General features: G+C 37.3%; 3 protein-coding genes and 1 non-coding gene across 4 annotated transcripts; 2 read left to right on the forward strand and 2 right to left on the reverse strand.

Annotated features, from left to right (window-relative positions):
• The first annotated feature begins 6642 nt into the window (after positions 1–6642).
• On the forward strand, positions 6643–6723 carry TRNAL-AAG (transfer RNA leucine (anticodon AAG)). Its single transcript has one exon. It is a non-coding gene; the product is annotated as a tRNA-Leu (tRNA).
• Positions 6724–27369: 20646 nt separating this feature from the next.
• Positions 27370–33989, forward strand: LOC131331841 (hydroxymethylglutaryl-CoA synthase). Its single transcript, XM_058365782.1, has 12 exons — positions 27370–27706; positions 28247–28353; positions 29312–29444; positions 30309–30452; positions 30564–30722; positions 31833–31906; positions 32011–32086; positions 32201–32256; positions 32368–32455; positions 32645–32785; positions 32881–33030; positions 33521–33989. Exons 1-12 carry the CDS (start codon positions 27635–27637, stop codon positions 33713–33715), a joined length of 1395 nt encoding a protein of 464 aa, XP_058221765.1. The 5' UTR covers positions 27370–27634; the 3' UTR covers positions 33716–33989.
• A 7433-nt stretch (positions 33990–41422) lies between these two features.
• On the reverse strand, positions 41423–43885 carry LOC131331842 (bifunctional dTDP-4-dehydrorhamnose 3,5-epimerase/dTDP-4-dehydrorhamnose reductase). Its single transcript, XM_058365783.1, has 2 exons — positions 43271–43885; positions 41423–42064 (listed from the first exon to the last, which is right to left on the reverse strand). Exons 1-2 carry the CDS (start codon positions 43727–43729, stop codon positions 41612–41614), a joined length of 912 nt encoding a protein of 303 aa, XP_058221766.1. The 5' UTR covers positions 43730–43885; the 3' UTR covers positions 41423–41611.
• A 2147-nt stretch (positions 43886–46032) lies between these two features.
• Positions 46033–53183, reverse strand: LOC131331843 (homeobox protein knotted-1-like 7). Its single transcript, XM_058365784.1, has 5 exons — positions 52446–53183; positions 51445–51565; positions 47261–47451; positions 46962–47093; positions 46033–46512 (listed from the first exon to the last, which is right to left on the reverse strand). Exons 1-5 carry the CDS (start codon positions 52764–52766, stop codon positions 46366–46368), a joined length of 912 nt encoding a protein of 303 aa, XP_058221767.1. The 5' UTR covers positions 52767–53183; the 3' UTR covers positions 46033–46365.
• Positions 53184–72089: the final 18906 nt, after the last annotated feature.

Consider the following 72089-nt stretch of genomic DNA (forward strand, 5'->3'; position numbering starts at 1 on the left):
TAATCATTTTATTCCTATGTTTAGTCATTTCACTTTACCTAGCATCATTACTTACCCTACCTATTGGATAATAAAGGCAAGGGAAAACTTTAACCTTTGGTCCATAAATGTTAGGAAAAATATTATCCCTTGGACAATAGATTCCCATGACTAGTCATATCAAATTATCACCAATATTCCTTTACCCATTGGTCCATAATTGTTAGGGGAATTTTTATCCCTTGGTTAATCGACCTTTGACTTGCCAATAAGGCTTTGATTTGACCATACAAAATCATGGGCCAAGAATCTCATCATTTTGCTTCCAAGACTAGTTAACCTAACCATGCATGCATGCAACCCTAAGATTTTAGCCTTAAACCTATTAATCCTAGACTTGCTTTCCTAGACACTCGTATATATATATATATATATATATATATATATATATGTGTGTGTGTACCAAAGAGAGAAAGGGGGGGGGGAGAGGCCGGATGGGGAGAGAGAGAGGGTGTGTGTGTGTGTGCAAATTATGGACACTTACACAAGCAACCTTTATAGCCTTAAGCCTATTTTTTTGACTACATGCCAACCCATTCTAGTCTTTCAAAGTACAAAGCTAGGCCATGATTATATTCTTTCTTGCAAGCAACCTCCCCATAGACTTGACAAGTCCAAAACCCTTCATGATGACCTAAAGATTTGGCCAACAAATGGAAGTGACAAGTCATGGAAGACTTTGCATGCTTTCAAGCTTGATTGGACATGACAATGGAGCAAATCCATGGGAGGAAGGAGAGAGAGGGGGGCCGGCCATAGAGGAGGAAGGAGGAGCTCAAGTGTTGGCTATAAATAGCACCCCATGCCTTCCATTCAACTCACACCTTCACTTCTTGCTCTCACTTCTCTCTAGAAACCATTTCTGTTTTTCCAGGCAGCCTACTGCCCTTTGAAAATCTCCATTTTTCTCCTGCTTAAAGTAGTTTTTAGAACCAACTCCCTTCGAGAAAGTTGTAGAGCACTTCGAAACCTTCAAGTTAGACCCAAGAACCATCCCAATCGGTGAAGAAATGACAAAGATATTGGCATCCGAAGTTCAGTAAAAATCTCGGATTTCCATTTCCAGACAGCATACTGTCTCTGCCTTTATCACCATTTTTCTCCTACCTAAAGTAGTTTCTAGGATCAACTTCCTTCACGAAAGTTGTAGAGCACTTCGAGAGCTTCAACTTCGACCCAAGAACGATCGTATTCGGCCAAATATTGACCAAGTTACTGCCATCCAAAGTTCGGTCCAGATTTGCAAGTTTCACCGCCCGTAGAAAATCTTCCAACTAGCTTATTCGGCCCCGACTAAGTTTCGGATCAAGGTAGATAAATCTCTACTCATTTTTCCTAGTATAACTTTAGTTATTTTTGTTTATGATAAGGCAAGTTAAAGTATTAGGAATAATTAGCAAGCTCGTTTTACAAAATCTTGAAATGACATTACGATCATGTAGATTTTCTCTACTCACTTCCCTAAGTATAAGTATAACCCCTTGTTCCCTAAACTCTACGTATAGAATCGTACGTTAGATAATAGAATGCTATTGATTCAAAGTATCAATATCCTTATTGTTTTCCTTAAGTAGATAAGGTTATCTATTGTTTAGTTTCAAGTAGATAAGGTTATCTATCGTTTAAAATGCATGATTGTCAATGAGTTTATCTCACTAATGGAGGTATGAGCATGTTAGATAAATGACTTTGTCTTAAATAAACATATGTTGTATCGAATTTCTCAAAAAGTAAGATAGAACGATTTCGAAAAAGAAGATTTTAACGCTTGATTGAAGTATTCATATTTTGATCTTTGAATGGTTATGAGCATGATTATTAATATAGAATTGGATGATCTTGCTAGTTAGTTTCAAGATTTCAATGAATGATTTATGTTTGTAAAAAAAGTCCTACCGCGGAGTCTATGCATGAAAACGTGACACGGAAATCGAGCAAGTTAGAAACATGACACCTAGGGTGTGGTTAACGAAAAGGCGTGTTTTAAAAAGATGAAATGTTTTGGAAACCGCAATGTGGCCGGACATGGTAGCCCGTTGTGTGGTGTGTGTTTTGTGTGTCAATGGGAACCCGGTGCGGCGGAACCATTGTGAGGATACTCGGGAGACCGGAACGGCGGAACCGAGGTTGGGTGTGTGGCTTGGTTATCCGCGTTACGGAGCCAATGCAATTGTGTGCCAATGGGAACCCGGTGCGGCGGAACCATTGTGAGGATACTCGGGAGACCGGAACGGCGGAACCGAGGTTGGGTGTGTAGCTTGGTTATCCGCGGTACGGAGCCAATGCAAATGATTTTGAAAGGTTGGGTGTGTAGCTTGGTTATCCGCGGTGCGGAGCCAATACAAATGATTTTGAAAGGTTGAAATGTTGACACGGTCTACGATGAGTCGCGTAGGAGAAACACGGAAATCTTGGACACAACGATAGATGATTAACGAATGTGGATGTGTCATTGTTAGCTGTATATACATGTATCATGTGGAAATCGATGATTGTATAACCTGTTGTTTGTAAGTTATGGGTTAACGGGTATGAGTTTGTTCTATTGAGCGTTGTAGCTCACGGTGTTACCTTTTGGTGACCCTGACATATTATATCGGTGGCGACGCTGGTATAATGTGTCAGACTTCTTAGATGAACAGGATAAGATGTACACCGTGGAAGCTTTTGGAGCAGAGGAGCTTGCTAGGATGGAAGAGCAAGCAGAGTAGTGTTAGGAACCCTAGTTTCCTTTCTTGTTGAATAAATGTACCCTTTCCTTATGATGTATTTATGATGTAATAATGAGCCAGACTCTCTTTATTATATAATAAATGCCTCATTTAACGTACCCAAAATTGGGGGCGTTACAGATATAATAGGATAGTTTCAGATAATATAGATATATATACACGTTCCTATATGTTTCCACCATTAAAGAGATTCGGTTGCAAATTAATCTGGCATGAATCAATGGGGTAATCGGATGATTGGACGATTTATCATGTTTCCGTATAATGAATTCGTTTCCTCAATTGTGTGGGTTATGTTCCATGATTTCAATGACAATATTTTGGGAGTATGTCATGTTCATTAAATCGTTTTCAATATAGATTAGGAACGGTCATGGAAAAGCTGAAATAATGATAGTAATTTAACCATGAAACGCTAACCATGATAATACCTGTTTAGATGGTAATTTAACCATGTTTCATGGAATAAGTTCAATTGAACATGATTAGTACATTAAAAAATATGGTCAACTTATCATGTTATATCGATCAACACTTGTTTTGGTGGAATATAATTCATGGTTCATGAAATAAGGTTGCGAACCAAAAAGCATTGTCAAGTGATGCAAATGGCTGGTCAAATGATCATGTTATACTGGCCTAGACCAGTTTCCTTGCAAGTTGGTCAGTATTTAATGGTAAGTATTTCATTTGACATGGTCACTTTGTCATGCCAGTTTTGATGGTTAATTATCCATGTTTCATAAATTATCCAGCCTTGAGTGGTCATGAAATGGACATGAACAGTCATGAAAATCATGAAGACAACTCTATTTTGGTAGATTTTCAAGTCCATTATTGAGAAAAATATTGACAAACCCGTTTCATGGTAAATGATGTAAATAATTTACCATGAAACTTAAAAACAACACAAGTGCAGTGGAAATAAAAACCAAATCTGCTTAGACGTAGTATACCATGAATACAAATCTTTATGTCGTCACCATCAATGATCCACCTTTTGCATCGCCGACCACCGGCGACTCAAGCCCATCTCGCACCAACCATTGGCGAATGTTTTCTAGCCATCGGAGACTCTCGACGAACCTCGAAATCCTCAAATCTAATATATAGTGGCTGTTTCGGGCCTTTATCTGTAAAGTCAGCATTGTTCCGGCCCACTCCAACGCAATAGAGGACAGTGATGGCGATAGAGGATGGTGACGACGGGATGGGCGGTGTTTTGTTTGGAGGACTTGTGGAACCCATTTGTCAATAAAACAAAATGGAACCCACTTGTATATATATAACTGTTTCCAATTTTCAAATCCCAAAAATCTCGGTGACAAATCTCATTAATTTGTTATTTTAGGAACTCTTTTTCTGGGAGGACTTGTAGAATTAACTTTTGGTCTCAAAATTCAATACTATATGTATACATTCAATTTCAGCTTAACTAGGGGTAGATTTGGATTTTTCAAAATTCTGGGATGATTTCATAATCGTTTGAAATGACAAGGATAGAAACATAAGTCGTGCATGGGTTGAGGATGGATATTTAAGTACCCCAAAAAAAATTTCGCATTAAATAAACTAGCACATAAATTTTTTTTTACCTAAATATATATATATATATATATATATATATATATATACACAAATTATCAAGTGAGGGATCCCTCATTTTTTTAAAATGAGGGACTTTCATTTCCCGATCAAATTTTGAAAATCTGAACCGTTCAATGTGTGCAGAACGTGATTTTAAGGGTCCCCGCGAGAAATCAGCAAAAAAAATGACCGGGAAGGGCTTCATCCGAGCAGTTTTTTTTGAACCGTTCAATGAAAACTGCTCGGATGAAGCCCTTCCCGGTCATTTTTTTTGCTGATTTCTCGCGGGGACCCTTAAAATCACGTTCTGATCACTTTGAGCGGCTCGGATCATCGAAATTCAATCGGGAAGGGGAGTCCCGCATTTTAAAAAAATGCGGGATCCCTTACCGGAACCCGACTGTATGTATGTATATTTCTTTAATAAGAGAAAGGAAAAAAAATTTGGGCCTTTACAAATTGTATTATTTTTGGACTTCCGTCTTAGACCTTATGGGCTGGAGCTTCAGCCCTTAAGATATACTATCCAACTTTTTGTTGGATTTCCTTTTCCCCTCTCCGTTTTTAATAAAATTTTGCCTATAAAAAAAAAAACACATTTACATGTCGATCTAACTTTTTTTTGATCAATCGAAAGACCATGGCTCTGCAAGAGCCACTGTCTGCTTCACACCGAAAAATACATGTTGATCTAACTATCTCCCGAAAGTTTTGGTGTCCACCATCACTTGAAGGAAATCCTGTCCAAACGGGATTCAGGGCCGGCCAAATGGACAAACGCAGCCGTAATTCGTTTATTAAGGCATAGTTCTGAATACCGTTTCGGACAGGGTACCGGTTTTTCTACTGGTACGGTACGTACCAGTACCAGTCAGGTATCGGGTACCGTTTCGGATTTACCGCAACTACAATATATATAATAATTATATATAATTATAATTCAAAAAAATCCCCCATATCATGAAATTCATCATAAAATATCTATATTAAGACAACAAAATTCATCATTTGGAGTCCAAAATCAAACATTGCAAGTGTATAAATCGCGCAGAAAAATTCTATTAACAATAATACTTGTCATAAGACGTTGTTACTGATTCACGGTCATAATAAATAAATTGTTGTTGTTGGGATTTTGGTGTGAAGTCATAAAACATTGTGTTTGCCTTTTTGTCCCACATTGCTTAGTTACAAAACTCTTTTCCACCTTAAAAGACTTTGCACACTAGTGAGCTTGTGAATGAAAATCCAAGGAGAGGTCTCGCGCGCTCGGGAAAACAGACCATGGCCGAATGCAATTTGGAAAAATTGATTCGGAAACCAATTAACCGGGTGCGCGCAGGGGGGGTGCAAATCCGGGATTTTGAGCCTCGCGCACGTACTATAGATAAACCCATGTTTTGCTAAAATTCTGAAACCTTTTTTAATTGACGTTCCAGAAAAAAAAAACAAAACCAATTTTTTTTTCCCCTTTTTAGCCGGTATTTGTTTTCCGGCCGGAATTTCCCGAAACGGCCGGTACCGAGCGGTACCGAACGGTATTTGGCCCGGAACGGTATTGGGGTGTTAGGGTACCGGTTTTCTTCCATTCCGGTACGTACCGGCCGGTACGGAACGGGATTGACAACTATGTATTAAGGTTAACAGAACAAAAGAAAAGAGTGGGGTTGTTTTATCTTATGAGAGAGAACTTATTGATTGATTCAATAATGAACTAGCATGACTGTTGATGAGTAGGCACGTTGTCAAACTTGTGTTTTGTTTCTTCGTTTTCTTTTATTTGACTTTCTGTGATTCATAGCTAGCATTTCAAGATTCGTGCATGAGTGCGTTGAATTGAACTTGGCGTTCAATAACCCGAGCTCGTGAGTTCACTTGTTTCACATTTATTTTTCATGCTCATTTACACGAGAATTACCTTAAAACACTTTAGAACAGCGCCGTTTGGTTCGTGCGGTCAATTGGTGTAGTAAGGTAGCATTTTTTTATTTTTATTTTTGATTCAATGTACCCGTGAAAATTGAAATGCTAAGAAAATGAAAGGGTGACATGAATGTTTGTGCAAAGGGTATTCTGGTCCCACCACAACTAATTTTTCTCATTGTCCAATATCAGCGACCATTTCCCTGTATTAGTGGGGTTAGTTAATCTCATTAAATGATTGTTAACATATACCTTAGGGGCACATAATAACAAAAGCCAGGTAGGATATACAACAAAGAAGTTGGAATAGAACTGAGTCTACAAGTTTTAAATTTTATAAACCGTAAGCCATCAACAAAATGTTGATATGGCCGAGTTGGTCTAAGGCGCCAGATTAAGGTTCTGGTCCGAAAGGGCGTGGGTTCAAATCCCACTGTCAACATAAGTCTCTTTTTTATTCTTCTTTTCCATTTTTTAACAAGGGATTTCTACACTCATTTTCTTATCTTCTAGTAAGAAAAACATACACAAAAGCTTACTAAAAGACAAAAAAATGGAGTGCCATAATAAAAAAATGGAGTGTAGAAATAATTTTTCTTTCAACATTTCTTTTCAATTATAAGAAAAGAATTGCCTATGGGCTGGTTCTTCGGCATGGCCTATATTGTCTATGGGCCTTGCTTTTCAGGGTTTGTGTTTGGATCTCGCTTTGAGTTTTATTGTTGTATTTGGGTTGCAGGTTATTTATAGGCTTTCTTGTTATATTTTTATCTGTATAGACCTTTTAGGTGTTTTGGGCTAGGCCCTTTGGGTGTTTTCTTTGCTGGTTTCTTGCCAACAAGGGTTATTTCTTATCATTTCCTCTTCTATTAATAAAATTTCTTCTTTGCTGTTCAAAAAAAAAAAAAACACTTTCTTTTTTCTTTTTTTTGGTGCAACGGAAATTGTATTTAACACTTTCAAAACTCTAGAAAACTACACTTTTATAGGACATATGGAAAGCATATTACCATTATGTTTTCTTTGTTCAACACAAACGTTCTTTCATCATTGTCAATTTTGGTTTTTTTTTGTTGTTGTTGTTGAAGCGTATCTAAAAAGATGCCTCCACTATTATTAATTCTGGGCTACGCCACTCAGTATATGGTGTCTACCATTGGGCTAATACTGATCTACTTGCACTTAAAAGATTTTTTTTGGATTCAATACACTCTCCGTAGATTTCAGCTAATTTTCGAGATCAAATTTCTTATCGCGTTGTGGTTCAAACAATATGATGGTGAAAGAAAATGGCCTTAACTTCGTTCTTATTTAAGGCTGATTGACTAGTTGTAGTACTCCAGTATTTCTTTGGTTTGGGAGTCATCATTCGATAATAGTCATATTGGAGAATGATTTTGTCAATTCAAGCAAATAGTAAAGAGAAAAGTTCTTAAAGATTTCCGTTCTTTATATCTTGTTTTGCCAGAGATATTCTGTACTGAATTTTGGGTGCACCCCAATATGCCAAATAAATTAGAGCCACAGAATCGTGCTTGAAGATTCTCTATTTAAAAGAATCCCAAATGATAATGGGAACTGATTTTCGCGCTCCAAAATTTACTGCAGGCGCTCCACCTTTTTGTTTTTATACTGTGATGTTGCTGGCAACATCAGTGTATATTTTGTTTTTACACTGTGATGTTGCTGACATCACAGTGTAAAAACAAAAAAGTGGAGCGCCTGCAGTAAATCTTGGAGCGCAAATATCAATTCCCATGATAATACGGTTGCAATTCACTTGATACAAGGGTGCGCAAAAAAATAGGTACAGAGAACATTGAGCCTTTTTCTTTTTTTTTTCTTCTCCCTATCTTCTTTACATTAGATCTAGATTCTCCTCGAGCGCTCACACCAATACAAAGAACGAATCTCTTCTTTTTTTACTTATTTATTTATTTTTGTAAGCAATGTTTGAAGTTTGAACGAAGTTTTTGAAAGAAATCAAACGCTAGCATTTTCAATTCAACAATCTCTATTCCTCTATTTTGGATGATCAAAATATAATTTTATATTGAAAAAGTGATTTTGAAGGATTTTACAATTTCTATTAACTTTAAGCCACACATCTCTATTTCTCCATTCCTTCAACCGGAAAAAAAAGAAAAAAAAGTAGAGATTTGGAGTTGAGGATCAAACTCAGACTCTCCAATCCAATATACTCCATTTTTGCCTCTATTCCTCCATAAAATTTTGATCCTCCAGAATAGAGGCAAATATAGAGAATTGTTGGATTGATTAATTCCTGCAAAATGGAGGAATGGAGAGAGATTTGAAGATATAGAGTATGCATTAGAGATGCCCTAAGGGATTTGGTCAAGTGTTTGCTTCATTCTAAGATCTCAGGTTCGATTCTCGTTGTCAACAACTCTTAGACACCTTATATTACCAAAAAAAAGTTTGAAAGAAATCTAGAGTTTGCCTTTTTATATGTCAATAGGGTTTGTCCGTGTCTAAAGGTACAACGCAACGTGAGATCTAATTAGTAATAATTGTGCAATTAATATTGTTCGAGAGAGAGGGAGAGCCGTAGGATTTATGGAGCAAATCAATGGTTAGGATTTATAGATGATGAGATTCAAAAACCCTCCTCCCTTATTATGTAGATATAAAGATATAATAACTAATAATAATGAAAAGAAAAAAAAAAAAACACCACATTGATTTTCAGATCCTGACTTTGGATATGGTAAACTTCCAATGCATGGAAGTTCAAATCGTGAAAGGATTATGCAAATCAAATTAATTAAGCTAATTAATTAAGGTCAAATGACTTTCTCCAAAAACAAAATCAAGTAATCAATATCTTCCCTTCTATTTACTTTTATTTGGCAACTATAAAAATTTCCCTTGTGGCCTTCTCTATACAAGTGATCAAAGGCTAGAGATAATGGCAAGTAGAACATCCTTCCTCTTCACTATTTTTCTGGCATTTCCATTACTCATTACCCACCTCTCTGCGCGGCCGCGGTTAAACAATGATCTGCTCAATACCGTCTGTTCCACAACACAAAATCCTTTGTTCTGCTTAAAAGCTTTGAAATCCGATCCTCGTAGCGCCACAGCGGATGTTCATGGCCTCGCGAAAATTTCAATCGACATGGCTCGCGCCATTGCAGTGAGAACGATGGGGATTATTGGCTCGCTCGATAAGAGAGAAACGAACCCGCAGCTGAAGAAGAGGTACGCGCTGTGTTCCGTAAGCTACGACAACGCTATCGGTTACGCTGAGGCGGCGGAGGGATCGTTGGGGACCCAAGATTATCAGAGTCTAAGCATCCAAGCGTCGGCTGTCATGTCCGAAGTTGACGAGTGTGAAGAAAGTTTTAAAACCCCGCCACCCGGTTCGTCGACAATCCGACTCGCGAACCGGATGTTGGACGATCTTTCGAATATTATTTATGAGATAGCTTTTCTCCTGTAAGCAGAAGAACAATATTGTTACCTACACAATAAAAATACTAACAGAGGAACTCCCCTAGAAAAATTCATGTGTGTCAAAGTTGTGAAATCCGTTCCGTACCGGCCGGTACGTACCGTACCAGTGCTAAACGGAACACAAATACTTAAGATCCGTTCCGGTTGAAATACCGGCCAATACCAGTCTATTTCGGACATTTTTCGGTGTTCCGGACGGTACAAAATTACCTTCTTCTTTTTTATTTTTATGACACAAGTTAAAAAGCCGGTTGAACCAAAAAAGAAAAAGAAAAAGAGGATTCTTAATCAATACAAATATTTTCTAATCGTCCCCATGATATCACCCCCTCAAATTTTTCTCTTTCAAAAATTTAAAATATAAAAGAAAAAAACAACATTCTCAAATTAAAAGAAACTTATGGGCTTATTATAATTTTCTTTGATTAAGATCACGATGAAATCCTGATCTGTTTCATAATTTTGTTTTGAGTCTTTTGGGGTAATTTTTTGCTACCATTTGTTTCACGGAAATGGTTTTGCAACATGGTAGATATATATTAAATATATATAATATTAATTGCGGTAAATTCGGAACAGTACCGAGATATCGTTCGGTACCGGTATGTACCATTCCAGTAGTGAAAATAGTACGCTAGCCGGTACGGGATTGACAATTTTGATGTGTGTACATTTCAGCTGGACTGGGAACCCGCTTAGGCCGAACATGAGGCCTAGGGGCCGGGGCCAGGGCCAGGCCCAAGCAATGGATGAACAGGTTGTTGTCAACAATCACATCCATAATCTGTTTAGGTGCCTTGGAAAACTCTCAACAGTCACATCCGGCTGCAGAACAACTTGAAACTAAGGCATCATTGATGCTACAAGATGCACGTAGGGGTGTACACCGGTCCGTTAGCCCTTCCGGTTCCAGCCCGCCTAACTCAATCTGTTTTTTTTTAAGATTTGGAATACGTATTCTGGCTCATCGAGTTGGATTGGGTTGAATTTTTAAGCTCGTTTAGCAAATATGATCTCTTAAAGTGAAGTCTGGCTCGACCTGTATAAAATAGACAATGATGCGCATTATATACTGTCAATTTTATTTTTATTTTTTAAAAAAAGGGCTACTATCATACCTGTAAATACAATGTACCATTTATTCATTGGTCTTTGGATAACTATAACTATAATGGTTGTACACTCTAATTTATAATAGTGTGAATAATTAGTTTATATTTGGGTTCTATATACTTTAAAAAAAATAAATGGGTTACTTGGATAGGCTTGGAAGAGAAATTTTTAGATCTAGAACCGGATTTGGACATGCACAAGTCTCGTTATTATCTAGTATAAATCTAGCCCGAGCACGACCCTACCCAATGTATGTGCACCCCTAACTATTTTGCTCATGATGGGAGTGTTAAGAAAATACAATTTCACTCTTGTAGTTAGGCGAGAGAAAGGTGTGAAGATGCATTTGAGTACCCACCTCCATTGTTCTTCACCATTCCGCGATAGGTGATCATCACTTAATATAATATAACCTCTCCGCCTAATAGTCGAAACTTTCGGGTTAGATACAATGTTTTCACGATATATTGATCAAAATACTCTCTCTCTCTCTCTCTGTCTCTCATGGTAATTAAAAATGGAAATCCTTGGTTTGAAATCCAATCCCCTCAATGTAAAACAAACATGGTATTAACTTCATACTCTAATCCTCGATCAACAAAGCAAACATGGAGAAAAAAAATTCAATCTTCTTCATTCTTAATCTCACTTCATCCAAATTCTAATCTTAATCTCACCTCATTACATATCCTCTAAAACTAAAATCGGAATCAAAAAAGGCAAACAAAATATAAACCGTAAGACAATTGCTTAGAATGACCTGAAGAAATCAGCAAACACAATTTTTTTTTCCAAATTGAACACGCGATGATATATCTGATCCCTCTAGCGTGTCCTCACAACTAGAAAATATACATTTTTCTTGTTGCTACTTAGCATCAACGTATAAATAGGTTTGACAAATATCGATTGATAACTTTTCTTCTTTTCCATTCGAAAAGTATTTCATTTTCGATACTTGAAACGACATTCAGGCTGGGTTCCAGAAACAAGTTAAGAACTTATTTTTTGTTGAATAAGAAGGGTTGTTCCGGAAAATAAGAACGGTTCTACTTATTTTGGAAGAATTTATATAGGTACCAATGGGCGCCGGGAGGGAAATCATACCAGGGGCCGGGCCGTCTCCGGCCACCGGACGGCCGATCCGAGCCGTTCAAAAATTCTATAAAAAAAAACGAGTTATCATATATACACGGAAAAGGGGTGCTCGGATCAAGCACCTTACACACCTCGGATGCCGTTGATTCCCGCGGTAGCCCCCTCGATTTTTTTTTTAAAAATTTTTGGACGGCTCGGATCGGCCGTCCGGTGGCCGGAAACGGCCCGGCACGGCCCCCGGTACGATTTCCCTCCCCCGGCGCCCATTATCATAGCAACAGTCTTATTTTTTGTATAAGACACCTTCAAGCTCAAAAATCATGTGTTTACGCAAATAATTTTCCTATCATTATGGATCTTGTTTAATAGATCTCATTGAGATTTTTAATACGGTGCAAAAAAAATTGAATTTTTTTTTTCATTTACATTATTTTTGAGTTTGAAAATGTGAAAGGAACTTTTTATTTGGATTTTGTGGAATGACCCTTCTTATTTTTTGAATAAGAAATGGCAAAATATATACTTATTTTTTAAGAAGGTTTCCGGAACGGAGCCTCAATCTAGACACTTCATGAATTAAATTGGGTTATGTGTGTTTTTAGCGTGTTCCTAAGCGTAGTTGTTGCTAGTATTAATTTCTGCCCAAAGTAGCCAACTACAACCACAACTTGTTTTTGCCTAATGTAGGCTGTAGCATAATTAATGATCTTCCGATGCTATAGTAACTTTCAACTACCCCGACGCTACCTCTTTCTGCAGCCTAACTAGCTAGCAGCTCAATGTGGAAACTCTAGACCACCCTCCCTCCCTTTGCTAATTGGAGGAGAGCTACTAATTCATAAATGTTTGGCTCTCACTAGTAGTCAGTAAGACTAAGATTAGTCGATGTGCACTTAAGCTGGCTGGTTCTAGACACCCTGGCATTTGAAAAGGGAAAAAAAAAAAAAAACCCATTGGAAATGTTTAACAAACGAAGGACATAAATGAGATGCACATGCAATTTGTTGGCAGAATCTATTAGGAGGGAGGGTCCCCTTTCAAAAACAAAGAAAAAAAAACAAAAGGAGAGGGGTGCTTTGGAATTAACGGAACTTAACAATTTTCATATGGTATGATGGGCATCCAATGGGAATAGTCAAGACAATGGTCCCAGAAAGTGTAGATGGTACAATAGCTGGAGTTAAGTTGATGGTGCATGTGTGACAGTGTGTGTCTAACAGATTTTGCAAGCAAGTATTAAAGAGGGTTCAATATGGTTTGCCAGGTATTTGGCCCACTTATATATGCCCATCCGATATGACCATTTTCGTTACATTAATTGCCTTTCCGTTTCCGAGTTTCATATTTATAATACGAATTCTAAATATTCGTGAGAAGTCATTGAAAAGCTAATGGACATCGGGAATATATTTGGTGTTGGAATAGATATTTTGAATATTTCATCTCGATAAGCAAAGCCGGAACATGTAATTCTCGAGAGACGATTCTCATTTTCTGTTATACATGCATTCTTTTATATATTTGTTGGTACATGGTGGTTACTATAATCTCAATTTTTTTTTATTCCCTATTCATTTATTGTTGCCCTTTAAACTTAAACGGTTCCCTCATTTTATCATGGAAGCTTTTAAATCCCCTCTAACTAGCTAGTGGCCCCAACACATCCCGACTTACTTCGTGCGCGGATTCTTCTCCGTGCAGGTACCATAAAGTTGAATACGGATGGGTGCTGGTATGAGGCTAACGGGAAAGGTGACTTTGGAGGCATATTCCGAGATCAAAAGGGAGATTGGATCCTAGGCTTCTATGGAAAATCAGTTGCACCTCAAGTTTGGAAGCTGAACTATGTGGCGTCCTCAAAGGGCTGGCCATTATCTTTGACAAAAAGCTGGCCAACGTGCATGTTGAATCATATTCTCTGATGGCTGTGAACCTGATTAACGAAGGGAGCCTTGGTAATCACCCTCAAAAGTGTTATCATAAATGAAGCTCACTACAGCTCTTACAGCGAACCAGTACGACTATGGCTCATATTGATAGATCTGCTAACCAATGTGCTAATCATCTAGCCTGAATGGGTGCACAACAAGAAGAAGAACTCATCCTTGCAGTTGATGTTCCTTTTTTTGCTAGTGAATTTGTCATTAGGGAGAGCCTAAACATTAGGCAGGTTTTTTGGATTAGGTTCTTGTTAGTTCCTATAGTGGGTTGTAATGTACTTAACTAAACTTGATCCTGTGATGTGGTTTGTTGTTTCGTAGTTGAATGAATTGAACAAAAAAAAAAAAAAAAGGTACCTTGACATTTCGCTTTCCACTTTCGCACTTGTCAAACAAAATAATGCCATACCATGCACGTAGCATGAAAAAAGATACGGCGGTAAGATATGAGAAATTAATCGATCCAATCTATTTCTCTAAATTTGAATTCAATCAACTTCATAAGGATTAGAACTCTGTTCCCTTTCATTTCGTCATTCAATCTGAAACCATAAAAGCAATAACAAAATTATTATGCATAGATTAAAAAAAAAAAAAGACCTTCCTGGCCACATTACCCAACGTTTCAAAATAATGAGCTTGATGTATTAATGTTGAAAAGCCATAATAGAAGCCGTATCATCTAACTATTTGAAATTAAATTTGGCATATCTAATTTGTTGTACAATGAGAAAATATATTATGATAAAAACATATTAGATCCCACTAATAACCATAGGTGTCGTCCTTTGTATTTTAAACCTGAAAAGTTGGAGTAGATTTAATTGTGGCAATTTTAAATTCAAAAGTTTATGGAGTAATGCCAATCTCATAGCTAGGTAACTTCGAAAGTGACAAATTATCTCGAATGAGCTAATTTCTCTTTTATTGTTGAATGAATTAGCCAATAGTCTTGAATGATAAAATTATTAAATGAAGAAGTTTAAAAATATAACATGATGATGTGGCGGTCTCCGGACAAGGTTCCGCAATTAGAAAAATGAGCCTTTTCTTTAATAATATAGTATGTGTATAACAGAAGCCATATGATATGCTATCCCACGAACTATTTCAAATTAGATACTAATTTATTGTAGAATAAAAAATAAACCATGGTATATAAAAACATATTAAAACCACTAGCTAAAATTGGCATGGGTGTCATTCTTCATACTCAATTACGTTAACTTTTTAACGAAAAGTTAAACGAGGGGGCACATTGCCACTTGACTGAAAGTGTAAGGATTAGACTGTCCAAATTAAAAGTGGAGGGTGCAAAGTGACACCAATGTAAAGTGTAAGGGTGCAAGGTGTACTTTACCCTATTAAATAAGTATGGTGTAACTTTTTTTTTTGGGTCAACCAATATGGACAAGCTAACCTTGACCGATTCCGTTGAATTTTTAGTTGACATAATAGAACATGACGGCCAAGAACGTATTTTAATAATTAATACCCGCCAATGACATTTTTATCATTAACAAATATTTTCAGCATGTCCTTAACGCGTATTAATTATCAAAACACATCTTGAACCGTCATTTTTCCTTGACATAATATTGCTCGATACCCCATCCACAATGGATGGGCTTGCATTAACAAAATTGAACTGTCTTGTCTCTCCAAATCCTATTTTTTGTCATAAGGACCTAATTAACTTTTGTTTTTGTTTTTTGTTTTTTGTTTAGGTTTTTTCATTTGCAAGTAGCCACCATTGACTTTTTCTTCTTTCATGGGAAAGAGCACTAGTAAGACTCTTTCCTTGTTCTCACTGAAACAAACTGGGGGTGTTGTTTAATTTCTTTTTATCCAAACAGGGGATGCGTTTGAAGGTTGAACTTTCAGAGAAAATAAAAATCCAATTTTTTAGTACTTCATTACTGTTTTATTTTGTACCTTTATTCTATCCCCTCTCCATAAAAGAGAGTTTGTTTAGTGCGCAAAGGCACCGCCACGGTGTCCCAATCTCGTCCTCTATTACACAGTTATGTGAAGTTCGCACACTATATTTTTGAACCCGACATTATTGTGTGATAGTGAAAGGGGGTTACATGCGTTCGGCCGGAACATTGAATACTTTTTCCTCCATGAATAATCAAATTCATGATCCAAATACAATATACATGAGAAATAGCCTAAATTCATAATTAGTAGTACTAGTAGTATAGGTACCCACCAACCAATTCAAAAAAGATGTACGAATTAATATTGTTGACTCGATGAAAACAAATAGATGGAAGATTAAATGGCAACCGACCATACTTCACCCAATTTGGACTTGGATTGTTTGACCTGACCCCAAGTCACTATTATAACTTCTGAGTTCTGAGTTCAAAGCACCTAATCAATCATGGCGTTTGACCAACACAACCACATGTGAGATGCTACGTACACTACATAGTTACACTACATTTTATGTGAAGCTCATTTCAGGTTTCAAAAAAATCCAGAAAAATATTCATAAATTCTAAAATATTATTTTATGAGGCTCTGTAAAAAATTAGTTTCAACGGATATTGGTAAGTATTATTTCTAGATTCGTAGTGGCGAAACTGCACAAACACCTATGAATCCAAAAATAGTACTTACCGACATTCATTGGAACTAATTTTTTATAGAACTCCATAAAATAATATTTTAAAATTTAGCGGTATTTTTTTTGGATTTTTTTGAGACTCAAAATAGGTTGTACATAAGATGTAGTGTAACTATGTAGTATAAAAAGGTAGTGTACGTATCTTTAGTGCAACCATATATAAATAATAAAAAAATGCACCTAGCCAATATTGAATTTCTCCATTGACAACAAATAATATACTACTGTACTAGCTAGCCTTCTGTGAACCAACAGTACCACTCTCATATGTATACAGCAACTTCATCAACTTTTGGACTGCGTACGCCAACGGGTTTAGCCAAGTAATTATGAAAAAAAGTGTTGAGTGCTTGTCCTCTATGAGGTCGCGTGTTTGAATCTCATGGAGCCCAAACATTTTAAACATTGGGGCCACTAGAGAATTAGTCCAATCGTTAATTTTAGAGCTCAAGAATTAGTCGAGGTGCGCATAAGCTGACCATAACATCCGGTTATTAAAAAAAAAGAAAAGAAAGAAAAAGGCTCCGTGACACATCGAACCCATTTTAACTTCCATAAAATTCGAGGTCGGCATGGTGTAGTCAAAGGAGACAACTAGTGACCCCCACGATTTGAGAAAAATTATATTATTATACTGCTAACTTGTATATATATAATTGTAAATTACATAAGTCTGCTCTGCTGTCTCTAAATTACTAGAATTTTAAATTTCGGTGCCGTTTCTGATTTAAATCACGTGCGTTTCGGAAATGTGAAAGCAAAAGGATAGTAGTCAATTATATATGCAGTTTTTGCTAATTGTAAAGATTGGAGTCAAGAACCCCGGTATCGGTATGTAAGCCGCCTTGGTTTACCTGATCAGTACAGGTCCCTATTAATTTCCACTTTAAACTACGTACGCACGCAGAAAATTACCGAAAGAATTGGAGTGGCTGCTTCACCCTCCCTCACAATCCACATCAGTTTTTCACCAAACTTGGTGGCCATGACCAAAACCTTTTTGTCCCAACTGGAAATTAAGTCATCTTCTTACAGCTTCTTGCATTAATCAACAATGGCATGCTAGCTATATACATAGCTTCTCACTCCTTGATTTTATTTAAATGTAATGACGTTGAAATTTGGAGTTTTCGTGCATTAATCATAGTGGAAAAAAAGGGTATCTTCTTAATTACTTGATTGATTGATATCTCTCCCCTTTGATATTTGGGGACATTAAGCCACGTCCTGCTAAACAAAATAAATACTTATTCTTATAGAGTAAGAACCTTAGAGGAACGGGGTCTTAATTAATCCAATTTCAACGGCCTTAATTAAGACAATTGGCCAAGTGGTTGTGTAGTAGTACTTAATGTTGTAAGGTTACATATCCAAAACTTCTATGTTGGTATACTCATTGTGATTAATTGATTGGGAATTTGGGATGGAGTTAGGATTAAAATAGATATATTATTCTATTGTATATAAGAAGAAAATATCTACTCTCCTACATACTTGCTTTTGTTAAATTAGGTTGGATTCTCATCACTATAATTTGCTGTAAGTTTTTTACCCCCTCTTAACCAAGTGTATAACAAAGAAAAGTAGCTAGACAAATTAATGAAGTGATTTCAAATAGTTCTATAGTAATTTTTTTGGATATTTTCGTAAGTGTTACTTCATCCGTCTCTTTTTAAATGTCCATTATGATTCTGTGTGCTATTTTTAATGCCTTGTATTTATCAATGTATATTATGTTTTATGTTTTTAAAATCAATGATCAAACAATAGCTATATTTCATATTTTTAAATAATATACATAAAGAGATATAGACAATATATTAAAAATGACACGCAGAATATACACTTAAAAATAGACGGAAGGAGTATATATGTGAGAACCCTCAATTCTTCTTCTTCTTCTTTTGATAAGTTTGAATGCATTATCTTAATTTTGTATGATCTTACTGTGGTTGCCTAAAAAAATAAAATAAGTTTTTATCATTATGATTAACAGGTGCTCTTACTAAAACCCTCACTTTAGTCCCCTGTCAGTAGCTAAGGAAATCCTGCCGTCTGTGGAGAGAGTAATATAATTTTGTGAGAATTGAAAGCTCATTCTGGATTCACCTACGCGGCCCGAATCACCCATGTCGTAATGCCCATGCCATAGAACAGGCTAGCTTCACACTATAAGATAGTAAATCACACGGCCGGTAAAATGCACAGGTCGTTTTACTATAAGATAACCAATTACTATATGATTTATGAAGACTAATAGACGATAGGCCATTTGTCCGCTACCAAAAAAAAAAAGAGATTATATTTCAAAATATTCAGTCACTTCCTGTTATATTTAACACTAGTATTTGTCCATGCCTACGACACTACGCACTCCGGTTGGAATTGCCCGTGCCTAAGGCACTTGTTAGCTAGTGACTCAAATACTAAATCGATTCATTATTGTGTAATATGTGACTCTCTTCTTAGTAGCACGAAAGAGAATTACTCTTACTTACGGCACTCCCTAACTAAAATTTTAAGCTAGTTACAAAGAACTATCAATTTGCTTATAGGGTTTTGGAATTGGAAGATCAGTGGCATTTATGCAATTACTACAAAGAATGTGGGCACTTACTTACATTTGCAAAGTTCCTTGTCAACTCTTGGATCAAATGAATCTCAGCTCTTCTTTTAACTTGTGTTTATGTTGTTCCCACACCATTGTGTTTTATTAGGTAGATAAGGTTACTCAATGTGCACGTATGTAAGCTTGCACGAATAGCTGGTTGTCAAAAAACAGATCACTTTTATTTTTCTAAATTCTAATTATGTACTCCTAGAGGGATCCTCGATCGTGGAATATTAGACACCACCCAGATCATATCCTACTCTGAAAAATATATTTTTTGTAATCAATTCAGATTTTGGTCCCTATTAAACAATTTTAACAAAAATCTTGGCTGATTTGATGTGGTAGTTGATGATTTTCGGTGTGTTATAGCAAACTAGTGGGTTACACGTAGAGTACACGGTGAGATGAGCCCATTCATTTAAGTCATCGACTTCGCATCGATAACTTTCAATCAATATGTTAGTTAGCAGTCCATGTGATGGTTCCAAAATTTCAAGGGGAAAAACGAGAGAGAGAGAGAGAGGAGAAAAGCATATCCAAAAACGTAATATGCTCGATTAATATAGCACGCTTTTGTCCCTTTTTTTATCAAGATGAAAAATATACAGACGCTGCATCTTTAGTATAGCTAATATGTTGGAAAACTATATATATAAAGGTTACGATAATGAAATACCGCATCAATCAAGCGAGATTTGCATCAGTTAAGTAAAAATTCAAAACCCAATAAAGAAACAGTCTAAGACATGGCTGCATTTGGAGCATAACTAAAACAATAACGAAAGACTTCTTCTACACAAGGGATCGATTTGTAATCGATTCTTGTATTTGACATGATTCGTCCTATGGATCTTCTAGTAGAGGTCCCGTTCAACTATGGTTCTTATTTTTTAAAAATATTTATTTTTTGTTTTACGAGACAGGTCATTCTCTCACAATATATACATCAGCGTAACGGGGGCAGAGAAGAAAAAAAAAAAAAGGCCAAACCAAACTAGTCTTCTTAATTAATAGATACAGTAGCATACTGAATTAAAAGTCATGCTAAGTGACTGATAAGTACCCATTTGAAAAGGAGAGATGCTACATACACTACATAGTTACACTACATTTTATGTGGGGTTCATTTCGGGTCTCACAAAAATTCAAAAAAATATCCATAAATTCTAAAATATTGTTTTATGAGATCCTGTAAAAAATCAACTTCAATAGATATCGGTAAGTATTACTTCTTGATTCGTAGGAATGAAATTGTTTATCTGCGCAGTTTCTTCACTACAAATCTAGAAATGATGCTTACTTATATCCATTAAAGGTAATTTTTTTACAGGACTCCACAAAACAATATTTTAAAATTTATCAGTATTTTTTTTGGATTTTTCTGAGATCCGAAATAGGCTTCACATAAAATGTAATGTAACTATGTAGTATAAAAATGTAATGTACCTATCTTTAGCATTCAAGGGGGATCCGTCAAAAATCAGGTTTAAGTTTGTACATAATACGTAAATTTTTAGCAACTCTTCCAATTTTGTTTCTCTCCCACCTACCAAACAGAGACTCGCGGATTAAGTTGGCCACAAGGCAAATGCACGTGTTAAAGTCTATTCAAATGTGTTTCCCATTCTCCGGGACACCTGCACGTCCTACTACCCCTTGGTTCGGGCTCAAGACAAAATGTGTAAGGTGGGGTTCCACTTTTTTTTTTTAAAAAATAAGTACTTTCTCAGTCCTATAATGTTTATTCGGTTCGCAAAACGATGACCTAAAAATAATACAATTTTTGTAAGAAAATTTTATAATTTTTTTCAACAATTCACTAGATATCGATGAGTTGTTTTAATTTATGAAAAAAAATTGGATTTTTTCTTGGAAGAAATGCATTATTTTTTAGTCCTCATTTTGTAGACCGGGCAAACATTTTGAGACGGAAGTAATACTTATTTTACATTTTCAAACTCAAATATAATGAAAATGAAAAATAATTTTTTGATTTTTTTTGCACCGTTTAAAATATCTTAGTGAAATCTATCAAACAAGATCCATATTACTAAAAAAATTATTTACGTAAATATATAATTTTGAGCTTGAAATTATCTTATTAAAAAATAAGTACTTATTTCTAAATCTGGAACGGGACCCAAGTCTCACCCAATTTGGCATGAAAAGGATGCGAGACAACTCATGGTGAGCACTGATTAGTTTTTTCCAAACTAGGCCATGTTTCCACTAGCAAAAAGCGGAAAAAATTCTGGCGTTTTTTTCATCTCATTCACACTAATCAATAAGTTTCAGTATTTTGCCACCTCCTTCACACTAACAAAAAAGTTGTCAGCAAAAAAATTTTTGCTACAGTAACTCAATTCACAAACCTGTCTACAACTTATTCACGACTACTGAAAGTAACTTGATATTTTTCAACAACTTGGCTCCGTTCTGGAACCAAAAAAAAAAAATTCTTATTTTTTAAGAAGGCAATTTCAAACTCAAAAATTATGGGTTTATTGAAATCTAAAAATATGCAATATAGATCTTGTTTGGAAGATCTCGATAAGATCTTTTATACGATACAAAAAAATTTGAAAATTTTTTTTATTTACTTTATTTTTGAGTTTGAAAATGTGAAATAAACTGCTTATTTTTTATGAAAATTTCTAGAACGGGCCTTATTTACTATTCATTATTCATCAGTGGAAACGTCCCTAACAACAACTCAGATGGGACCACGCAAAGCCATGCATGTGACTGAAGTGTGAGCCCGAAGCTGGCATCAGCATAATCCAATATTGACTTCAAATGTGAGTTGTTGGGGTAAAAAAAAATTTATTTTATTTATAAAGATTAATGTGACGATTTTTCATATTTGAATTTGACACTTGGTAAAAAAAAAATTAAAATAAGTAGAGCTGTTATATATGGTCTAAAAAACCTATAAAAGGCTACTTGTATATTTGGCAGTTTTTGTCAAATTGAAAGATAGTTGCTCCTTGTCGAATTTACGTAAAATTTGACTTTAAGTTTGGCAAGAACATTGGAAAGCACCTTGATGCTGAATATAATAGGGAGTTCACAGGGGTTAATTTCGAGGCAGCATCTTTTGTGCCGAAAATTCATGTGCTTTTGTACCGACAGATTTTTCGGCCGTTAAATTTAAAACATAAACAAAAAAGTTACACAATTCAATGGCCGAAAATCTCCTCGGCACAGAGACACGTGGGTTTTCGAGACAAAGGAAATCAGACCTCGTTAGTCCCCGCTGGAGTTGCTCAGTCATGTTCCTCGCTTTGACTGTGTGAAAGGATATCCTGGGCTTGGTCATTACTAGTTAGGGGAAATTACAGTAACCCCCCTTTAACTACAACCCGGCCACACATTGCTCCCTTTAACTGTAAAATCCAACACTTAACCCCCTTTAACTACCATTTCGGTGAAATCGCGAGGATGCCGTTAACAGAAGTGTGAGATTTACCTTATTACCCCTTTTCTTTTGCATTACATATACATACATATATGGGGGACTGCATCTGCATTGTACATATTCAAAAAAAAAAAAAAACTGCATCGTACAAATCGGGGGAACGCACACAAGTTCAACCTCACCACTCTCCGAAAACACACATGTCAAAAGCACAGACTGTAAAACCAGTCTCCTCAACTTCGTAGTAGAACAAGTAGCTTGATCAGAAGGCAAGCGCGATAAATTGAATCAAAACCCTGGCTTTGGAACAAGCGATTATAATCCAAAAACAAACGATTTTGATGGTGGAGACACAAGAGAAGGGTACTTACAGCTAGCCTAAACGCGAATTTCACAAACATGAAGAAATCAGCTGTGATAGAAATCAGCGGTGAGAATGAGAAGGGAGAATCCGCTGCAATTGTTTGGGATTGTGAAGACCGGAACACGAGTCGACTCAGTCAAGTGAGAGATGGAGCACGAAATCAAAATCACGATGAGACGCAGATCCGAGGTCGCACTTGACAGGTCATTCACTGAGCCAACTAGGGGAGAATTTGGAGAGGTACACGTTGAGATTACCGGCGAAATTGAGGAGGGAAATGATGAGTCGTCAGTCCGGTGGAAGATTGAAACGGACGATTAGTTGCGTCGTAGTTTTGCCGATGTCGGAAGGGAGTTCGAGGAGAGGAGGAGGAGAGGAAAGGAGTAGTAGCAGGGGCCGGTTGGACCGGTGGGTTTTCTCGATGGCATCGTCGTTTTTATCGAGGGCGCGTTTTGTTACGCTGCCAAAGGTGGGGTTTAAAGGGGATTTAATGGCGGCAGTGGTGAGTTGATGAGAGAGAGAGAGAGAGAGAGAGAGAGAGAGAGAGAGAGAGAGAGAGAGAGAGAGAACTGCTGCAACTGCAGTTGTAATTAGAAAGAGAGAGATGGTTTTTGCATATGAAAGTGAAGAAGAGGGCAAAGTAGTCCACTAATTGAGTTCGGTCCAAATAATTAGCAGATTGCAAACGGCATGCTCACGATTTCGGCAAAATGGTAGTTAAAGGGGGTTAAGTGTTAGATTTTATAGTTAAAGGGGGCAATGTGTGGCCCGACGATAGTTAAAGGGAGGTTACTGTAATTTCCCCTACTAGTTATTTTTATCTTCCATTCATTCAAGTTTATCCTTTTCAAAAAATAAAATAAAATTGGGTTATCAGAACGGCATCGACATCTGTTGTGTGGTTTTATTATTAGTAGATATATCTAATTTCTGCCCAAAAAAATAGAACTAGAAAGAAACAGTCAAATTCGGATGTCTCCTCAACTTCAATTAATCAATTAAAAGTATTCAATCTCTAACAAGTAAGAAAATCCACGCAAGTCACCCAAGGAATATGGCATAAAATTAATCAACCAATTATTCCACATCCAGAAAAAGACCGGCGCATGAAATACAATTAGGTGAAAGCATCCCCAAACCAACTCGCCAAACTCCATTTTCGAGAATAAAGCCTCCCAAACCCTAACCCACCTCCATTTGGACTTGGGGTTTGCTGCCGTGGGGTCTTAAATTGTGGGCCCTCTAGAATCTATATTTTTTATCCGAAATGTTTATTTTTTCAGGCATGTTGAACATATCACAAAAAATGATATTGATCGGACATTGGTAGACATATGATTGAGACACATTTGTCTTGTCGTTCGTCCTTTAAATCATTTTGTCCATCCATTTTTTGTAAATTAAGTGGTATCCAACCATATGGCTACCAATATCCGATCAATTTGATTTTTCGGATGAATGATCTACTCAGCATTCCCGATAAATGAACGGTTCAGATAACCGAAAATACTCCATCTGTCCCACAATATTGGTCCTATATTCTATTTTGGGATGTCCCAAAATATTAGTCCATTTTGAAAATTCAACAAAAAACTATTTGGATTTCCAATTAAAATTTACCCTTTATAAAAATTAAATAACTTTATTAGTGGGTTTCAAGGGGTAATATTTGAAATCAAAAGTCATTTTAAGGGGGGACATTCATTAATGTTTGTTCCCTTAAAAAATTGGAATCCCCCAAAAAAACCAATATTGTGGGATGGAGGGTCCAAAGAGAATAGATTATAGAGGGCACATAACTAAAGGCACTATGGGAACCCCATATCCCCTCCATTTCGAGAGTCTAAAATGGAGATCCACTTTTGATTCTCCATATATGGAGACTCCTCAAAAGAGAAAAACAAAAATATGAATAAAAAAGATGGATCTCCATGCACTGAAACACATAGTTATACATATGATATTCTGCTTTTCGTTTAATATATAACAAACAAAACACATAGACCCTGTTCGATGTGGGTTTTGAGGAAGATTTTTAAAAGTAACAAGCTGAGAGAGATCAATAGAAAAAATTTATTCGAAACCGTGCCCAAAGATTTTGAGTGTCCCAGCCCAAACGAACAAGCCCATGCATAAGCTTTCATTATTTGACATCTTTTGGATATATAAACTATAAAGTAATGATACACAGTCGAATTGAACTGTAAAAAAAGCTACTAGTAGTAATACAGACTGACGTGAATATTTAAATCCGATAATATAACCAACAAAAACAAAAGAAACACTGTACTTTAACACTATGCTCTGTGTTTTTATGTGGCCTAACAGTACCAGAATCCTTTCCAAATTTATTTTCAGTCCTAAACCTCATTAACCACAGTGTTTTGACACCTAGAATTGGTTAACTGAATCATTCATTACCCTAATTAATCTCCTTGGAGGATACTTCCAAAACCCTTAATCTTGTGATGATCAGGGGCCAATAGAGATAGGCAACTAGCTAGGTAGATATGGAAAATTAGGAGGGTTAGGCAAAAGCTACAGTAATTGGGTGTGTCCAAATTCACGGTCATTTAATTCCACAACTGGACCGCGTCCGTACTGCGGGATGGATGGGATACCAATTTAATGAATTAAGTAAACTGTCAATTTAAAGCCACATAACACACTAAACTGTCAATTTAAAGCCACATAACACACTAGCTATCAGCTATATGGGCCGGGACATGATTGCGATTCTATTTTAGTTTTGATAACCAAGTACTGTATATGTCTAGACTAGCTAGGTTGCGCATTTTAACAAATTTTGGAACTTAAAATTAATAACCGGGCAAACTTCTTGTGATCCAAAAAGTTGATATATAGCATATTAGAGGTTTAAAACATGAGAAATTTGTTGGATGTCTTGCATTCGGGGATTTGTTCGGACAGGATCGAGGGCCGACCAGAAAGTTGTTGGCTAGACGAACTTTCTGGACCTTTTGGAATTTCCGTTCGGACGGTAGTCAAGTTCGTCTAGATAGCTTGACAAATGCATTTATTCGTCCAGAATATGGTTAAGTCCACGCGCCGTAACCCTCTAACGAAATATGTTTATTATTTGCTGTAAAAATTTTAAGCTTGTAGTGTACGTGAGAGAAAATCTTGAAAAACAAAGAGGCACAACTAAAAGAGTGATCGAAGAGCGCATAATCATGATAATCCTTCATTTTCTACCGGGAAAAGTCTACAATACACATCCCTTAAAATGGTATACCATATGCACCTATTTTGTAATTTATTCATAACAATTTAGAGTGTTTCGTAACTTTTGTTCTAGAATTCATAACTTTTCAGCAATACGATTCGTAACGTTTTCATTATGATTCATAACATTTTGGTGTATCTCGTAACCTTTATATGATTCGTAATTTTTTAGCAATACGATTCGTAACATTTTCTCTATATAATTCATAACATTTTGAGGGGTGCATATGATACACACCTAAATAAGGGGTGTGTATTGTAGTCTTTCCCTTTCTACCGTGGAGTAGATTTGATGCACAGCCTGTGCGATAGATCGATAATGTTGTGTGTGCAGAGCATAACGAAGTGATTGCACAAGTAAAGGTATCTGTTATATAATTGGTGGAAAAATAAGAAGTTATCTGATAATAATTATACTTTGCTTTTATTTTTTTTCCCTGATTAATTGCCGGTGCCAATAAAAATGACAGTGGTTATCGTGGAAGCAACTCGTGAGATGAGTACCGTAAAATGCATCAAGTTCTATATATTCCATATTTCTGTTTTGATTTCAAGGGATGTTTTTTAGAATAATGAGTGCAGAGAAATTAACAGGAAAAATTTATTGAAGATTGTGTTCAGTAATTTTGAGATCACAAAACGAACAAGGGCAATGTGACTGGGGCCATGTTCGTTTTGGATTTTGAGGAAGTTTTTTGGAATAATAAGTAATTAGTGGAGAGAGAGAAATAAAAAAATTGAAGAGAAATATATTGAAGGTTGTGCGTAGAAAGAAAAGTTTGGGTCTAGATATCCAAAACCAGCATAGTCTGAGTTCTTAAAAAGAAACAGAAAAAGAGAAGAGGTCTAGTCAAAGTAGGAATGTCTAGCCAAGTGGAGAAAGTTTTCGGTGCTGAGCGGATACCACGTGGGATCCGCTCAGTGCATCTGGGACGTTTATTTTGATTTTGGATGGCTCGGATTTGAAGAGAGAAAGAGGAGAGAGAGTGTTTCAATTTGAGCCGTCCAATATACTTTTGGACGGCTTGAATGTGGCCGCTCGGGCACCACGTCATCCGGGTGACGTGATACTCACCCGACACTTAAAAATTTCTCAGTCAAGTGGGATGATTTAACTGAGGGGCAGAAGTGTAACAAGAAAAACCAATTTTGGGAGAGTGCACAGAGAAAAAAAGAGTGTGAATTTAGAAGAAGCTCCTTCTGAATTCTTCACATCTGCATATTTTCCTGAGGGTGGACCTTTGCTGGCGCCTCTCCCTCCTATATATGCCTCACCGTAACGAGAGGAGCCTCCACACCTCTCCCTCTGCGATTCTGCAGGATTCCCTCACTTTCTCTTTCTATATTCTCTCTCTCTCTCCACGGAGAACCTAGCAAGGGGAAAACCAATCTCCTTTTCGATCTGTTTTGTTTCAGGAGAATTCAGAGCTAAGTAAAACAACAGAGAAATGGCTTCGCATCCGAAAAATGTTGGAATTCTCGCCATAGAAATCTACTTCCCTCCCACATGTATCCAGCAGGTACGCAGCGCAGTCCAACTTCCTTCTTGGATCGTATCGACATCCTCTCTCTCTCTCTCTCTCAAATCTCAAATCAATGATCTTCAAGTACTTCTATTTATCATGTTAGCCTCATGATGTGTTAGTTAATCTCTAGTTGTTGTGCATGATCTAGTTTCATGATGTTTATTCGTGATAACAAGACTTCGATTGCCAAACTTTTTCTTTTTGCAAGGTAAAAAGCTTAACGTTTTAAAAAAAAAGGTAAAAAGTTTAAATATTTGGGGATATATATAGATTTTTTTGTGTTTGTTATATGATTGGAATGTAAAGGTGGAAAGCTAAGAAAACTGCGTTACAATTAAGTTGATTTTTGTCGTGTAAAAAAAAAAATTTAAGTTGATTTTTTTCGTATAAGATAAGTCAACTTATTTTAGAGCTGCCAAACGAAGCCTAAATTTTTTTAAAACTACCAATTTTTGTTTTCTTCTCAAAATCTTGGAGGTTCTTGTAAATTATGTAATATAGTTTCTGATTTGAGTTGCGAATTGTGATAAACAGGAAACTTTGGAGGCCCATGATGGGGTGAGCAAAGGGAAATACACGATTGGGCTAGGTCAAGATTGTATGGCGTTTTGTACGGAGGTGGAAGATGTCATCTCGATGAGGTTTCTACTCTTTTGATCTAACCCATGCCATGCTCATCGTCATCTGCTCTGCTAAATTGAATGGTTATCCGTTTTTGTTTTCAAATTATTACATGCTGTAGGAGAATATAAGCATCTGAACTACGTGACATATTGCTCTTGCTTTAATTGGGACCCTGCAAATGGGCGGTGGGATTGGTCCCTCAGGATTAGTCGCAGTGCGCGAAAGTTGGCCTGGACACCGGGGGTATCAGGAAAAAAAAGCTATGTCAAACATAAGTTCGCAATCATACTAAGCCCAATTGATAGCCCATTAAGTTCAAGAAAGAAGCTTAATTCTGATGCTTCTTTTTTTACCGTCTGTTTTTCTCAAGAGAATTAGTTTTCTACGCAAATTCAGGTGCGACAATCACATACAAGTTAGGAGATTTTTTTAGAGCTGATTTTTGATGCTTTAGTTTTGGTATTGCGCTTTCTCTTAGTGTAGCATAAAAGCTGTTTTGTTTTTGTTTTTGATTTGATAAGTCATAAAACCTGTTTTGTTAAGGTTGACTTAATGAAATGAGATATTAAAAGTAGGCTTTAAGCAGGAAAACTCGTTTAGCTCCAACATCAATATGTTTTATTGAGACCTGATTCCTGAACTTGGGGCAGGCAGGAATTGTTGATTATTCTCCTCTTGGTATTGTGTAATTAATTAGTAGGATTGATTTACTCTGGTTGCATGTGAACCTGTGGTGAGGACTGTTTTTCAAATGCCATCTTTGTATAGACATTACCTGTTGGTATTACATGATGCCCTGATTGTAGCGGTATGGATTGTAGCGGTATCGCCTTACGTAGTGTAACTACAGAAGGGATGTGCTTGTTTTGTCATATTCAGTTTGAATTTTCTACTGTTGAGTTTTAAGTTAAAACGAATATCTATTTTAGTAGCCTACATGGTGTGTGATCTTGACAATGAATCTGTGATTTACAGTTTGACAGCTGTCAGTTCCCTCCTTGAGAAGTATGGAATTGATGCGAAGCAAATTGGACGCCTTGAAGTGGGCAGTGAGACTGTCATAGACAAGAGCAAGTCCATTAAGACCTTCCTAATGCCAATCTTTGAGGTATCAAATCCGAATCATGATATATTGGAGGTTTTGAAATTGTCAACTGGCTACTTGTCGGAAATGGTGTGTCTAGACTTGCGAGTTGTGACTTCAGGATGGTTCCTCAATCGGTATAGGGTAGAGCATAATGACACATACTGAATTATTGAAGTATCTCTCCGAATGTTGAGAGACAAAAAATAACTTGCATGCACAAAAGATAAGTTACCATATTACGTTAGCTATTTTCCCAACAAGCTGTTAGGAAATAGACTCAATAATGTATATCAGGCTATTTAACACCCTCCATTGCTTGCAACCCCATCTAGCCGAGGAGATGCAAATCCATAGATAGAGCGAAACAAAAACCAAATGGGAGAAGCAGAATGCTAAGAAGGAACAAATGCGAACAAAGAGACTTGAAACTAGAGTCTCACAACCAAAGCTTTGATGATGTTAGAATGTTGAGGGACAAACAAAAGATAACTTGTATTTTTAAAATACAAAATGCTACAAGATTAAGAATGGTTTAAATAGATAATCCTAGCCTACTAACCTTGAGCAAAACCTAATAAAACAAGAAGACTATACTACCCTTATAGAGATATAAAAATAATAGAACTACTACACTTTCACTAGGTATTTGCTTTAAGACTATAACAAATTTTAGGAGGCGGTTTTTAAATGGCTGAAGTGACTTAGATCTGAGCCTGGGTCGATTAAATTCATTGCAGGTTTGGTTCCTAATTACCTTTCTTGCATTTCTTTACCGTGTCACAGAATCACTAGGAGTTCTTATGTTTGAGTGGCCATTTCTTTATGCTGTTGATTCTGTTGCCCCACATATTTATTCTGCTCTCTGTTCTCATTGGAAACAAGCAGGAGTGTGGAAATACTGACATTGAAGGTGTTGACTCAACCAACGCTTGCTATGGTGGAACTGCTGCTTTATTCAACTGTGTCAATTGGGTGGAAAGTAGTTCATGGGATGGACGCTATGGACTTGTGGTGTGTACAGACAGTGCGGTATGATCATCTCCTTTGGATCTTCAGTTTTCTCCATTAATGCGATCACTTAATTCAATTGGATCGTTAATTTTTTAGTATAAGTTTCTTACTGGGGATTTTCTATAACAGGTCTATGCAGAGGGACCAGCTCGACCTACTGGTGGTGCAGCAGCTATTGCTATGCTTATAGGGCCTGATGCACCGATAGCATTTGAAAGCAAATTGAGGGGAAGCCATATGTCTCATGCTTATGATTTTTACAAACCTAACCTTGCAAGTGAATACCCGGTAATTCACTGCGTACTTCTTTTTGACCTTTTTCATGTTTCACGAAAGCTATCAATGTTGTGTGCATTGTAATGGGTACTTTGATCATGGCTCCAAAAGAGACTAAGATAAGGAAGTTGGATTCTAATCTTTGTTGTTTGTCTACTTTCTAATCAACAACATGGAAAATGAGAAAGCAGAAGTTCCCTTCAGGGCACATAAATTATGTTGCCTGTAAAAGTAGTATTGAAGTACTACATCATTTTATTACAAAATTTCGTATCTTTCAAGAATATTTAACTGCTGTCATTGAAATTTAAGGCACGGTGTTGGGTGAAGGTACTTCTTGCTTCATTGGTTTGACCATCTCTACTTAGAGAATCAACTTTTTGGAAACCATGTGCAAAGGTTCCCGCATACTGCATGGTTGCTCACAAATATGTTGGACATATGATAGATCTCTCATATCTATTGCGCTCGTTTTGTAGGTAACATTATGCTTAAATAATGGGAGATGGATTTAGAAAACTGCCTTCAAAAAATGTTATTAGTTGTATGCGTATCCAAAATTTCTCAGGAATTTTATGACTTCAGGGAAACACCACAAGAATTAGTTTGCAACCTGGCTATATAGTTCCTATTTTTTTGTGCACAGCTTTCCTGCATGCAGACTGGTCCTATAAAACTTTGAGGCCGTAATAATGCTTCCAGATTCTGATGATTGTTTCTCATTATTACTCCCTCCGTCCCATAATATTTGTCCGGTCCGCAAAACGAGAACTATAAAATAATGTATTTCTTTCAAGAAAAAATTCAAATTTTTTTCATAAGTTAAAAGAACTCGTCAAGATCTAGTAAATTGTTGAATTTTTTTCCAATTTTTCTTACAAAAATTGTATTATTTTTACGTCTCCGTTTTTGCGGACTGGACAAATATTATGGAACGGAGGGAGTATTAGTATTATTATTGGGTGGACTGTTGCTCATTAGTGATTAACTGGCAAGTAGTAGCAAACATGACAATATACTTGTAGCTGTTCACTGTGCCAACATTTTTAATTTCCCACTAAATTGGAGATCTCTTTTTTAGCGCAGCCTGATTCTCATCTGTGGACAATTACTTTTTTATAGGTTGTTGATGGAAAGCTCTCACAGACTTGCTATCTCATGGCACTTGATTCTTGCTACAAAAGTTTCTGCAAAAAGTAAGCTGCTTTTGATTTTCTAAAGCAGATATCTTGTTTTGATGTGGACAAAGTCTGTGTGATATACTGCTATGTGAATTTCTTAACGTTTTGCTTCTATATAGGTACGAGAAATTGGAGGGCAAACAATTTTCAGCTGATGATGCTGACTATTTTGTGTTTCATTCTCCATATAACAAGGTAGTTTGTCTAAAACTGTTAGAAGTCTACAATTTCTCTTTCTTGCTTTCCATTTGAACTTTTATTTTGTCTTGTCGAATATTATGTCTGAACTTTTTGCTCAAAACAATGCAGCTTGTTCAGAAGAGCTTTGCGCGGTTGGTGTTCAGTGATTACTTGAGGAATGCAAGGTTCTTATATATTCTCCATCCTTGATTATACAAGTTTTGAGCATTTTACCATCTTCTATCCGGGAGTTGCACTATTACCTTGTGAATGATCTAATTTGCGTTTACTGGCAGCTCTGTTGATGAGGCTGCTAAAGAAAAGCTAGCTCCATTTTCATCTCTAACTGACGATGAAAGCTACGCAAGCCGTGATCTTGAGAAGGTTTGACTCATAACATAGTAACCTCTCTGTCATCCATTCTTTTTTTTGCGAGTGTGACATTTTCCTGGTCAATTAAGGCCAACAAATAAAAGATAGTGATTTGTGGGATGGGTGATGTTCTTATAACTGTATAATTGCCAATGTTGGACTCTCCTGCTGATTAGCAATCAATGTCAATTCATTTTGCAGGCATCCCAGCAAGTTGCAAAGCCACTATATGATGCAAAGGTTCAACCAGCCACATTGGTACCAAAACAAGTCGGCAACATGTACACTGCGTCTCTGTATGCCGCATTCGTGTCTCTTATTCACAACAAGCACAGCTCATTGGTATTTGCTTAAACTAATTCTCTTGTTGGGAATTTTGTATATGATACTTTATATGTTACATCTCTGTTCTAAACTGCTATCGGATACGGTTACAGGTGGGGCAACGAGTAGTAATGTTCTCATATGGCAGTGGTTTAACCGCGACCATGTTTTCCTTCAAAATCCGTGAGGGTCAACATCCTTTTAGCTTGTCAAACATCGCAACTGTGATGAACGTTGGTGGGAAATTGAAGTCAAGGCATGAGGTATCCTTCTTTCTTGAGGAGTTGTTTACTGGGCTAGAAAATTTGCCAACCTACAAAGACTTGAATCCAAGTTATTTGTTGTCATATTTCAAGGGCTCTTCTTCATGTGTGTGAAGTGCTCAAGCCAGGCATTGGACACTATGGACACGTGCCCACATGAGTAGTTGGACTTGGACATTTGCCAGAAAATCTGAAAATATGTACATGAATTTTGAGTTTACCTTACTAATATAGATAGAACATACAGATTACGTGTGAAACTGAATTGTTCTACATCACCAAATAATCAAAATTTATGCTGCAATTTGACGAATTTAACAAATACGAATTTTTCTATGTTCCTATGTCCTCGGACATGGAAATCAAATGAATCTGAGTCAGAGACACAATTCCACTACTTGAGTCTATGTGCATAGCTTGTGGTTCGTTGCACATGACTTGTATTACCTTCTAGGCTCTATCGTATTCTGACAAGCATGTTTCCATGCAGTTCCCTCCAGAAAAATTTGTCGAAACCATGAAGGTGATGGAGCATAGGTATGGGGCCAAGGACTTTGTGACCACTAAGGACTGCAGCCTTCTATCTCCGGGCACCTACTATCTCACTGAAGTTGACTCCATGTACCGAAGATTCTACACCAGAAAGGCTGTGTCTGATAATGTGTCAGTGGCGAATGGTCACTGAGAATAGGCTGAGATGTAATGCAAGAAGTTAGCTCAACTATCTCTTTAGACGATGTAATCGCCATGTAGAAGAATAACTCTGCTTCCGTGGGTATGTTTCAAGGAGCAACTAGTTTGTTGGCTTAGTGTTGTCAGTTTACATGTAATCGATTTCATTTGTCCGCCAAGTGTTTTAAGCACTCATATGTGTCCCCGTTAAGCAATTTGGATGGTGATTGTTGTAATATCTTCAATCTTTTCTACGTTTAAATGGAAAATTCCGCCATGCATATCAATCGAGCTCCTTTATAATCAAGATTGAAGATGAAAGTTTTCAGAGAATATTATAGCGGCATGATGATAGATTAGTGTTCAATGGCATGATAATTCGGTAAACCTTAGATGGTGACTTGGAAATTGGCTTCGTCAACAGTTTGGTATCCAGTAATAATAGTCGGAAGCCTGAATGGCGGTTATACAAACCGAAATTCCATGGTCTAAAATGGACGCTTGAAAGCCAGCACCTTGTCTTTCACTAAAGTCATAATGCGTGTGAGTGAGCAAGAGTGCGAGCATAAAAATGTCTCTCGAAAATATCTCAAACTATTAAAATTCTTTAGAGGGAGAATTGAGTGTCGGAACAGTGAGCAAGAGTGCGAGCGTAAAAAAGTCTCCCAAAAATATCTCAAACTAATAAAATTCTTGAGAGGGAGAATTGAGTGTAGGAACAGCAAAAAAAAAAATTTTTTTTGACCAGAATTAAACTCAATTTATGTATAAAAAACAGTACAATAAGAGCGAAACAACAAACAAAACAAAATAAACCAAAGAAAACTAAAACAACAAAATAAAAAAATAAAAAGCTGCATGGAACCAAACATCGAAGCCGAACCCATCAAACACACTTCGTGAAGGTGGGTGGAGAGACCAAAGGGAGAGGCAATATATGGGAAGAGCAATTCTCGAGACGACCTACCGCACCAACTTGAGCTCGTGCCACCGCAGACTAAAGGGTTGAACCCGTCGCAGACGCCGCCTCCACCGCCGCCGAACCGCTCATTACTCTAATCCAGTTTCATAGATCTGGCACTTGAGTCCAAAAATGATAGAGAGAATAAGAGATCTATCCTCCCTAAGAAGAGAGTCTCAACCATCTCATATCTATGGAAGTGGGAGCGGAGGAGGAGGCGAGAATAACGTGGGAGGAAAGAGATGGAGGAAGCCAACTGGAGAAGGGAAAATCGGAAAGGGGAGCGGCTGAGAAAATGAAAGAAAAAGGAGAGTTCTCTCTCTCTAGAGAGAGAAGCTCTCAGCTTCCTTCCTACGCTTTCCCTGATGCCATTAGGAACAGAGAATTGAGAGCATGAACATCTTAAGAACTACGCAACCAACCTCTTTACTGAGGTATAGGTTTTGTATTGTTAGTTCTAAGGGCAACACAGCTTCGGATACAACCGTGTTTAGAGCCGTTGAATGAACATCGGGCCACCTGCATTCAGCGATTCTGAACCCAATTGTGTTTGGAGTTGTGTTTTAATTTAAAGTTGTGTTGCTAAACATTTTTTTTGTAATTCTCAATATTTCAAGGGTCCTAACGTTATTCAACTCAACGAGCTCTACGAAGTGAACGTTTTCGATTGTCGGAACGGGACTCCTCGGCCGGGACAGCACGCTGCTGTCCCTTTCAATCCCCCCCCCCCTCCAAAGGGGCTTTCTATTTGCAATCACAAATTTCTTAAGCCTAACATGTTTTAAACCTACCCCACAAATTTTATAGAACAATTTTCTATATGCAACCTAACAAATATCCATAAACTTTCAAAAATACCATCTCCTTCCCCATTCTCTCTCTCTCAATTTTCTCTTCTCTTCCCGGCCAAACACCACCACCACACCTCCATAACCGCCCTTCACCAACACCCAAAAAAATTGAAATCTCCTCTTCCCCCTCTCTCCCCCGGTTCTCTACCACCACCACCACCACACCAACCACCACCACCTCCATAACTGCCGCCTTCACTAACTCCAACAAAAAAAAATTCGAACACCTCCGTTAGTTCTGTTGTACACACCACCACCGTGTATCCGAAATTTGAAAAAAAATTCCCAGACATATTCGGATACACATTTCTGAAAAATCTCGACAATTTCATATTCTAAAATCTAAACACTTTATAACGCATTTTGAAGATGCGTCATGTATTTTTTTTTTATTAAAAACGCAAATTCTAACTGCTAAAAACGCCAAAAACGCAAATTTTGAATGCGTCATGCTCCGTATAATGCATTCACAAAATGCGCGATTAATATCACGCATTAGCATAATGCGCAATAGGACTGGGTTCGTCGGCAAAAAATGCGAGTCGACGATTGAATCTGGATTTTTCTAGGGCTTTTTCTGACGAATGAATCTGTGGCAATAACCAGAGAGCACACCACCAATCTTGGAGAACAGAAAGTAAATCAATCTTGACGTCATTTGGAATGGCGACTGAACCCAAGGCGGCAACAGAAGAACCAAAGATCGATCTATTCATTTCCTGATGTAATACTTTGCTTCAGCAATTTGTAGTGAGCGAGAGAGAATTAGGGTTTTCTTTGACACAGGAGAACTTATAATAAGAGGAAACAAAAGGAAAATACTCAGACAACACTCCCTCAGAACGAACACAATTAGAGGGGCTCTGGTTATGGATCGGCCAATCATCTTCTTCATCGTAACCCCGGCTGAATTTTCCGTTGATGAAGATCGATCTGTTCGAAGCCGATGACGAGTTCGAAATCAAAAGGGTTTTCTTTCAAAGGACGTCATTTCATTTAGGGGTGTTTTTGTCAAATTTTTAAGGGCATTTTTGTCCAAAAATGATTTATTTTAAAACAAGTTACGTATAGAAAATTTGTGGTTGCAAATAATCCGACCCCTGTCAAAAAAAGGGATCCCCACCAACTTTGTAGCTTTCGCCGTCATCAAGTGTAATACTACCACTCTAGATAGCATCATCGGCAATCTAGTAGCGTAAATCACGCTGCCTCACCTATTGAGATGGAGAATGGAGTATATAATACACTCCTTTATTTGCACATCCCGCGGTTCGGACACCTTCAATACAAGCGGACTCTAATTACTTTGGGGAGCTCGCGCGTATCACATGGTTTGAAGCATATCTATCTATCTATCTATGATGCGGGAAGATCAAATATGCCTATGATGCTTTCAATATGTTCAATACCATTAAAAGAAATTCCATGATAAACGAAGGGTCTTGCTAACCCCAGTTCACTAGGCAACGGATAATTTGCATATGTTGCCGATAAGCGAGAATTTAAACACACGTATTCGAGATATTGATACATCTTCTTGGACAAAATACGGATTATCTCCTTGAGGTTTGTCCATTTGGCAGATGACCTCCTTGAGGTTTATTAATGACCACATTGCCACCTGTGATTTTGGAGTAAAGTGCAACTCCTAATTCCGTTAACAGCAGAAGTAAAAAGACCACGCTACCCTTTCCTAAAAATGAAAAGGCAAAAAAAAGGTAAGAGAGAGGGAGAGAGAGGAGGAGGAGTTGCCAGCACCACCACCGATCCGATGAACCAAAAATAACTTTCTCCGAGGCCAGATTAATGTGAACGCTTAACAGATTGTTTACACCCATTTTTGGCCAAATTCTATAAAGGAATTTCTTAATGGATTAATGGCCCAAAATAACATTTTGAGCCTTCGTTGAATTAGGCCTCGATTGATTTAGGCCTTTGGTCGAATATATAGTGGGCCTATTCTTAGGCTTGTTCGGCCCAATTGAGTTAAAGCCCAAATTAGTTTCAGGCTTTGGCCCAACTAATCAAAACTCAGACTAGTTTGCCAGGCCTATTTAGCCCAATTAGGCCAAAGATTCGTTTTTCAGGCCTTGGCCCAATTTTTTCGGATTTATTCAGGCCTGGAAATGAAGAAGTCAAAAAGGCCATAAGCTGCTTAGTCATGCTTGAGAAGCAAACTGCTTACAAGCAGCTCAAAGGCCAAGCTTGTCAAGTAGCTCAAAGCCTAGAAGCTTCTCCCTAGCAAGCTGCTCGCAAGCAGCTCAAGGCATGCAGTCATTTTCCTTCAGCATGAAGCAAGGCTTGGGACACATGGCAACCATGCATGGAGACATCCCAAGCAGCTCGTAAGCAGCTTAGGCCTGCACAAGCAGCTACAAGCAGCTTAAAGGCTTAGAAGATTCTTTCTAATATCACACAAGCTGCTCACAAGCAGCTCAACCAGGCCTGCATTTTTGGTCTTGGTGGGCCCAAATATTTTTTTTTTTATAAACATCCATGCTCACAAGCAGCTCAAAGGCCTAGAATATTCTTGCTTGGCAGACCTGGGTAAGCTGCTCACTAGCAGCTCAAGGTCTGAGTGGACCCCATCTTTCAACATGAAGCAAGGCCATGAACAGGTGGCGTACATGCAGCCCTTGGAGCTGTTGGTGAATGTCTCATGCAGACCTAAGTAAGCTGCACACAAGCAGCTCACTCAGGTTTGGTTAATCCTTTGTTTCTCTATTTTTCTTTCATAAGGAATCAAGTTTAGAGGAATTGAGGGTCCATAAGAGATAGAGGACCAATAAAATGATAAGAAGGCCTGGAGAAGTATTGGTCTTCAGTAGAGGTGGGCCCAGAAAGAGTCCATTCAAGCAGTAGCTTGAGTATTGAAGCAGCTCAAATGGCCTGGATGCTGCAGGAGCTGAAATTCTTTTTGCCATTATACAACATTTTATACAAGGAAGAAGGATTTCTCAGGCCTTTGCCGTTTTCTTGAAGTAAAAGAAACGTTTTGGTCAGGGAGCAGCCCCTCATTGGAGCATTTCGAAGCTGCTCAAACCTAAGCCTTTGCTAGAAGGCCACATGGCAGCCATGCATTGAAGCATTTGGAAGCAGCTCAAGCCCTGGGACCTTGGGCTATAAATACCAGAATTTCAGGCCTTGGCAAAGGTCCCCGACCATCAAGCCCACAGCTTATCCAAATTACATTTCAATTATCTTTAAACTATTTTTATCTTTAAGTCCCCGACCATCAAGCCTCCGGCTTATGCAAATTTATTTTTTAATTATCTTCTATCTTTCGGTCCATGACCATCAAGCCCACGGCTTATCCAATTTATCTTTCATTTATCTTTACTTTCCCGTTTAATTTAGCCAAGCCTAGGTTTTATTTCATTTCTTTGTAACCAAACTTTGTTAAACCGTTAATAAAGTTTTTTTAATTCTGTTTTAGGTCTTGTTCTACTTTTCTTTTCATTTTTCACACGGTTAGGAAATACGAAGTCCTTATCCCGACAAGGCAAATCACGAACCTCCTCACGGTCTCCACCCTTAGGCCGTGCACTTTCGTCCGATTAGAAGTCAAATTAGGCTTCCAGGCCTTAATACAAATTTGGACAGCAATCCTGCCCTGGCACGCCCGCGATTCCAAGCGGATCTGGTTTTGAAGCATTTTGTGGAGAAACACAGACCCAATTCAAAATTCTCAGAAACCGGCAAAACCAAGGGAGAGTTAGCTGTAGGAATCGATTCCTGGTCGGATTTCTTCTTTTTTTTAGAGGGTTTTTTTTTCAAGCGTTCACGGTTCTTATCGAAGAGATCGACGAGGGACGTGGGAAAGCCGGTCTCGACCACCAGGGATGCCGCGCTTGTGGGGCGAGTGGATGTGGTCTGATAACAGTTTGGAGATTCGGTTGCACTTGGCCGCCTTCTTCCGCAGAGGCATCTTGATCTATATCTTTTGTTTCTTGTTAATTTTATCCCTTACACTCAATACAAAAAACCTAATTTAAATACCAAAAAGGCTTTCAATTGACCAAGGGTTGGTTTTTCTTTACAAATACAGAAAACCCAGAAAATCTAATCTATATACGGAAACAAGAGCAAAAAGGGATTTCAAGGGTACAAGAATTGATCTATCTTCTTGTTTCTTGCTCGTTACAAGGATTGTGCTTTCTTTGCAAATGGAGTAAACCCAGAAAGCTACGGAAATTAAGAACAAAGAGGGTTTTCAAGGGTACAAAAATTGCTCGGAAATCCCTTGATTGTCTTGAATTCTTTGCAAAGAGAACACCCACAGGAATTAATTCAAGGGAAGGAGTCGACGGGATGCAGAGGACCATGGTGGCAGTCTGGCAGAGAGGATTTTGTTGTTCGGAAGGATAGAGTTGGGGAAGATGATGGAGAAGGGTATTGTGGTCATCTTGCACCAAAATATACCTTTATTTAAATTTTCTTTTCATTCTCACCCTCAAAATAGGCGTGTGTTTTACACCTTCCATCAGTTTGGAAGAAAAATGTAACGGTAGTAGTTTAGTCCGAAACTACAAGGAGGCAAAATGATCATTAATAAAACACAAGGAGGTCATCTGTCAAAAGACCAAACCATAGAGAGTTAATCCGTACTTTGCCCCATCTTTTATATAGGAGTGTTATGTATCTTCCCTAAGTGATTGGCATTTTCCATAAATGAAATAGGTGATGAAGCTATTAACAGCAAAGTTGATCCATATTTTCACTGAGCTGGTTGTCCAACAATGTTGTTTCTCGAATTAGAAAACATGGAATTAGTATCTCCATTCCACAATGGAGAAAAACTTGGGTTGACAGAGCAATTTGTCCTGTCTCAAGAAAAAGATGAAATCGTAAGGTAGGTAGAAGAAGGTAAAACAACAAATGGTCAACTACGGTAAACAATACATGCTGGAAGCTAACTATGTTTCTCAAGACACTGATATTATTTGACCTTAAACATGGGTTGAAAACATGAGTTTCACGGTAATCGGACCGAGGTTTCAAAAAATTACTCTCTCTCTCAAACATCCGTCGCAACATTAAACCAGAAGCATTCAAGGACGGCAACGTACCGGTTAAGTACGGAAACATCAACATATATCTATAACAATCAATTGAAAAATACGTATATAGTAACTTCCAAAAATAACTACATATGAAGCCTGAATGGCTGCATTTATACCTGACAAAAAAACCGGGTTGCTTTCCTTTCTCTACCTTTAATTTCTCGTTGATTCCTTTTACACTCTGATTAGCTATTGTCCAAGAGAAGGGATTTTTAGGTTCATATTCTAACATAGCTTTTAGATTATGGCACCACAAATAGAATAGTACTACCACACAAGAACCATGACGTTACAGAATCTTGAGTCATTACTAGCATTCGCAATGCCTAAAGGACCACAATCTCGAGTCTTCACTAGCATTCGCAACACCTAAAGAACCACGACATTTCCTTCACAGCGAATATGGCCAACCTGATATTGTTAAATCCAAGCTTCTATTTTGTCCACGGTTATCCTGTATCCATTTCCAACTTATTATCAAAACCTCACGTCGCATCAAAGTTACTATTTTATCACGTATTACCCTAGGAGCTAATTACTTGACCCCTTCCTCACACATATCATCCTGTCCTCACCACTGGAGTCAACTAGCTCTGTGGTAAAGCTATTTTGTCCGCCCTTCGGCTAATTGTGGTAGCATTTTAGGCAACTGATGAGTTTAAATTAACGTCTAGTCAGACGATTCATCATTTCAACCACACCAGTCAGCAATATTATCTGAACCTTTTGCAGTAGCTCCTGTTTGATTTCCTACTTATCAAACTATTCAGGGAACGCCATAAGATCATAATGATGTAGGAAACCATGCAAGGACATAGTATTGGAAACCACGGAAATGGTAACAGTTTAACAAATCACTTCCAATCATTTATTCGTTATCAAGGTAATTCAAATACAACATTCGAATACAGAATAGGAAATCATGCTTGCCACAAGGAAAGAAAACCCTTATAGTGGAGCGATCGCATCTACCTGCATGAATAAAATTTAAACAACAGTAACATTGACATGACAAAAGTTCAAACCTCGAAGCTTCAAGCAACAGAAGTCTTCTGGTTAGGCTTGAACACATACTTTATGAGGGATTCCTTGATGGACAAGAGTTCAGGAAATTCCCGACTCAGTTTGGTTGCATCGAGCTCATTGTTGCTCCTTGGGGCAACGATCACCTGTGCCTGCTCCTCGAGAGTGAAGTTCTTCCATGTAAAGTTGGGGTCAATGTACTCCCGATACATCTCTAAAATCTCATTGTGGCTGACAACTCCAGGGTTGGTGAAGTTCCATATCCCAGTGAGGTTTCTCTTTGCCATCTCAATGGAAATGGGGAGAAGTTCATCCAATATCGTCATGGAGTTTGGAATATTAACAACCTTCTCATATCGAGAGATCTTCGTGATGAAATTGCGGGGATTTGACAAATCAGAAGAGATCGGCATTCTGACACGTAGCGTACAGACATTCTCATAATTTCTGAGTAAGTCTTCCACCTTAAGAAAGGACAAATAGGAGAGATCATCAGACTAAAAATGATTTCACCTTTTAATGTATTGATGCGCATTCTTTAACACATGAACAGTATCATTACTAACGCAATTACTTCGGAGAAATTTTATTGTACTGCTATAAGGCCTGCCATGTTATGCGGCACAGAGTAATGGGGTTCTAAGAAACAACATGCGAATAAGATGAATGTAGTGTGAGGTAAGTCTTTGCGAAACAGAATTAAACACGAGAACATTCATGGCATGGTAGGGGTAGTACCGATGGAAGAAAAGATGAGAGAAATATATTAACTTGGTTTAAACAAATCTACGTAGATCAACTGATGCGGTAGTTAGGAGGAGTGATATGGTTACGGTTGAGGACCGACCGATGCATAATCTAAGGTATATGTACATTAGAGCCAATTAATTCGAAAGGATCTAGATTTCTGAATATCGTGGAACACGATGCCCTTGACAAAGCTCAATAGAAAATACAGATTCATGTAGCTGATGCCAATTAAATGGGACTTAAGGCTATGTTTGATTCGGTTTGTTAATGGTTCGGTATACCTTTTATTATGCAATCTCCTGTCATAAGCCTAAAGTTGTGTTTTCCTCTATCTGACTAGTATATTCTAACATCAAATGGACAAAGAATGCTGGTATTGGGAATGTAAACAAGCCAATCTCAAACTAACCAATCTTACAACTCATAGGTCAACACCTAATTTCCTCGAAATTTGATCCAAATTCAACTTTGTATTGTCTCCCTTCTACAATCTTGCACAAACTTCAAATCCAGTCAAGACTATTCCCCAATCTACATTGGTATGGCTTATCTTGGTGGCAAGATCTTCATAGAAAGATCACCCAAAACATCTAGTAAGACGTGCAATCTCGTATCAATCAACACCCAAGCACAATACAAACAACTCAATCTTAATTCCTATAAACAACTCTTTTCAAGAAATATAATCCATCCAGCAGTACGAACACAACTTTAAAACATTAACTCTGGACACAGATCCAAGCCGCCGGATGCACATGGACCTACGTACATCAAGCGGTTTACGTTTTTAAATTGTATTCCTACACTTATTGTATTGTAATCAAAATTCAAACATGAGAGCACAGCCACCAGCATAATCATTTCACATTACCATTTCCACATACCATCAAAGTTCACATCAATACAATACAAAAACTCACCATGGCCTTAGTCTTGGAATAAAACGACCCAATGAAATTCGGCGTATCCTCCTCCTTGAACCCGACCCCGGACCCGAGCGGATGCTCCGCGTCGTACTCGAAAATGCACCCGGTGGCATAATTAATCAAAATCAGACCCCTCTCCCTGCATACATCGGCCAGGGTGAGGGTTCCGACGACGTTGGCCCGTATGGTCTCGACCTTGTGCGACTCGCACCAGTCGACGTTGGGGCGGCCAGTGACGCCGGCGGCGTTGATGACGTGGGAGGGGTCGCAGGCGGCCAGGTCGGCCTCAAGGGATCTCCGGTCCTCGAGGCGGCCGGAGCCGTAGGCGAAGGGGATGGATTGGGATTGGCAGAGCTTGCCGAGGAGGCCGCCGATCCAGCCGGTCTTGCCGTAGATGAGGAAGTTGAGGGGCTTGGGTGGCGACTGGGAGGGGACGTTGACCGGGAAGCCCATAGTGGAGGGGGGAGAGAGAGAGAGGATTGGATCTGTGTGAGGGTGGTGGGAGTGAGTGAGTGCGATGCTGGCACTAGTACTACTACTGGTGGTGGTGGTATTTGGTCCGTTGGCGATATGTGAGGCGTTGGTGTTGGGGGTTGTTTTCGACAGGGATGGGGTGGTAATAACCAATTATTGTTGATCTGTTTATTTTTGTGTTTTTTCAATTTTTTTTTTGTTTTTTTCAATTCGACGACCAAATCAGTTCATTAATATCCATCATACAGCATCTACAAATAATTTAATTACAGAGCAAGCCATACAACAGCAATTGATAACCAACTAAAACAGAACAACAAAAAACAATCGCTGGTCCAAACAAAAAACAATCGTTTGTCCAAATCTGAGACTATTCCGTCAAACTCCAAGGTGGAATTGAATACTCCAATCTAATAGGAAGCCATTACATAAGCAGGACTTGCTTCACATCGGAAAATACATGGATCGGCAAACGTGGAGCGCGTATCCAGACACCAGACGTCTCGGGATGTGTTTCATTACTCCTACTTATTTTTTATGAATTGTGAGAGACTATCTGTCTCATAAAACGAGAAATAAATATTAAAAAAAATAAGAATTTTAACAAAACGGGACGTTATTATTTTGGACGGACGATAATTTCCCATGTCAACTTCAGTGCTTTCCGTGATGTTAAATACTAAAAAAAAAATCTCCACGTGATATGAAATGAAACTTTATCAGCACTCCTTCGCATTTGTTGAGGTATCAACATATGTATATGTTTTTTTTCGACAGATTTATCGGAATTTGATTTGAAGGTATTAGTTTTTCATAAGTTGCGTGTCACGGCAATATTTTACTAGGGTTTGACTTAAGGGAGGGGTTGCGGCTCCTCCCCCTCTCCCACCTCTTCGGCCTCCTCTCTCCCAATTTTCGAGAATAATTTTGTTCACTCTCTTTGAACATTACTTTTCTTATAATTGGTAAAAATTGTGTAGGATTCACGGAATAAATATACTTTTTAGCAGTAAAGAGTTAGTTTGTAGTAGGGATCCATACAATTTCCACCAATTACAGAAAGAATAATAAATGTTCACCCTTCTTTACAAATTTGTTTGAGTTAAATTCAGCGGCCGCCGTTCATTCCGGAGACGAGGTTTTGTCCGATGACAAAGTTTGTCCGCGGAATTTGGACTGGTTTTTTAAGGCAAATCGACAGAATCACTGACATCGGCACCAATGATACCGACTGAATGATAGGGTATTTTATTTTCCATTCTTTATGCAGCTCACTTTGTGGAGTTTTACTCTTTTATGGAGCTTTTCCAACTCTCTAGTCTTTTGTGTCTAATGGATTTAATTTGTGTTCATTTTATTGATTTGGGCTGCCCATTTGTTACCTCCTCTTTCTTGATTGGCACTATTTTTTGAATTGTACTTGGGGATCAGCTTGCAGTGTTTGCTATTTGAATTTGTGATTTTTAGCTTGAAATGTTGACGTCTATGTGTGGATGGTTTGTAGTTCTTTGCATATTATTGTGATGAAATCGCTTTGTAAGTGTCATTTGGCTTCATGAATGAAATTTTCAATGTTCAAAAAAAATAACAAAATTACAGGTCAGCTTACACGCACCTCGACTAATCCTGGATCCTAAGGTCCAATCACACTATCCTCTTGTCGGGCGCCAATTAAAGCCAAAGCAAATGACATATAACACCCGAGATGTTTCAAACCCGAGATCTTAAGAGGGAGCAAAATCCTTAAGTTTCAAGCCATAACGACGACATGGTTGGTTATTTGTAATTTTAGATGTGTTATTATTAATGTCAAAAATCGAGTTGATCGAACATAAATAAACACTTCCTCAAAGCGAACTGGTCAAAATAAAAGAAAAAAAGTCAGATTTTGAATATCCAATAAACAACCTGTCTTGAACGACCGCTTTCTTGGAAGGAATATTGATAGGCACTTTTAATTATTTCTACTGCAAAAAATGTATTTTGCTCCCATGGATATCAGCATTAGATTTATTTGATTGTTTACAGATAATAAGATTCTAATGTTACAAAATGGATGGCTCTTATTGTTAAATGATGAGATTATGAGGATCCTTAGCTCTTCAGAACATCACCACACAGTACTTCAACATTCTTGACAATAACCAATGAAACCGAGTTCAAAATCGCATCCAACAAGCGATCCACATAAAGAAATCGCCTCGCTACTTACTTGCCCCTTCTTCTCCCCTCACATTTTACAAATTTATGAAATTTAACCCATGAACCTAATGAACATTAAGTTCTTTAATCTGCCTGCAATTTCCTTGTTATTTAGTCATGGAGATCAATTACAGTGTTACTCAAGAAACAAATAGAAGCATTCCAAGTTTTCAGTGGTACAAGAAACGTGTTAGTAGTTTTGGCTCTAGTGAAGATAGAAATCTAAGTATTTCACAAGTATGCAATCCTATCACCATATGTATTACACCATGTACCCGTTCTGGGGACTCATCTAACAACTAAATATTCCACCGGCGTGACCATCCTTGGCTAGATTTTTGCTATATAGGCGCATAGTCGCATACTGTGTAGTCTTCAATTAATCGTTGTTCTTCAGTCGAAACGAATGAGATTCATTGTCTTGCTTTGCGCTTGGACTTTAGAGTTGTCACTGACTGCGAGTTGCTATGCCAGTTTCGCTTCCTTTGGTTGATGAACCAGTTGTTGATTTGCTTTAGCTGCAATCCTGTCTCCTCCACAAGTTTTGCTTTGTCATCTTCCTGCAATTGTCACACAATAACATGCTTACTCCTGAACGCCGGCCCATAGAATTGTCGTAGAAAGTGGTGATTTGGCATAGTTTCAGGAGGATTTGTTTCAATAACATCACAACGATTATGAAACGTTGCAACGATTAAGATATATTGCAACCCTTTTCCTTACATATTTTCCCCCTTTCATGTTTTGATTGTGTCGTTAAACACTACGATGAAACTACGATACATGCTTTGAGAAAGCTTAGTTGGAATTTTTGACTTCTACCATCACTTTCGAAAGCTCTGAAATTTGAAGCTAAGATTCAGGACTTTCCAATTTTTGAGATCTCCTGTCTCTAAGGCCCCCCAAATGCAGCTATAACTAGTTGAATTCGGAAACTTCAACGTAAACAAAAGTAACAAACCGAAAACTTGCTAGTTTGTCTGATAATTGATCAGGGTTAGTTGCTTACGGTTGGGTAAGGCCATTTAGAATGTTGCTGCCACCAATTTTTCAGCACTGAAGTCGTGTCGCCTGGTAATTTTCCCGCCCTTCTTTTCCTTAATATTTCCTCCCTCACATCTTCAATCTTTGACCTAAATCCCTGCGAAATAATGAGGAAGCATACGGAGATCTTTACTAATATTACAACAAATAAGGATCTTTAGGCATCACCGTTTCTTAGTATTTGCTAATTAAGGCTTGAACTACTAACCCAACCATTTCACGAGAATTCCTAAAGCAGATTTAGGACAGCTGCAGAATATTTACCTGTTTGAGCTCAACCTTCAGTTCTTGCCTAACTCGGTCCATTAGAGACCTTTCGGATTCTGTTGGCAGCAGCGGACCAAACCCCATCATGTCGAACCCTTCAGCACCCGATTGATCAAGCGAGAAATCCATTTGTAGCTCATCTTCGTCGTCTGACATAGTTCCACCAGTTCCCTCGCCCAGAGTAACTCCTGGAAAGTTCAAGGTTCAGGAAAAATAAGCATCATCGAGCCATCATTTTAGTCTCAAACGTAAGCATGGAATGACTTCGGATTCTGCTTTGTGTTCTCATTTTCATTCTGTTTTCGGGTTTATCTTCAAATAACTAACCAGTATTCACTCCGGCCTCCGTTATGTTATTCTCATTCTCCATAAATGTAAAGCTCGTCAACATCTATGTACATAGCAACAATTATGAAATATGATGCTGTGATTGAAAAATGCAAATTGGGTATATGCTTAAAATCAGCGGTAAATATGAGTTCTTGTCCCTGGCTTTGAGTGTAGACAATCGGGAAATTTTCATGGTACTCTTTTTTCACTCGATAAATTTCTAGTCTACTCCCAAGGGAATGAAAATATGAGTTCTTGTCCCTGGCTTTGAGTGTAGACAATCGGGAAATTTTCATGGTACTCTTTTTTCACTCGATAAATTTCTAGTCTAGTCCCAAGGGAATGAAAAAGAGTACTGTTAAGCGGCATATGGGTGGGGCAAACCCAAAGGGCATTAACTATCACACCACTCGCGTTTCTAGCAAGAATCGAACTCTCACCTTCCATGTGGAAGAGGTGAGAAAGTGTCATTGGGCTACAAGCCCGTTGGCAATTTTCACGGTATTCACCTTTGTGATTTTTGTGCAATTGGGTATCCTTTCTATCACTGGGAAGAAAGACGTGCAAAAAGAAATTAGGGAGAAATTAAAACAACCAAAAACCAAGACCAAATACCACCATCCTTCATCATCATGAGTGGGCCACTTTGGCCCAGCCCACACCTTCTCTCGTAATGGGATGAACGTGCAAACACTGCTTATTCAGGTTGGGCTAATCTTTTGCAAAAGCCACAATGTGATTGCAAAACCAACCATGGCTAGTTTTCCTTGAACACACTTGTCGATCGATCGAGAGAGAGAGAGAGAGAGAGAGAGAGAGAGAGAGAGAGAGAGAGAGAGAGGGGTTTATCTTTTATTTTCTTCTTCTTATGGTAATTGGATAATTTTTTTCCTTACTAATTTTTTTTTTTTTAAATGTCGTAATTTCATAATAAAATGAATGTTGGTGGAATCATATGATGGAGAAGGCGGCAAAGGAGAAAAACAGATGGCAGTGGCGGTGGGAAAGGGTTGAAGCGAAGGAGTGGCGGTTTGACTATAGGGATTGTAGTGGTATCAGGAATGCACACAAGCAATTGCTTGCTTACTTACCCAGTAGCCTAACCCAACCTAGTTATGTGATCACTTAGTATTGGTTTAGGCTCACAATGTTGGTATGAATTGAATTTTTATGTCCGTGCAATAAATTGGATGGACTTGAGAATCTCTTCCAAACAACAATAACAATAGCATAACCCATTACTCTTTAAACTTTTCAAACTTAAAAATAATTTACTTTCGTTGCTACGTGCAATTTGATAAGTTTGAAAATTATCAATTGGACATAATTTACTTTTGTTAAATGTTTTTGTTTTGACATTTCGAATGGTATTACGAAGAAACCCATTACTCTTTAAACTTTATGTGACAACTAAAAGAACTTTACTACAAATCATATTAAAAGAAAGGAAGATGCAGTTCAAGAACAAATCATATTAGAAGCTAATTAGAAAACATAATCCAAACAGCAATGAAAAAAATAATATATGCTGATTCAATTGAGTCTTATTTATAGGATCAAAATTCATGGCGCTTACATATGGTTTTTCAGAAGAAAAACACATACTCACAGACAACCCACCTTTTCAATTTCATCTTGCTTCATAAATAATGGCCTTGAATTTATTGCCAAAAAAATGCTGTTTTCCCAGATGGAACAACCAAATATTATTCATGCTATTGTATCCAGTCATTAGATATATGCAACCAAGCGAATAGACATTGCCGGAATAAAAGCACATCAGTCTAATGGCATGAGTTTAATTTGTCTATGAACATGCAATACAGTGGTTTATCTATATCTTGTGCGAAATTTGACACATGGATTGGCAAAGGCATATTTAGCTCAGTTTGGCCAGGACTCTCTCGTGTCTCACTAAGAGGTCAAGAGTTCGAATCTCTTTATCTGCGTGTGGGCGTTCTTCCTTCTTAGATAGGCCTTTTCTTTCTTTATTTGTTTCAACCCTATAATAGGCTTATTTCTTATATTGTTGAATTGTTGGAATTTGTTGTCTTGTGAACTCTCACAATCGATATAGTGTCCCCGGTTTGCACTATGTGATGTAAATGATCAACCATTTTAGGTTAACATAAGAGCAAGATCAACCATTTTATATAGAGACCTACATTTATTAGGGTAGTTAATACTTCTTCTTCTTTTTTTGATCATGGGTCGGTAATACTTTGAGTGCAATTGTTTTTACCTTACCAGTATGTGTTACATAACTTTTTATTTGCTAAATGCTAATCTGTTTAATAATTGCCCCCAAGTGAAAGGGAACTTTGCTACGCCACTGGTTGAACATAAGGGTTGGTCTTAATGGCCAACGCTAATACATCGAACAAAAATTGATATTGCAAATTTCTTTTTCCAGATAGAAAGGACTTAAAGGTGTTCTGCTCAAATTTTCCACTGCCTCCAAATTTTCATGTAAGCTACCCTAATACATTTCTTATAAATCGGTTCTGAAAATTTCATGTTCCTATCTACAAAGGTCTCGTCTGATTCGCAGATTAAAACCTATGGCCAGAATTAACAGTCTTGGGATTGTTAGTCCCAAAACTACTAAAGGGAACTTCGCTACGCCACTGGTAGAACATGGATTGTTTAGTCTATCCGTGTCTCATATAGTCCTCTAAATTCTAAACACTTCAAAAAGTCAATTAGGTATATTCGACTGTTAACTGTTTTAATGTTAATCAGAGAATGTCGTATGCCTAGCATATTCTTGAGATACAAAACATTTTGTAGACAACAAGAAATTCCTAAATCCCGAGGAAAGTTTCGTCCTTATCATGCAATAATTACCTGGCGACAACAACAATTTAACGTTTAAATTCATGTATGTATATCGAAATTAGATAAGTACATTCAAGAGTATGAAGTTTTTTTGTTTTGTTATTTTTTATCCCCAGGACAAAATCATCCCATACATATCAAAATATGAACAATTACAACAAAACAAAACAAAATACACCAAATCCCAAAAAAAAACAAAGGAAAAGCCGCCCAGGAAGTATGAAGTTTTACTACTATTTGAGTTTACCCTACTACTATTTGAGTTTACCCTAGCATGCATTCTTCCTTTCCACTCATGATCAAAAGCAAATCAATCATAACAATAAAAGTTTTCTAGAAACCAAATATTCCATTAAAATCTTATTGGTTGTTGGTGCAGTTGGTACTATATGCTTATTCAATATGGTGTTCCCTACATCACCCAACTAATTAACCACCCCCCTCTTACCAATATTAAACAAAAAGCCTTTCTTGGTAAGGTTCCATTGCACCAACCAATTGTTAGGCCTCAGAATTAAACTTACAAGAAACTCAAACAGCTTTTCATATCCTAGTTAGCTTGTCCCTATTGCCCCTACTGAACAGTACCAACTCTACCAGACATCGAAAAAAACATTAATTAATCAGAAATAAACAACCACCCAACCATAAACGAATTAAGGACCCCCGAGATATTTCCATGTATTAATCATGGAATTATATACTACTGCGCCAATGGAACAATACGTACGTATATCTGTCTGATACATGTACCTGTGTACTCTTATGGATTTAAGTAGCGTGTCCGTGTCCGACACGTGTCCGATATCGACACTTTGCTTCCGGCGAAACGTCGGTGCTACATAGAGCGAAATTCACGGCCTCTATACTCAATTTTCGATCTCTACGTATTATTACTGATACTGATCTCTTTACAGCTATACAATGCTACTGTTAGATTTCTATCATTACGTGGTCCGTTAATTAATAGGCCTTTGGTTTATGTATATGTGAAGAGAGGGAGGGAGGGGTACCGGTCAAAGCTTGTAAGTTCTGCTCAATATCACGGCAGGCCATAACAGCCTCAACAGCGTGGACTCTGACATGTTGCTGTAGCTGTTCTTTAAAGGCACACAACACCAGCATATACTGCGCCTGCCCAGACGAATACAAACGTACAATTTACTCAACTTTTGCCAGATAGTGAAATTCATTAACCAAGGCAGTTGTAGTAGAAAAGTAAAAAATGACTTACATATATACATGATTCTAGCTAAAAAAAAAATTCAATCTAGAATAATATTGTAACACAAGCATTTTCAAACTAAGCCATGCAAGGAGGGAGGCGCACTGTAAAACTTCAGGAGCCGGGATTAATTAAGATGTGCACAACCTGAACCCGCTCAACCGGTTACCAAATAAAAAACATTTTCAAAATAAGCGTTATTCGTTTGGAAGTTAGTACTAGACTGGAATAAGCCACACCATTTCATGTGGAGATTCGCAGCAAACATAAGACTTTGTTTGAGCAAGAGAAAATTGAAAGGAAGTCTATTTGTTACCCTTTCTTCTTTTGTATTTCTTTCCTCAACTTCTAAACACTTAACGTGTTAGGGTTTAGTTAGAGTCTTTCTCAGAATCAAAAAAAAAAACATTAGAGAAACTTGTTTAGTTGACGATCGATTTTCGAAACTTATTTCCTCACAATTACTTTGGAAAAGAACCAACATATATATCAAATTCTCATGAATCATATATTATATTTGCTATAAACACTGATGCAGAAACCACACCACAGCTGTTCTAGTTTTCAAAAAACGTTCTCCGAACTTACTCTACAAAACAACGATCCGATAATGGAATTTCTGTTGGTCCAGTACGACGAAAAGCAAATTGTAGAGGAAAAAACACAAAAATATTAAACGAACAGAATTTATAATAAGACTTGCCTGTTTGTTTGTTTTTCTGGTGTAGAGCTTATGTTTCTGACCATCAAAAACATTAATCCAAAAAACCCAGGATAAAAGAAACGTACCAAGAAGTTGTCAAGCTCTTGCCTCTCGTGTGGAGAGAGGGGATGATTCTGGTTGTGGTGATACTCCGACGCATAAGACCTCAAAACATGGTGCGACTGAGCCAACTGGGCATCAATAAGCGGCAGCTGATCTATCGGCGTCGCCACTCGTAGGCACGCTATATGAGCAGCGAGCAGCTGCTCGTATAGCGGGTGGGTGGCGATTTCCGCCTTCAGGCCACGGTGGTGGTCGCCACCGCCAACTGCGGCCGACATATCCACAAACCCACCGATTCCGCCCCCGCTACTACTTCCCATCATGGCTAGACCTTGTTCTTGCATTTCTATCCCCCCCCAAACCTCTATGAACCAAATGACCAGTTATAGTGTTGTGCTGGTAAATGTTCGTTTGGATTAAAAGGAAAATGGAGGGGTATGTGTGGGAAAGTGAAAAACAAGAAAAGTAGTTTAGGACCACAAAAAAGGCTATACGGGAGAGTAGACTGTGGCCGTAGCAGTTGATTTTCTTGTTATTGGTGTTGTAATAAGGGAGGAAGACTATATCGGGATCTGAGACAAGGGACTTTCTTCACCCACTTCTTTTGAGTCACAGATTTTTACGTATTCGTATGAAAAGATGGGATTCTAATTGTGCAGGCTCACAACAGATGAGAGAGAGAGAGAGAATCTTTACCATAAAAGGAAGACGAAGAAGAGGGAAGGAGAGAGGGGCAGGTAAAGCTGCATCAATGGCTTGACATTTTGGTTAATTTACTTTTATTTTACTAATAATTATAGTAGTAGTATATTATAATTTTGTAAGTTGTGATAATGGTTATGATGAACCCTTTTAACCTAACTGAACCCAACATTAGTTGAGATTGTGGGTCGGATTAGGTGATAATAATCTTAAGCTTTGTACTTTGTAGTGCTTATAATTTGATTGGGAGGCTAATTATTGTTTTTAATACTGTTTTTACTAATTGAGTCATTTGTTATAATTTGTTGGCTATTTGTGATCATTTATATATACAGCATATTCCTTGCGCGTACGGATCAAGGTTTTAAATATTGGATTGCCCGTTATGTAAAACTATTTTTGCACTTTCAATACCTTGTTTATTTGTTGATTGATACACTTCAAATATCGACTGATATAAGACCGTATTCTTAATACTATTATGTATTCTGATACCGCAATTTTGCAACCTTGGTGTGAACTATAACGCATATGACTCCCATTTATGCTCATGCGGGTGTGAATTGTACATGAATTTTACTACGCGATTGACTGAAAACTTTATAATATCTAGCATGCACAAATTTATTTTGAATTGGAACAGAGATGTTAGTGGAAATGGTAGTCTATAACGGCCACCTATATATGTTTGATCACAAAATTTATTTATAAACATCTTAAACGAAGATTAATTAAGTAGCTGGTAATGAAGATTATTTGGCCTTAAACCAACTACAGCTATTTCAGCTGGCCGGCCAGCTTTTTATGCTCTCACCTGAAGGGTTTGAGAGGTCGATCAATTTTTACACAAGACAAAAATTGAGTATTACGGAGTATGTGCCTTTCTTTTATGTATGCCTTTCTTCGTGAAATTATAATCTTTGTCATCTAGGGCGATTTCTTAGAAGTCGGCCATTTGTTATGAATTGTCATAGGATTGGCGTTGTGATTTCTTTATTAATTATCATGCTCGTAATATTCAAAAATATAATTATTCTACTCTTTGAAGGGAAAAAAAAAATGTTTTACCTTCGTATGGATTAAAGGAAACCACGTACATTCATTTCGAGGTATGTTTTGTCAATATTTGATACTACTACTCAGGAAGGGGGAAAATGAAATACCAATGAAAACAACAAAAGTCAACATAAAAGACTTGGTTTGATCACCAAAAAAAAAAACATAGTACTAAAAGAATGGCAGATATGAAGAGAGCCAAATTAGCAGTACTAATTATGAAGAGCGTCCAAAGCTGCACCGAGAAAAGTCATTTTCAAAGAACCCAAAGAAATATGAAGAGCCCACCTCCACAAACAAATTAAAAGAAACTCAAATGCAGGTGTGCAGTTCCCACGTATTGATTTTGTATTCATCCCAAAGAAGGATCGATAGTGATTAAACCACCCAAAACGTAAAGTAATCATTGTTAGTAGTACTAGTAAACAATGGAATTGAGTAGCAAAGGAGAGTTTGAATAAGAAATTCTAAGGGACCACGCGCGCCTCGTTCAATGCTTGGGTTCAAGTTTATCCAGTCGCTCGCAATGGTGGAGGCAGGATTTGGCTGAGGGGATTACCTTATTCAATGGATGTCCACTAAAAATCAGGCTTTATCTTGAGTTTTATTCATAATTTTAAAGAGCAAAGGCTTTTGGTTTAACTATCTAGCTTGTGGTCTTTAAATGAAAGTCATTGAGATATTATTTATATGATCCAAACCCTCTTCTTTTTTTTATCGGCAAAGAAAATTTTATTAATCAAAAAACTGTTAATTATGTCAATTGCTATTTATTTGTTATTTTTGTAAGAAACCAGGTTAGTGTAAAAAAAAATAGCTTCTCGGAAATGGGGGTGGCATGTGCCACACTCACCCGCATATACCTTCGCCCCTGGTCACTTGATAGAATTAATTAAACATATCCTTTCGCGCTCACAACACGTAATGAAACTTTATCTTCGGTTCCGACATGTGTGATAAGATTCCTAGCTAGAGTCATAATTAAAAGCCGTTACGTATTGTATCGGTTGTTACCCAACAAGATTTCGGACCTCCAACACCATTATTTATTAGACAATACAGTCCAATATCGCCCGATATAGGGAGTACCAATGTTTTCCGATACCGCAATTCAAAAACCTGTTTCAAGCAGATAACTATGGCCAAATAAAAAAAAAGTTTTGAAGTATCCCGCTGCAGGAGTAATTTTTTGTGATAAAAAAAAGAAAATAAGGTGTTGTCCAAAATACCAAATCTTTCTATCGGATTAATAATTTCGGGGGAGTTAAGAAAGTCGGCTGAGGGTTGAGCTGTCGCTTTTGGTACTACCCACCTTGAAGGTGCTGGCGATTGGTGATTTGCTTTCTACGTTTTTACGGGAACATCTGCCATTAAAATACTGTATCAACAAAGGAAGAAAAAACATATGGTCACCAGTTTTTTTTGTTTTTGTTTGACGGTCGGTGTGTCCGGGCTTGTTTACGTGTACCTCGACTAATTCCCTCTTCGGTCCAGTCAAAGGCTTTCCATCTACATCGAGACTAGAGAATTCATAATAAATTTTAATTTTGCGGTCTTAACCCCTATTAGAATCGAACTCTGGTCAACTGTATGGGAATCAAACCCACCAACCAACCGAACTAATCATTCGTGCTTATGGTCACCTGTTTGTTAAGCCTGAAATGTCTCACTACCAACTACATTGTGCCCTTTGTATTCATGTATGTCTCATATAATTTGATAAACTGACATTCATGAATAAGATTGGGCTTTCAATTTGATTCCGAAAGCTTTTTTATTTATTTTTTTGAACAGATTCCGAAAGCTTGATCCTGACCTCTGATGGGATGATGACAACGGCCCGATCAAATAAATCGTTACTTTAAAATGTGGTAAAAACATAAGAATCGAATGGAAAGTGCTTCTCATATTTTCTTGGGAAATTTATAGAAATGGTCCTCCTAATTTCTAAAATGATCATGAATATAAAAGGAAGCTGATATACCATCATGAATTTACTAGTTTATTCACTCAAAATTGCAATTTAACGGCGGCTACGAGTGCCCACACCCACAATACAGTAGTCTAAACCCACCGCTCACAACAACCATCAAACGGGGCCGCAGAGCCTTACCGTTTATCGAAAGAACTATTTGTACATGATTCCCGATAATGGATGATAGTTATTAGTAGTAAGGTAGAGTAACAGCCAACATGTTGAAATATCACAATAACGTTTTGCACGCATGAATAAAATATGAGTACGTACATGTGAAAAATACTTATGCATTAAAATTCTCCTTGAAAGCTAAATATATCATTCTTTAACAGAGGATTCGTGCAACGGACTCCAATTGACGGAGAGTATGGAAGATTTATAAACAAAGAAGCTTTTTCAAGTTTCAATTTGACAAGTTTTAGTTATAGCCAAATCTTTTATCTCAAGAAGTAGTAGAAAATTAGAATGTTATAATATAGCACAAAAATTGTATTGGAGAGCTAAAAAATTTGCTAAGCAGTTAGCCGCACTACTTAGCACTTTAAGCACTGACAAGCATGCAAATGGAAAAGAGCCCTAAAAACCACAAGGTTTTAGTCTGGTTAGTAGATGAATTTGCTTTTTATATAATTGATCAGAGTTTGATTCTTGAAGTCGTACCGCCAAAAAAAAATTCCAATTTGTTATGAATCCGTTAGTCTCGATGTAGGTAGTCTGACTTTGATCAGACCGGAAAGAAAATTATTAAATATGTGCATAAACTGATCTAGACATCTCTTGATCGCGGAAACATAAACAAAGAAAAGAAAAACGAAAGAGCGTTTAGGGTAGACCAAAACCATAGTATCAAAATGGAGTCCATACTCAGTTGTAGACCCATAAGAGATGTGGTTGTAAAGTAACCTGAAACATTACGTAGCGGTGCCCCTACTGCTAAATAATTTCACGTCCCCAAGGGTGGTGGGGCCATTGTAGGAAATATATTACTCCGTATGTGACTTTGTGGGGCCTTGCTCTCTGAAGAAAAAACAAATTGAAGAGAGAGGAAACAATTTTCTTGTCACTCGTTTTACTACTTTTGTTTTACCTGGTAATGTTGCGTTGGAAGCAAGGAAGAATATATTTCCGTTTGGAAAAGTCTACAATATACGTTCCTTAAAAGGGTATACTATATACACATATTTTATGGTTCGTTTATAATATTTTAATGTGTTTCGTAACTTTTGTTCTAGAATTCATAACCTTTCAGTAATACGATTCGTAACATTTTCATTATGATTCATAATATTTTGGTGTATCTCGTAACCTTTATACGATTAGTAATTTTTTAACAATACGATTTGTAATAATTTCTCTACAATTTATAATATTTTGAGAGTGCATATGAGACACACTCAAATAAAATATGTGTATTGTAGTTTTTCCCTTTGGGTTATGGTGTGTTTGGTAGCAATAGAAAAGCAAACCTTGATTCTACTTCTTGGTTTTATATACTTCTTTGCTTTTTGTTCTTTTGTTTTCGATACGTCTTTGGGTTAATGTTGCATTTCTGATACTGAGTTCCGGCCTACCTAGTATTTAGGGGTGCAAATTAACTAGCCGAGCTGAGTTTCGTAGCGAGCTCGGCTCGTTTATTAAACAAGTTTAGAACTCGAGCTCAAGTTCGGTTCTTAACGAGCTAAGCTTAACTAATTTACCTTGACAAGCTTCTTTAAACGAGCCGCTCCTATACAAACGAGCAAAGCTGAGCTTTCAAGCTCACGAGCAGCTCGGTTCGTTTGCAGCCCTACCTTGTGTATTGCACATGAAATTTCATTACTTGTCCAGTCAAGTGGATAGGATATTCAGAGCTAAATTATTTTTTTGGCTCAGAGGCAAACCGAAAAATATAAAAATTATGTTCTGATTAAAAAGATTGAAGAAAGACTAATTTCCTTAGTTTATTTTGTCTTGAGTATTCATATATATCTTTACAAAACTTTATTTTAAGATTCTTCTCATTGAGTTTTTATTTATTATTTTTGGAACATCCACCATGCCTTGTGATATTTTTAATTTGCAGTGTATTAGGTTACAATCGAATTTTCGCTGATTCTCTGTGAACTCGAACCCTCAATCCCCTTCTTTAAACTGAGGTGCACAAAACTACAAACCACTCCAGGAACACAATATTTGACACAAAATGTAAAAAACCTTGTTTTAACCCATTTTGGGTCCCGCAAATTATCAGATCCGTTTAATTTGTTTAAAACTTGTTTTAAGAATTTTCATAAAAAAATCAACTCATTCGGATAACCGTAATGGGTTAACCAGTATTTGTCCCCTAAACTTTACCGGATGAAAACCAAATAAATCGATCATACCCATATTAGAATGAGTTAATTTTTGTTTTAAAGAAATTGTTAGGCTCCGATTATTAGCGTGGGTCCCGATTATAATACTAGAGTAATAGGATAAAATTAAGTTGCTATTCATTTTTGTTGGGTGACGGTAGAGTCGTTGTCACAGCTGTCAGCTTTTGTTTTATTGCCGTTCCTCTAAGATTGCGACTTGTGGGGCTGGCTGGCCTGGCCAGTGGGAGAGTGGTCCCCTTAATACAAAACCCCCCCACCCCACCTACAGAAAGAAAAACAAGCTTTACACATAGTAATATACTGTAGTAATATGAGAGAGAGAGAGAGAGTGTGTGTGTACGGTTTTGTCGCTTTCATGATCCCACATATCCTAATTTTTCTGACCTTTCTTTCTCAATTTCCCCCCATCTATCACGGTATTTGTTTTTCAGATGCCGAGTCTCTGTATTGCCGAAGAGTCGCTGTAATGCGTAGCCCTTCCGAAACGGGTTAGTTTTGTGGTAGAAAATAAGAATTTGAGTTGCTGAAAAAACGACGTCGTTTTGATCTTTATTTTCTTGAGCGGAAATGAGGTACACCGAGTCATTCTCCCCATCCCCAATTGTGAGACTCAAAATACTAGGTGCATAATCATCCAAACACAATTTTTTATATATACATGAATCCCGTATAAGGGCGGAGCCAAGCAGAGACAAGGGGGATCTAGTGACCCCACTGCCATCCAATTTTCAATAGGAATATATCCACTTCACACTCAAATTATGCTAAATGACCCCATTTTTAATTTCTAATTTGCCCCAACTCCTTTTAAAGGTTTTGGGACTTGGAAAATAAAGGAGTGCAAATAAATCTCCTCCTCACCCCCAAAGACAAATCGCCAAACCCTTTAATTTACACGCACAGAGCAATGGTTCTTCTCTCTACACAAGATGGAATTGCCATGGAGATTGACGAGCACACCAGTGATCGTCCAATTCTCCTCTCTCTCTCTCTCTCTCTCTCTCTGCACTAATGGATCCAGAGGTGAGAGGTCCATTCCAGAATTGTTCCATAAATATTGAATGTCAGATGGTTTTGATAGATCATTGGTGATGGACTTAGAAGGAGTACCACTTTAAGCATGAAACTACACCTTTGTTGTTTTGGAAAGTTTGTGATTATTTTAGTGCTTTTGTGGGCTGTTAGTAGCATAAAACATCAGATGTTTATGCATTCTCTTATGTAAATTCTTGTTTCATAAGTTACAAACTCTTTTTTCATTGGAAGCAAAATCGCCGACATCAATTGCTTATGCATTCCTATGTATTTTTTCTATTTACATGTTAATCTAATTGCTTCTTTCGATTAGCATAGATAAAATGAACCGCACATAGTTTTAATTTTTGATCCCACAAGTCAAAAATCCTGGCTCCGCCCCTGGTCCCGTGTATTAAATATGTGTGGGATCCACGTATATGTTAGGATTGTGTTTGGTGTTATATTCGGATGGTTATGCACCTAACATGTCTCTTGTGAAACCCAACTTCCTTCAACTTTTCATTTGGCGGTCTGACCCACCCTCAACAATTAACCAGATCAAGAGATTAAATTATTTACATAACCGGTGTAAATATTTATTTTCTCCAAATCAATTACATTGTGTCACGTCGTCATATTCTATTAATTGGGACCAATGTTTTGACCAAGTAGTGCAATATAATTAATTTGGAGGAAACAAATATTTACACCACCGATATATATGATTTATTCTCCTAGATCATACCTCAATTAAAGAGTGCCTCCACCATCCCTAATATCAACAATCAAAGTCACGAAATAGTAATAAAGTTGAAAAGTTCTGCAAAAAAATACGGAGTAATAACAAAGCCAAAAAAATTCTGAAAAAGACACAAATTTGAAGGTAGATAGCCTGCTGCTAGGGCCGTAAACGAGCTGAGCAGTTCGCGAGTTCGACTCATTTAATAAACGAGCTCAGCTCAAGTTTTTGGCTCGTTTACTAAACGAGCCAAGCGCTCGTTCGACAAAAGCTCGATCGGCTCATTAAGGGAGGCTTGACTCAATTAAAAAGACTCATTTAGTAAATGACTAACCTCGGCTCGTTAAAATAGGCTCGGCTCGATTAAAAAGGCTCGTTTAATAAATGACTAAACTCGGCTCGTTAAGGCTCGAATCAAACTCGAGTTCGAGTTTTTGGCTCGTTTAGTAAACGAGCCGAGCTCGAAGCTCAGTTCGGCTCGGCTCGTTTACACCCCTTCCTGCGGCAAGGGATGTGGTGGGTTTGTTCTGATTTTAGAGATGGTAGTGTTTTGACAGTGTTGGTCTAATTTGGTGATGGCAATGGCTTTGGTCAGATTTGGGTGTGGTATTTGATTCTACGGACCAAAGTATAGTTTAAGATCTAATGGTTCGCTACCGTGGCGTCGGGCTTTTGGTGGTTAGAGCCCTGCTACACATACAGACAATTTGTGCACAAATTTTATTGTGGACCCCACCACGGATCCCACACAAATCATCCGAGCCGTTCATTAAATGCAAAACATTTTTTCAAAGGTCCCGGTAAAAAATAAGCTCAATCCGATACCTATAGGTGCTTCATCCAACCATCTAACTTTTCATTCAAATTTTCGGATAATGAAAAGTTATATGGTTGGCTCGAGCACCTATAGGTATTGGATTGAGCTTATTTTTTACGGGAAACCTTGAAAAAATATTTTACATTTAATGAACGGCTCGGATGATTTTTGTAAGACCCGTGGTGGGCCCCGCAACTAAATCTGTGCACAGATTGTATGTGTGTGTAGACTTTCTGCGGTGGTTGATACTGCTTATGGTGGAGGCGTGGCTATGGTGGGTTTCCTTGTTTGCGATGTACCGATGGTGCTAGACTGTGAGGTGATATGCTGCTGGTAACAGAGTACGCCGGCGGACTGTATAATAGAGAAGGACCAAAACAATGTCGTTTGATGAAACTTAAGTATCTTATTTCTACCCAAAACTACGCCGGTGGTTTGGGAGGCTACACATTGTAACGACTCTTCAGCACTACAGAGACTCAACATCCTTGTTTTTCTAGCCCATTCTTTCTAAGTTTTTTGCCCGGAATTATTTGTGGGTGTTTTTTAGTAGTACAATTTTTATTTGAATTTTTGTCATAATTTTTTTTTGGATTAATCATTCATCTCGACAATCTCAATGAGAAAAATCAGAAAAGTAGGAATATGAGTCCAAATATGAAAAAAGTTCACATAAACCGAAAAAAAAAAAAAGTTGTTTTGTATTTTTTAGTCTTTAGTTTTTTGTGTTTTTGTTTTTTGTCCTATTTTTTAAAATTTTAGACTTCTGTCATCAAGCTGGATATTAATCCTCAAAGTATAACGCGATTCTAACAAAAATTTAAAAAGAGAATAAAAATACCTAAACAGAAAATACCAAAATTTTAGAAAGAATGGTTTAAATGGGTGGCCAGAGAAAATATTTAATACTCCCTCCGTCTAAAATTGGATGTCAATTTTTGATCTCCATGTCAATTTCAATTCCTTATATTTTTCAATATGAATCTCAAAAAAATATATAATATGGATCTTGTTTGATAGTTCTCAATTAGTTCTATTATACAAAGTTTTCAAAAACATGAAAAATATTATAAATTGAAAGATATAAGTGAAGAAAAATAACACGAGTATCAAAAATTGTCATCCTTTTTTAGACGGAGGGTACTACATGCTAATCTTATTATTAACCAAACAAACTACTTCCAAATTGAGTTACAATAATTTCTCTAGCCAATAGAGAAACAATCTACAATAATATAGTGGTTTAGTGGATGAAACTATACGTTTTTCTTGTAATCTATTTTAATATATAAAAGGAGATAAGCTTTTGGTGTGACATGTTTTTGAAGTTGTGTTACAAAAGTGATTTTTACTTTTGTCCTAATCAAAACTCAAATTTTACATCCGATTTTACGATAACTTGATTAATCTTTTTGGGCGAAATAGTAAAATCACAAAAATTCAACCGCCCATTCCACTCCCAAAAAAAAAATTTATCCACCTGGCACCCACGCTCCCGCTCTCCAAATATTTTTACTTGCATTTTCACGTGTACGCATGGAAGGTGTGCCTCCAACCGCTAGTTGAATATATAATGGCAGGGAAAATGATTGGTTAGTTGTCGGTGTTGAATTGGAGCCACGTGTTTAAACTATCATCTTTAGTTTGTTTTGGGCCTTGTAAGAAATTAGAGTATTTTTTTTTTCACGGCGATATACATCAGCGGGGGTTAGTGGGGGTGTTAGAGTTAGCACGGGGAGACCAGAAGCTATCCATAGCACTGGTCCCCTAAAGGGCCTGCCCTCTATGGGGCTCGAACCCAAGACTTTCCACAAAGGAAAAGCAATGACTGACCAACTGCACTAAGCAGTGGTTGTCAATTAGAGTAATTTGTTGGTTGGGAAAATGATTGATTAGTTGTCGGTGTTGAATTGGAGCCACGTGTTTAAACTGCCATCTTTAGTTTGTTTTGGGCCTTGTAAGTAATTAGAGTAATCTGTTGGTTCTTGCATCTGCAGGCCCATTTCTGATAACCAAGACAAGGTAAACCCTCACAAGCCCATCAATGCTAGAGGCTATCCTAGTTTATATCTCAGGTTTTAAGCCATTTTTCCATTTAAGCAGATACATGAATTCTTCAACTTTGAATTTTGTTATCTAAGTACGTAATTACCGATATCCGATGAAGCTGAAATTTTGCATAGTTCCTAACCGATCCATCCATACAAAGTCAAAGTTCTGATCATTGAAGTGAGACTGGGAAATGGCATCACCAGAGGTATGTTTTTTTGTTACCATGTTTTGTTCACCGTTTCATGCGACACGGTCACATGTGGTCAATTGCCATTATGCCTTTAGTACCTTATCACTGCCAACATAGCTGATAAACGACGAGTTCGATAATGATTCATTATGCAAACATTTCTTTCTGGTAAATAATTCATTGTGTAAACATATCAACCTTGAACACTTTACGAAGTTTGTTAAACTATCAAACGAAGTTTCTTCTGCTAAGAACTTTCAGACAAACTTGATCAAGCTACTCCTCAACTTCATGTACATGTAAACTTTAAATTAGTATTTGTGTTCTGCTTGATTAAAACTCGGTTCGAATTAGTTTCGCTACATAAATGAGTGACAGATTCGTAACAGGATATGTATTTGAAGAGAGCGAGAGCTACAAGGGAGTTTGCCATCATGTTGGACTATTTGGGCCTACTATATACACAAGGCCCATCAATATCAATGGCTTGGAGTAATTACGAATTAAGCATTCCTTAATGGGCCAATCAATGACCCAACGAAGGAGTATCTTGGGCCGATCCATGGGCTGTTCATTATTTTCTACGACACTTGAAATGGTATTTCTAACATTTTTTTTTTTTCTGTTCCAAAAAACTACCCCACCAACAGAGCCTATTTTCCATTCTTCACCTGATCAAAAAAATTCTGTCCAACCAGATACTCCACCAAGCATGATTACGAGGACATTCTCTCGTTTGCGTTATTTTAATTGCAATTCCACGGACACGTGTTTTGAACTGTCTAAATTCTGATGCACTCATGCACATGAGTACTACTCAGTAGATGTGGGGCCTTTGTTTTGAATGTATCCAAGCCTAGATTAATACTTCCGTCACACAGAATTTTTTTTTTTCCCCTTTTAACCTCGTATCTTTTGTTTAAAAACTTGTATAGATTTGAGAACCCATCTTCATGGCTTGAAGATTTTTGTGATGGAAGCATAAAATCCATAAAAATGACTCATGACTCGAACCATCATAAGTGTTCAATCTTCTAGGAAGAACTTGCTCAAAAAAATATAATCCCTAGCTCTATCCCAAAAAGATGAAATTTTTTGTATTCTTGTCATTTTTCATTGCTTATATAATGCTATTGTTTCAGCTGTCCAAATTTCGACACGAACGGCTCAGATTTAATCCAACCTCCTATTATTCAAAACCGTTTATAGCTTGGATTAAAATCTGAACCGTCCATTGCCGAAATGAACGGCCCGATCGACTGAACTACACGATTTTGGGAGGACTACCCTAGAGCATCCCGAGTCCAGGTGGGCCAAAATATGAGCCATTCAATGCTTCAACCCAAGGGTTGGGTACGGTACCTTAACCCGGAATTTCGTCCTCGGTTTAAATATTACCCGCTGTATTGATAAGGTTGGGTTCTTGTAAACTCAAGTTTTCTTTTTCTTTTTTTTTTTCCGGTTTTTCTGGATTTTTGTTAGATTTGCGTTATAGTTTTAGATTAATCATTCATCTCAATGAGAGGAGTCTGAAAAGTAAAAAATTATGACCAAAATGCAAAAAAAATTCACTAAGACGAAAAAAGTATCAAACAGCTGTTTTTTTGTCTAAAGTGTTGTCTTATATGAACTTTTTTCAACATTGGTCCATATATTTATATTTTTCCGATTCGCTTCGTCCCGACAAATAATTAACCCTAAAAATTAAGAAAAATAAAAAATATTGAAATAAATTCTAGACGAATAAATTTACAAGAACCCACCCAAAGTATCGGTCGGGCCTGATAACAACCGATACGCTTTTCTAAATCTTGGTTCATCCTATAGCATTATCTTTCAACAAGGGCAAGTTAATTAAAATAAAAAAACTACCAAAACAGAACCTCAAAATTGGTAGATGTGAACTGGGAAGTCAACATAGCTACAAGCCGAGCCAACTAACGCGGCATGCCAAACCAGTGATCCGTGAACAGAACCGATCCTAAGCTAAAGCTGAAGAGGAGGCTGCTTTAGACCCCTAAATTCCTTCAAATTTTTGGGGCCCTTCTTATTTTGGTACCCTTTATAATAGTCTAGAAAAAGGCTCAATCTTTAATTTTCGCTTTAGACCCGTAAAAAGTCAGGGTCGGCTCTGTCTGCGAAGGAAAAAAAATGGGGGTACTTGCAATATCTGCCATCCAGACAGAGGTTATAACCATCTAATGATCCCGATGTGGTTGATTTTTAGGGTTAGAACTTCATAACATTGATAGGGAGGCTGATGTATCTCTACAGAGATAATTTGTGGATGTTTTTCATTGATCAATAGCGATTAGGTGTGGCTCCCGAAAAGTAGGCACCTTATCAAGTCTCATATGTCTTGTGTCTTGCTTTCCTTTGATTTTTTATTTTCTTACTACTTGTTTGTTTTCTTGTGAGTCATAACATCTAAGATCCTAAGAATTCATGTGTTAGTGAGATTGAGTGTGTAGTTCAATTTATATCCCACCAGAAACTGCATGGGAAACCTTCTCTCTCTTCCCCAAAGTGCTTGATGCACCATTGTACCGCTAAGGGGTGTTTTTGGTAGTGAAAAATTTACAGATTTTTGTTTGTGGTTGAAAAGTTGTTAGGTATTTTCAGTAGTGAATTATAAGTTGTTGAAAAATATCAAGTTGTTTCTGATAGTGAATAAATTGTTGATGAGTTTGTGAGTAGAGCTACGATAGCAAAAACAATTTTTGTTGACAACTTTTTTGTTAGTGGAAACGAGATGGTAAAATGCTGAATTTTTTTTGTTCGTAAAAACGAGATGGTAAAATGTGTTGAGTTTTTAGTATTTTTTATTAGTGAAAACAGGCCTAATTAAATATAGAGTTCTTTAAAACCAAAGCGCACCCCTGTAACGTAGTCTAAGAAAAGTAACCCTGGTTTATTTATTTTATAAAATCACCTAGAAAATTAAAACTGTAACCCCCCACCCCCAACTTTACACTATACTCAAACCTGAAATTAGGCTGAAAGCAAATCCTAAACCCTAGACTGAACATATAGGCGAAAGGAATTCATCGCCCCCACACCACCCCCCCCCCCAAAAACTTTACACTATACTAAAACCTGAAATTAGGCTAAAACCAAACCCTAAACCCCAGACTGAACACATAGGCGAAAGAGATTCATCCGAGGGATTATTTGGTAGGCAATTATTTTTTGAATTATGAACCATATGGATTGTAGATTATAGATTTTTGGAAAAGAATGAGAATTTGTTAAGTGTTTAGACGATGTGTGCAGAATTCGTATTGCGATTTTGTGGGTGAAAGCATAGTATTCAGAATCCAAAAAGCTCGTGCTGGAATATTTTTTTAGATTTTGCATTGTGAAGTCCGCACTTTGACAGAATGCATTTTACAATCAACTCTAAGAGATGCAAAATGCAAAACTACATATAGTACTCTAATAATTTAGTGAGCTGAGGTTGGTCGTAGATCAGATGGTGGTCCGAATGTGGAGGTGGGTTAGAGGAGAGGTTAGTACGAGCCTACCCATTTTCTAACCCGTTCGGCTAAATAAGCTTTTTTGTCTTTATTCAAATTGTTTTCGTATTTGTTAGGTTTTCGTCAATTTTTTGGGAATTATTGCATCGTCATGACAAGAGGAATCTAAAAAGTAAAAAAATTACGATCGAAACCTAATTTTTTTGAATAAAGACAAAAATAAGCCAATAAGCCAATTTTTTCGTCTTTATTCAAAAAAAATTGGATTTCGATCATAATTTTTTACTTTTTAGATTTCTCTCGTCATGACGATACAATAATCCCCAAAAAATTGACGAAAAACTAACAAATCTGAAAAAAAATTGAATAAAGACAAAATTTGAATAAAGACAAAAATAAGCCAATAAGCCAATTTTTTCGTCTTTATTAAAAAAATTGGATTTCGATCATAATTTTTTACTTTTTAGATTCCTCTCGTCATGACGATGCAATAATCCCCAAAAAATTGACGAAAAACTAACAAATCCGAAAAAAAATTTGAATAAGGACAAAAAAAAAGGCCAGTTTTTCGTCAATTTTTTGGGGATTATTGCATCGTCATGACGAGAGGAATCTAAAAAGTAAAGAATTACGATTGAAAACCTAATTTTTTGAATAAAGACAAAAATAAGCCATTTTTTTCGTCTTTATTAAAAAAATTTGGATTTCGATCGTATTTTTTTACTTTTTAGATTCTTCTTGTCATGAAGAAGCAATAATCTCCCAGAAATTGACAAAAAACTAATAAATGCGAAAAAAAATTTAAATAAAAATAAAAAAATAAGCCAAACGGCCCTAGGCGAGCATTCCAACCCAAATTCCAGGGTCGTAATTAATGGAAGGAAAACTTGATGGTACGAGGAAATTTTATTACAGCACGAATACATGGCCATCTCTTTTTGACTTGAGCACATAATAAATGGAAAACGTGGTCTCCCAATTATACCCCTGTACGTGAATATTTGATTACAACACGAGTACACGGCCATCTCTTATTGGCTTGACCCAGACTAAAAATTTATCCTGCAGTGCAGCCCAGAGATGGCTTGAGCCAAACTAAAAATTTAATCCTGCAGCCCGGCTGCACTGCAGGATTTTCCATTCCGTTGTAATTAGGATACGAGGGGATTCTGTAAGGCGGGGTACCCTACAGTCCCTGTACAACACATCCGAATCGTTCATTATTGAGATGGACAGCCCGAATCTATCTTACAAGAACTATAGGGCACCCCGCCCTACAGGATCCCTCGGTCTCCTAATTACTGCTATGTATCTTTGGCTCAGTTGGAGAGAAAAACACCCCACTTCAAATTCAAAAAAAAAGGAGAGAAGCAAAATAGGGAGTACACGTCTAGTTGACAAGGAATGGACTCTCCACCTAAATTTGGACTGTTCAAACTTTTTTCGAGTCCTTAGAGAGTCTACTTTAATAATCAAAATTGTTCGATTTTTAATTTTGTTAAGATAACTAATCATGACTCTAAAATCATCATTATGAGATATAGCATGATGATTGTTGGAGATTTGGTGAATCGACTTGGTATTTTCGGAAAGTCTCCCCGAGGCAATCGAAAGATCGCTCCGTGATTCATCATATTGCAACTCAAAGATCCATGGTTTATGGCTGGTAACTCCCCCATGGTGTAAGATTATGGCATAGTTCAATCCAACTATTCATTTTCAGGAGTGTCTGAAGAGGGGTTCTCCCAAACAGAAGACTTGGTCCCGAAGAGGCACCACGTAATAGTAGGCAGCAAAGATCGAGCTTAAGAGATAAGACGAGTAACCGGTGAGTTTTTGATTCAACTCAATGTAGTACTCCGTATAATTTAGTTTGTGGCCGTGTTTTTTCAATTAGGACAAACCTAGATATTGTTGAAGTAAGTTCATGTTTCAATTTTCCTTTTCAATAGGTTTGGAGAGAGTTATTTTAGAAACGTATGAACTGATACTCCCTCTGTATCTATTTAACAATCCCTCATTCCATTCTAACTAAATAAAAAATGAGTTAGTATATCTTTAAATCAGTAATAAATTTTAGGGAGAATTTTCCATAAGTCCGCTGTAGCAGTTTCATAACCTACTAAGTCCACTTCTAAGCTTCATAACCCACTAAGTCCACTAGCCTACGAAAATACTAATATAACCCTGTAGCCCTAATCACTATATATACCTCACTATAGCAGTTTCTTTTTCATTTCTTTCAAACCGGGGGGGGGGAGAGATTGAGAGCCGTCGGGACAAGTATCTCGACTCAACCTCCTGTCGTCGCCGCCGTTACCGCCCACCTCCAGTCGCTGTCACATCCCATCCCAGCCTTCCGTTCACGTCGCCATCGTCACCCACCTCCTGTCGCCGTTGCATCCCGTCCTAGCCTCGCCGTCGCCATCGCATCTCATCTCCGCATCACCTTCGTGTTCGACAAAAGTATAGGTCACCAGCGCGTCACCAAACAAGATCTGCACAAATCTCCACGAGATCGCCGTCCTTTCCCACCATCGGCTTCATTCCCACCGCTGCCGTTGTTTCAACACAAAACAGGTAAGTTGAGTTTAATTTAGGGTTGAACATATAAGGTTAGTTGTTACTATTTGTTCAGATCTGGTTTAGTTAGGGGTTTTGGATGAACTTATGGGATCATATAATGTTATATATGAGCTTCCCGGATGTAAACATATAACATTAGGTTATAACATTATAATGTTATATGGTATTGCGTAACATTATATCATTTTGTTCTGTGAAGATGTATGATATTTTATCATTTTGTTTGATTGTCATTTTGTTCTGTGAATATATATGATTATATATTCAGGTTTATAAACCGTTGCGCGGGCCTATTCAATAACATAAATTTACTAGTTTATTAATTTTTGTGTATAAATATATGTTATTTTTATTTTTACATATAACCATATTATAAAAAGATATGGTATGATCTCCGTATATGAGACACATATACGGAACATATACCATTAACCCAAATGATGGTTTTTTGTGCATCTAACTTTATTGTTTGGTCAGTATTCACTGGGTTTCGTGGAAATATGTATGAATATAAGGTTATATGGCAATACACTGTTGTGTGGTTATATGTGGACTTTTTATTTGTCAATTTGTTTCGATTCTTTATGTCGTCAATTAGTTATTTGGGACAGATTCAGACATATAAGGTTAAATGTCGATACACTGTTGTGTGATTATATGTGGATTGTTTATGTGTCAATCTTTGTGAGTATATATTATCATATGCCAGTTTTTCTGAACATATAATGTTATATGTCTGAATCTGTCTATGGTTATTAGAAGCAAGTCATTGATGCCATTCCGCGGGCCAATTCAATAAAGTAAACCATATAACGTTATATGTGTGTTTCTGATAACCATATATATCTATAACAGAGTTCACCTCTTCGCAGATAACCATAATGACACTGTGCTGATGGAGTTAATGATGAGCTCCAACCTCAGAAGAGCCCTCCACATCAAATCCTTCTACCAAAGATACATGATGAAGTTGAAGAGCCACATCAGGATGGTTGAGCCTGAAAAGACAACCAATGCCATTAGATTTAGAATTTTAATTTGTTTAAAGTCTTTTAGTGTAATTTATTTATCTTGTTTTCATATTGCTATTCAGAAGACTTTGAATCCATTTTGTAGATCTGTTGATTAAATTTATAACTATGTAAGCCTCATAAATCAATGAAATTGATTTGTTATTCATGTTCTGAATAATACCCAAATAATGGTATATGTTCTTTATTTTTTTTGGAGTTTCACTACACAGAAACTCACATATAACATTATATATTTTACTTTATTGAACTGGTCTGCGCAGCGACTTCACTGACTCACTTTTGATAACGTTATATATTCAACCGAACCACTAATCAAATGTCGATTTCATATTTAATATTGTTATATGAAACCAAGTCAAAAGTCCATTTTTTCTGATGAATGAGTATCTAATGGTAAATGCATGTTTTTGTCGTGTGTATCCCTTGAAAAAATGAACATATGGCATTATATAAGGTTAAATCTCAACAACCAAAATCATTTTAGGTTTGCATCCTTAATATCGTTATATGTGATCATATGTCATGTGCGAATGAGTATATAACGTTAAATGTAAGCTGATGAATGAGTATATAACGTAAAATGTAAGTATATAACGTTAGATGTGAGCTGATGAATGAGAACGTTAAATGTGAGCTGATGAATGAGTATATAACGTAAAATGTAAGTATCTAACGTTAAATGTGAACTGTTGAACGAGTATATAACGTTATATGTGATCTTCCCTCTTTCTCTCTGTTGCAAAACTCCCTCTTTCTCTCTGTCGCAAAATTCCAACGTCACTGCCGTGATTGGCGTGATTTCAAAAGTAGAAGGGATAATGGGGGGATAATTGGCTAAATGGATTGGATTTGAATAGAATGGTAATTCTGTCAGACACTATTTCCCTTTTCAAATGTAGTGGACTTTATGCCTTACCAAATACATATTAGTGGACTTAGTGGATTAGAAACTTGATCAGTGGACCTAGTGGATTAGAAACATGCTATAGTGGACCCTAGGCCAATTTTTTTATAAATTTTATATGCAATTTGAATCATTTTTGATAGAGTTCAATTAGTTATATTAGACGATATCTTCAAAATCACATAAAACATGTATAATATATACTCCATCCGTTCCATAAAGTTATGCATTTTTGGGATAACGTGGCATTTTCAATTGCCTATACTTTTAAAATTGAATGTTAAAAAATATGCAATATGAATCTTAGTTGATAGATTTTAATTAATTCTATTAAACAAAAATTTTAAAATCATATAAAACTTTATAAATCGATAATTATAAGTACTTGAAAACATTTAGTCCCAAAAGTGTCTAATATTTTGGGCGGAGGGAGTATTACTTACAAGGTATAAGTAGTTGAAAAATAGCACGAACTTTTAAAAAAAATTATTAAATGAGGACGAGGGTACTCCAATTAGCTCTTGTCTCTAGTGGGAACAAGAGACAATACTATGCGGGTGGTGCACAACAGCGTGTTGTGTCCCGTTTAATACTGTTCATTCGGCAATCCAATGGTCCAAATATCATCTCCACCGCCGAGATGAGATTTGGACCGTTAAATTGCGAACAGACGACTCGGATGATGCACAACACGGTGCTGTGAACCACACGCACAACAACATCCCCCGGTTCTCTATATCGATGGCTGTCTTGCTAATAGGT

The sequence above is a fragment of the Rhododendron vialii genome, chromosome 7a (genome assembly GCF_030253575.1).
Source record: "Rhododendron vialii isolate Sample 1 chromosome 7a, ASM3025357v1".
Classification (NCBI taxonomy): Eukaryota; Viridiplantae; Streptophyta; class Magnoliopsida; order Ericales; family Ericaceae; genus Rhododendron; species Rhododendron vialii.

What these genes read in the sequence shown, in the direction of transcription:
- LOC131331842 (XM_058365783.1), bottom strand. Translation starts at nt 43,729, where the DNA reads ATGGGCTTCCCGGTCAACGTCCCCTCCCAGTCGCCACCCAAGCCCCTC. An exon ending in ATTCCAAGACTAAGGCCATG is followed by an intron (nt 42,065 to 43,270) that starts GTGAGTTTTTGT and finishes TCCTTTCTTAAG; the next exon opens with GTGGAAGACTTACTCAGAAA.
- LOC131331843 (XM_058365784.1), bottom strand. Translation starts at nt 52,766, where the DNA reads ATGCAAGAACAAGGTCTAGCCATGATGGGAAGTAGTAGCGGGGGCGGA. An exon ending in TGAAGGTTGAGCTCAAACAG is followed by an intron (nt 47,094 to 47,260) that starts GTAAATATTCTG and finishes ATTATTTCGCAG; the next exon opens with GGATTTAGGTCAAAGATTGA. An exon ending in CTAAATGGCCTTACCCAACC is followed by an intron (nt 46,513 to 46,961) that starts GTAAGCAACTAA and finishes TGACAATTGCAG; the next exon opens with GAAGATGACAAAGCAAAACT.
- LOC131331841 (XM_058365782.1), top strand. Translation starts at nt 27,635, where the DNA reads ATGGCTTCGCATCCGAAAAATGTTGGAATTCTCGCCATAGAAATCTAC. An exon ending in GAAGATGTCATCTCGATGAG is followed by an intron (nt 28,354 to 29,311) that starts GTTTCTACTCTT and finishes TGTGATTTACAG; the next exon opens with TTTGACAGCTGTCAGTTCCC. An exon ending in AATTGAAGTCAAGGCATGAG is followed by an intron (nt 33,031 to 33,520) that starts GTATCCTTCTTT and finishes GTTTCCATGCAG; the next exon opens with TTCCCTCCAGAAAAATTTGT.